Consider the following 71864-nt stretch of genomic DNA (forward strand, 5'->3'; position numbering starts at 1 on the left):
AGTGGTATTATATTCTTGACGTAAGAACTAAATAGTGCTAATAGGAAGCAATTAGAGTACCCTTCAAATATTTGAAATTAAAGAAAAAATCAGCATGGTGAAACAAAAGCCAATATAAAGGTCAGGAGATATATTCAAGAAAGCAGAAAATGGATGTACATGAAAGGCTAAGAGGGAAGAATAGGGTCAATTTAGGAACCTTCAACATCTTAATGACAGAAGTTCTAGAAAGGGAGAGAACATCTAGAGAACACTTAAGGGAGAATTATGTAACACTTCTCCCTGACAAAAGAACATGAGTCCAAATTGAAAGAATCGACAAGTCCCCAGCACAAAACACAAAAATAATTAAAATTTCATAACAAATCAGGAGGTGAAATGACAAACTATATTTCTTAATAAATTACTTGGAAATACATCTGATAAAAGATTTGTGTCTAAAATATTCAAAGAACATTTAAATCCAACAGTAAGGAGATAAATAACCTAGTTAAAAAGTGAGCAAAAGAGCTAACTCCTTTTACTAAAGTTATAGAGCCAATAATCCTGTGAAAAGTCCAAAATCAAGTGTCGTTAAGTGACTACAAACTAGAGCAACAACCTCTTATTAACCTTTTTTTAAAATTTCCACTTATGGGAATTGAACTCAGGGCCTCATGCTTGCTAGGCAAGCACTCTACCATGCAGTAATGTTATGAAACCCTGGTCACACCAAAGGAGGTCACCCACAGGAGTGGTAAGGAAACTAAGAACTAATTGAAACTACCATAAGTAAGATAGAATGAAGAAACTTAGAAGAGATAAAACTTTTGGGATTATAATACATATATACATGGAAATATCACAAAGAAACTTGTGTAGCTACCTTTATCTCAAGCAAAAATGTCATATTTATCTTTTTATCTCTTTTCTTCTACAAAGTTGGAAAACAGGAAGGTGGAAAAAGTCCTGCCCAGATGGGAGTGCTGACACCCAGTTGGAAGAGGTGGTTATGGGGAAAGGGCTAGGACAGGTAGGATGATGCTAAAATGTGTACACGTGTAAGTAAATGCAGAAAATACACTTGTTGAAACTACTCCAGGAATTGGGAGATGGGGGATAAAGGAGAATGGTAGAGGGGGTGAATTCATGTATGAAGCTATCTGATACATTGAAGAACCTGTGTAAATGCCACAATGCACCTCCATGCAGCACAATAATAGTAATAATAATAATAATAATAATAATAACCTGTCAAACTCTTTACTTCTTTTAGAATGGCTAAAATCCAAAATACTGACCAAATATTGCCAAGGATGAGGAGTGATGGGAATTTTTTTTCACTCATGGCTTGTGAGAATGAAAAAATAGTACAGTGAAGTTGGAAGACTATTTTGCAGTGTCTTATGAAACAAAATAAGGTTTAGTTTTGTGATCCAGCAATCACAGCTCTCGGCATTTTCTCAGAGTTTTAATGTATGTCCTCATTAAGATATGCACACAGATGTTTAAAGAAACTTTATTTATGATTACAAAAGCTAGAAGAAACCAACATGAATGGTAAAGAAACTGAAGAAGATACACTGATTTTAAAAAAAAGAGCTGTTACGCTGTGAAAAGACATGGTGAACAACTTTAGTTGCTTATTGCTAGGCAAAAAAAAAAAGGCAGCTGCAAAGGCTACGTAGTCTATAATTCCAACTAAATAATTTTTGGAAAAGATAAAACTACAGATATTGTCAGTAAATGTTAGAAAACGGGAAAGAAAGATGAATAAGTATGTCACTGGGGATGTTTAGGAGGGTGACCCTATTCTGTATGCGATTATGGTGGTGGCTATGGGATATTATACATTCATCAAATACATGGAAATGTAAACAAAAGGACTGAATGAAGCCTAATGTAATCTGGATGTCTGTATTTTGTGAAGAAAAACATTCTATTTAGGCACATATGCTTTCAATTTTACTGTAAATTGGGGACAAATAGTACATTTTAAGAACTAATCAAAAGTGAAAACAGAGGTTGCATCTAAAGGATCAGAAAGTCAATGGCACTGGTAACTTTAAAGCAATACAGGGAGCTAACAGAAAATATGGTAACATAAAATACACTGTCATTCACTCTTTTGACAGAAAAAGTGTTCTTTACACCCAACAACTGCTGGGCATCACACTCTTCTACAATCCCCTTACTCTTCAACGTGCAACTCTTACTGCTATCCCAGGAAAATTCAGGATATTTCAAAAATGCACAAAAAACCAAATGCACAGCTTCTATAAAAAATAGAAAGGAGAATAGAAGTGTTTCTGCTGATAAATGCTCTGTCTTTCCACCTGAATATACACATATTCAAACACACAAAGTCATACACAATAACACCCAAACTGTTGGATTAACAATTCAGGAAAAGATTGCCTCTATGCTTTTATTTCATGTGAAATCAGTTAATGTCACTCCATACACTGTGTTGGAAAGTCTTCAAAATTGTCTTTCAGAAAAAATAGAAAGGAATGAAAAGCAGAGCAAAACTGAATTAAATGAAATCAAAATTGTAATTTATTATATACCACAGTAAAGTAAAATAAAAATTTAACTTTCATATTGAAAGTACTTAGGACAAGACAATCCAGAGAATTATAATGCAGCTAAAGAAAGAACAGCAGAACTAAGAAAATAAAATAAAAATAAAAATAAAATACTCCGTTGCCATTCTTCAGACTAGAATAAAATTTGTGGATGGAGTCAGCTACAGAGTTAATAGGAGACTATAATCCTTCCAAGGACAGAGTATAGTTATAAAGTTTTTTTTAAATCAGTTCTTATCTTTGGGTAGCTATTGCTTTCTTCCTTAAGGAGTAATTTCTTCTGCATAATCACAACTGTGAGAAACTTTGTGGTTTAAATTATATGAGGAGGAATGAAGAAACATCCCACATTTCATGGATGATGTATATCACTTTGGCAGAGAGAATCAGCCTCAGTTTATAACATAGTTGCAGAACCTGAAGGAGATGCTCAAATACATTTCATACTGCACTTTGCAGTTTGGACCTGATATTTATCCTTTAAGACTTTGCTTTGAGCCTTTCAAAGTGTGGGTGTAAAAAAGTTGAATGCATAGAGGCAGATAGTGGAGCCATGGATAGATTAGGTGGAAGGGAAATGAAAAGCTGTTGGTCAAAAAATGCAAAATTTCAGGTGTGTGGGATTAATAAATCTAGAGATCTAGCATACAGCATGAGGACTATAGTTAATAATATTGTATTATATTCTGGAAATTTACTAAGAGAGTCAATTTTAGGGGCTCTTACTTGAATAAAAGTAAATATATCAAAACATCATATTGCATTATGTATATATATATGTACACATATATACATATATACATATATATATATACATATATATATATTCCTTCCCCAGAGTCCTATGATAGTCAATAGTTTCTTTAACTGAGGTTGGCCTTCAACTGAGGTTGGCCTTCAGGTTCTTCTGGTGTGCTGTCTGCCCCACTGAAATGAGTAAATGAGCCTGATTTTGTCAGACTGAAGTTTATTCCTCATGGTTTCTATGCATCTTTGTATGTAAAATCAAGTTATGTTTTCTTCAGTCTGTAAATTTTATGTGTTTATGTCTACAAAATATTCCCTTTATGTATATGTACACACTACTCTAAATTTGAAAAATTATTAACCAAATACATTTTGTGTATTCCATTACTTTCTTCATATCTTTAATTGTAGTCCTTGTTCTCACCTATTATTCTGATGACCCATGCTATCTTGCTATTAAAAATTCATCTACCTGAAATTTCACTACATCTTTTTCTCCTAATCATTATTCCTCCGTCAAATCAGAGTGTTCATGAACAGACAAATAGTGAACAAATTAAGATATGTTTTCCCTACTTACTGATAGGCTAGTGTTATAAAAAAGAAAATAGCGTTTATTGAACTCGGAAATGTCCAAGATTGATGTGAAATTTTAAGATACTAACAAAACGTTTAACATTTCACCATTAGTATATCATACTTAGATAGCATTTTAATCTGTCTTTGAGCATAAAGCAAAGTGAAATGATTCATCCATACCCCCTTTGTCACATTGATTTTTAATGAAATACAACAATAATTATGGGATATACTTTTAGTGTATTTTAAGAGGAAGGATGGGAATGAAGAGAGGCTTTGCTCTGGTTGCTGGAAACTCAGAGAAAAATATCACACATGTTATCTGAGTATTTTTTTAAGAAAAATCTTAGCAACCAAACATGAATTTTAAAAATTAGCATTTTGTATAATTGCACATTTTCTAAAATAATTGACTAATATTTTCTTACAAAATATAATTCAAAAAAATTTTGGCATTTCAAAGTATTCCTAAGAAATGGTTAAGAGAACAGGTATTACACCAAATCTCAAATAGAGTTCCTGGTTTACAGCTTTGAAAAAGCAAACAGCTTCTACTTAAAACTAACCAATGATGAAATACTGTTCAAAAACATAACTTTTGGTCTCAAAATCTTTAATATTGGTTAAAACAGTCTGTTACTGATGTAAGGCATTTTATCCAATGTGTAAAAAAAAGTGCAGCTGTCTGCTTTTACTTGAAATACATAAAACCAACACTACTATTTACCCTCACCACCCCCCTCCCTATCAGGCACCCACTTTTCGCCTTAAGTCATTTCATGGCCGCATCAGTACTACCTCTCCTCATTCACTCCTACCTCTCAAAATTGAGAAGATAAATAGCAATGTATTTGTGTCTGGAGATGTAATAGGATTGCACCATTCTTTCTGTGTACTTTGAATTGTTGACATGGAAAGAAATTCTTTAATTAATTAAACAGATCATTTATTTGTTCATTTGAGAGCTTTTGCTTATTCCTGCAGCATAATTGTACATGGTACCCACACATGCTTTGCTTTGTGCAATATTCCATGATGACCTTTCTAATGATCCCTTCTGTACACCATTGGGGTCAGAAGTGCTCCAGCGACATTTTTTCTCCCTTTCTACAAGGAAGCATAAAGCAGATATGTCTCACAGCTGGATAAGCATAAGTGAGGTCAGGCCCTGTTGGTCATGGCATGGCTAAAGAGATAAGAACCTCATGTAAGGCATATCCAAAGAACTGGGTGCTCAGAGATTCTGAATATGCTGATATCAAGGGAGCTATTCACCACAAAATCCAATAGTCTTAAAAATCCCAGTGTAAGTGACTGTTTATGACTATTCATCTCATAAATAATCTTTTAAATTAGCTATCTATTCTTTATTTTATTTATTATTTATTTTATAAAATGTACATAAATAATGTCCTCATCACAACTGAAATATCAAAATATTTATCCATACCTTGGAAATATGATAAAAGTATTTGTTCAGCTGTGACTATCTGTGTTTTGGGATGTTTTCCTCAAGGTTTAGATGACTTAATTGAGCTATAATATGAACTATCTTTTGCACGGGAATTTATCTATTTTAGTCCTTTTCCCTTACTTAAGAAAATATAAGAAAAAATAAACCAACCATAAAAAATTGGTAAATACTGAATGAAAGATGAAAACCAAGCAGATGAGGGGAAAGGAAAAAAATAATTGTGAATTTATGGAGTGCACTATGATATTTTCAAATGTGTATACATTGTAGCTAGATTAAATTAAACTGATTAACAAATTCATTGCCTCACTGTCTTATCATTTTTGATGAGATGTTAAAAGTCTATTCAAATTTGAAAATTACAATAAATTAATATTGGCTTTGGTCACCATTCAGTGTTGAGTGCAATAGATGACTGAAATTTATTCCTCTGTTCTAACAGTAACTTTATACCTGTTATCATCTTCTCTCCCTTATCCTTCCCCTCCACACTGCCCCCACTCCCAGCTTCTGATAACCACCTTTCTACTACATGTTTCTAAGAGATCATCTTTTAAAAAAAATCTATATACTGAAGTAAGCAGTTCGATTTCTAGGGATAACTACTTTATATGTTAAACACAATTAAAAATGTTCCCTGGAAATTCCAGAATAGTCTAAGACAACATAGCTCAGTGCTCTTATTTAAAAAAAATGTCCTTGTAAGGACTTCATAAGAAACTGAGTTGAAGGCTGGTAAAGTGGCCCAAGTAGTAGACCACCTACCTAGCAAGTATGAGGCCCTGAGTTCAAACCCTAGTATTGCAAAAATGAACAACAACAACAACAAAAACCAAGTCAGACTATCCAGGGTGCTAGATTCCAGGTTCAATTTTTCTGTAATGTATTTCTGTGACATCATTAAAATACCTGCAATCATCATACCCATCCTTTCTCTCGTTTTTCTGGTTCTCACATTAGTTAATAAAAATAGTTTTACCAGCAATAAAAATGTTATGCTATATTAAATCAGCAAAGTAATAAGCAAAAGGCCCATTAAACTTACAGATATTATGGAATTTACAATAGAATTAAAATTCACTTAGGGATATTCACATTGTTATGATGATCTTCAGATGCCTAATAGAAATATTACTAATAATAAAAATTTGAATTTATATATTGACATGAATTTCCAGTTCTAATCTCTGTTTCAAAATGAGGGTAGGGGAGTTAAAAGAATTGCTCAATTTATCTGCTTCATTCCTGGTAGAAGAAAGCACTACTTTGCTAAAAATGGAGTCTAGGACCAGATGACTGATTACTACCTAATAAATTTACCTTGAGAGCAGTGAAGATAAGGATATAGCAAAGCCCAATAGGGAGGGATGACTACAAAATCTACAGAATCAGCTGTGCCCAAATCCCCAAGGACATTAGAGATAAGAAAATGGTCTCCAGGATATTCTAGATGACATGACTTGCCTGATAGTATTCCCGCTGCCACAGAGATTGGGTTCTTGACTAAAATGCATTGTTCAGAGAGTAATCCTGGACTTGACCCTAGCATAAAGAGTAAGCTTTCTGAGAGACAAACATCAATCCACCTGGTCAAACTCTAGCCTAAACCAAATTAGGAAGATCTAGAGATATAAACATATTATGTCAGGAATGAAAAGTTATCATAGCAGTTCACCAAGACATTATTGCCAGGATGCATTGTTACTGGGAAGAAGAGATGGTGAAGTAACAAATTAAGCAGGCCTTAATTGCTTTCTTTACACAGCCCTTATCCATTCTGGTAGATAAAGTGATGGAGGCCTGGTTTGCTATAGTTTTTGACTCTGAGTTCTTGATTTGTGTGAGAATAGAACAACTTTTATGTTAATCATATTTCAGTATTTTTTGGCTATTGTTATATTGTGAAATTTTAATTTCTTAGATTTCTAGACTTTTACATTTCTAGAATACTTCACATGTTAAAGGATTAGTACATCAGCAACAAGAGGCAGATGTTTTTGGAAATCAGTGTCCCTGACTCCAAGGCCTTAACCAGGTATGTCTCTCAGACTAGAAATGGTAACTATTTGGAATGACCCATTGTTCTAGAATGGAACAAAATGCCCTGAAGGCCACTGGTTCCAAAGCATTAAATATGTTTATTTACTCCTTTATATTCATATTACTGGATTTTCTGTTTGATTTTGATGTTTTTGAAAGCACTGAGAATTGAGTTGGAGCCTTGAGCTTGCTAGGTAAGTGCTCAACTACTCAAGCACCACTCACAGTCCTTTTTTGACCACAGTTTGTTTCTCACATAGGGTCTTGCACTAACTGCCACAGCTGGCCTCACACTGTGATCCTCTTGCCTCAGTCTCTTGAGTAACTGGAATTATGGGCTGATTTTGATTTTTTAAGAACACACTGTGATCATGAAGCTATATTCAAGCTTTATGGTAATGGTGAGCATGAAGAAATTTTACATTTGTCATTTCGAAGTTCACAGTGGCTACAAATAGAGAAAAACATATTTAATTTTTATTATTAATATAATTAAGATCTTCAATATTAAGGACTACCCTTAATTAGAAACTTGCATGAATTGTCACCTTTCTGATGACTTTATGGTAATTACTCATTATAAGACATTTTCAATTTTATTAGCTCTTAATTTACTGTTGAGATATTTGAAATATAAAAAGATTAAGTATGTTGTTCCCAAAACAGGGTTATTAAATTATGGACATGAGAGTAGAGCCCACTCTGTCTTCTCTCAGAAACCACTGTCCCACGTGTCAAAGAACAAGTAGGGAAATAAAAAGAAGTGTTTACAAGTTGTAATTCAAGCAAATGGTTGTGATTTGAAATTTGAAGTGGAGTAGGATCAAGACATGCACAGGTCCAGTGTACCTAAGAGAAAGAATTAATGTAGAAGCTTGGGAAATAAAATGAAGAAGGGGTTCTTTTCATCAGCAAGAACTAAAATACTCTTGCCTCAGTCTCCCAGTTGCTGGAATTATAGTCAGGTGCCATCACAGCTGACATAATTAATTAATTTTTACAGACATATTACAGTCTTAAAGCAACTACTCAGATAGGAAATGCAAGGTTATACATCTCTTAGAAGATCTCACATATCTATTGTCATGTCCTATTAGTGCTTCGTGTTTCTTAGGGATAAGCTTCCTTATATTGCATGGGAGTAGGATGCCTCTGGGATATGAGCCTGTGGATCTTAAAAGTCCTACTCAGATATAAAGAGTTCTCAGTGTCTACTATGTACAATGGCCTGAGAAAGAAAAGAGCCTTTTTCTTCAGGCAGTGGTGAAAACATCAAACAGTACACATTATCAGCATACCCTGCCAGTAGAAACAGAGTTAAGATGAAAACACCTCACACAGAAGGAAGCACCTGGTTTTGTGCAGGTATTTAAGTACATCTAAAAGTAATCAATCTGAATGATATATTTAGAGAAATAGACATGTACTGGAAAGTTGTAAAAACCCTTCTAATTTCATATATGGCAAAAATATCACTCAGAGAAAGATTCACTACTGTGAACTTTTCCTTACATGTAAGGAAGCTTCTCCTTCTGCCAACAACACTTAGTGGAATATTATATTGTGGTCTACAGTATACAGCCAACTAACACGGGAGGAAAGTAAGCACAAAGTGCCCTGGGTGATCACTATGCTTCTCACTGCAAATTTATTTTCACAAAAATTGTTGGAGGTGGACCACAGCACTAACTATCCTTGAGTCTAGGTCTTAGTTGGAGCCCCATATATCCCCTGAAGTGCCAGTATCCCCTCTATATGAAATACTCATGAGAATTGCTATGCTTTGGAGAAAGAAGTGTCATTCATTAGTGTCTGCATCTGGCACAATTTTAAAAAATCATTTCCCACGACATTCGTATACCACACCAGACACCCTCTAGGATGTTCACACATCCTCAGAGGAAAAAATAAAGCAAGTGAAATAGTGATGAGCTTCAGCTAATTCTTTATTAAGCAGAATATATACCCTGGAGGATGGGCATTGTTTCCCAATGTCCAGAAGATAGGCTCTAGGAAATAGAGTCTTCCAGTGGTCACCAGGAACCAGGCCAAGTTCTCAGTGGTATTTGTGGGCCAGAGCGTTAGCTACTCCAGCCACCACTTTCTGAAAGGCAGCCTGTGTTTCTATAGTGAAATCCTTGCCAAAGTGGCGGGACAGCACAATCACTATCTCATTGCCCAGGAGCTGTGGGGAAGAGGTAGACAGACATATACATATGGTCAACAAGATGATTAAGCTTTGCTGTTGAGAAATCGCACCAATACCCATTATTATCTGGCCACATTCAGGCCCAAATTGATCCCCAGGCTATTCTTACCAAATCTGAAAGAAAACATCTATACACAATTATATATACATATTTGTATCTATATTCATAATATGCAGGTTTACTAATTAATTGATTGATCAATTTAATGATAAGCTTTCTCTTAGCACCACCAATATGACTTTCTGGCATTTCTGTTCACATATTTATTTTCCTTTCCATATTTATTCACTTACTCCTGACCTCATTAGATTCCAAGTATTCTTCATTTTGAGAATAATTTACAGTCACTATATTATCTCAAGTGAAAAATTAGCAGGTAGAGGTGTTACGCAAAATTTGGGTAGGGTATCAGAGAAAGGTAGTTGGGATGAGAGGACGGAGAGAGAAAGAAAGCCAAAGGGGGGGAAGAGACAGTGGGAGAGGGACAGACAGTGAGAGAGAGAGAGAGAGAGAGAGAGAGAGAGAGAGAGAGAGAGAGTCAGAGAGAAAGAAGGAGAGAGGAAGAGAGAGTGTGAGATTGAGATAAAGAGAGAGAGAGAGGAAGACAGAGGGGCAAATGTTAGGATATTAAATAATGAAATTCATTAAAAAGCAGGGCTGGGGGAAGCAAACAGGAAAGAATACTGAAAGAAATTGGCAAATATTTGAAAAGCATCAAATGATGAAATAGAGGAAAGTATGATGAATATGGAAGAAGGTTAAAAAGATGAGCAAGAAAATGAAAATAAAAAGTGAAGCATCTCACTTTGAAGTTCTCAGGATCCACGTGCAGCTTGTCACAGTGCAGCTCACTCAGACTGCTAAAAGTGCCCTTGAGGTTGTCCAGGTGTTTCAGGCCTTCACTAAAAGAATTCAGCACCTTCTTGCCATGGGCTTTCACCTTAGGGTTGTGTAATATAGCATCAGCCGAGGACAGATCTCCAAAGGATCCAAAATACCTCTGGGTCCATGGGTAGACAATCAGCAGCCTGAGGAGTTAAAAACAGGCCAGGGCAATAGGGAAAGTCAGTGTGTGTCAGAATCCAGGAGACTTTTCTGTCTCCACAAGTCCAGCTTCCCTTTGCCTCCTTCAGTTTTCTTATAACCAGATTCCTACCTTGCCAGGGCCTCACCACCGATTTCTTCAATGTTCACCTTGTCCCACACACCCTGGATTTTCCCCGCTTCAGCAGAACTCAGATGCACCATGGTGTTGGTTTTTGTGGATCTGACTTGTCAGAAGCAAGCATGAGCAGCAGTTGGCCCTGCTCTGTCTTTTATGCCCAGTCTTGGCTCCCTCCTTCCCTGGTTCTGTAAGAAGATTGGTCAAGTCCAGGGTGTGGCTATGCAGAGTGAGCCCTGAGTGATGACAGCCATACCTGTTCTTGGCAGTTCTGGCATTGGCTTAGGAGTTTAACTTTAGACTTTCAGCCTTCCCTTTATGTATCTCCTGGTCCTAATCCTGGAGTACAAATTTCCCCTTAAAAACATACTTGGCAACATTTTTAATGCAATTTTTGGAATTAATAGACCTTGTAGGTCTATTAAAGATCACTTCCCCAGTTTTATTATTATACAAATGAGGAATTGAGGCCCAAAAAGTGGAAGGGATTTAGCCATTTTGGTTCAGCTGAAGAGAGTATGGATGCATCTCCCTGTATTCCTAGAATATGCAAAATAAACCTTAGAACAGAGCGGATGAAGCTGCTATCTTGATTCTAAATATAAGTTCCTTTTTTGCGTGGATTAAACTTTCTGGTAAGAAAATAAATATCATTTATTCATTGCTGTTGTTTTTTTTGTGTGTGCATGAGTGTGTGTGTGTGTGTGTGTGTGTGTGTGTGTGTGTTGTGTTCTTTGATTATGCAATTTGGCCAACTAACCAAATAAGTGATGTTTATACAAATGAATAAATCTGAATCATGCATGCCCTGTGTAGTAGCAGCTTGATTAGGAATGAGGATCCAGAGAAGAAAAGAAAACTCAGAATTTGATAAAAATGAAAAATAGTATAAGCAGTTTAGAGCCCATTTAGTGCGATTTAGAGTTTGGGGTAACATTACAGGAAGCATCAGTTTTGAATGAAAGACAAAATATTGATACCTAACAACTTCACTTTGTAGTGATGTGGGGAGTACAGGAGGAATAGAGAGCTCCTCTGCGATTTACAAAGGTGGCAGGAAAGTGGAATGGCAACCTGTCACAGGATTTTCCCTCCTAGGTCACAGAGCATACTATGCTTTACAATTATTTCCTTCATTCAACTTCTTTGCCCTCGTCCTATTTGCTCTATATATTTTGACTTGTCTCCTTTATTTTAATATACTTTCAACCTGAATAGCTTTTACCATATTCTTTCTCATTTCTTTTCCAGCCAATGTACTAAATTGTTAATTTTTCAGGTTAGGGAAAAAAACCCTAAGGTGTAGTTTTGTTCCTTGTTGTTAAAAGCTGTAACAAGAAGAATAAAACATCAAGAATTTTGAGCAGTAACTAGGATCTCGGCATTCCCCATGGGCCCTGGTAGTCATTCTCTTACTTTCTATCATCTCTACATACTCAAACTTGATCCTGTCTTAAATTCCCATTTCTTATTGAGTGATAAAAGGGGCATATTTCTTTACATGGCATGTTTTTCCTACATTAAAGTCTCCTGATCAGGTGCCCCAATGTCTAGAAACATCCATTTCATCCTTTGTCATCACTACCAATGAACATTCAACAGACATATTAGCCTTTAAGCATTAACAGTCTGAAACTCTAATTATAACAATATCTTTATATACACCAGAAAAAAAGTGCATTCGATATTGATAGCTGCTCCAAGGAAACTGACAAATTTTCTACCTGTGCTCCCTTCTCCAAAGGAGTTTTTCTTCCATTGCTAGATAAAAAGATTCCACACCCTTTTTACCTATCCCAACCAATAGCAGGAACTTGTGAACAAAAATTCCTCAGATTATTCCTGGTCATGTGCAAGTACTGGGTTCTTCTACAGTTCTCTTGAGCTCAGGAAGGAATTCTATGCTCAGATATGATTACATCTGAAAGCATTATAGAACTTTTATATTCATTCTTCCATAAAAGGGTGAAGTAAAATAGAACCATTTGTTTATCCTTAGGAAAAAGTTCACGTGTTGACTTCTGGAAAAAGATGTCTTTCAAATATTTGATAAGTTAAAAATGCAAGTTTTATTGGATCTTTAGATTTTAGGGCTCATCTTATTAAAGTTAAATCTGTATTGCCCTTATCATGGTTTAACATGCAGACTGTTTTCAAGACCGTTGTTCACACCCTTGAGTCAGGCATGTGAATGTGAAAGAAGCCACTCAGAGGATGGCTGGTATATCCTTTGCAGTGTATGCACATATGAATAATAAATAAATAAATAAATAAAGTAAAAATAAATTTAAAAAAATGAAAATATCCACAGATCTTGCCAAAGACTAATATATAATGTTGACATTTTTCTTTAAAAAGGCAAATTATAAAAATTACAACTTTGCAATTTTGGTTAGTACCTTTTTAAACATTTCTCCCATGTTTCCCTGTGCTCAGAAATGGCTCTCCAAAGTCCTGCTTTGTTTTCTTCCTCCATAATCACTTGACAACTGATTTCTACTGGCTACTGCTGCAAAACCATCATTCTGGCTCAGCGCAAGGACTGCTGCTCCACAGCTTCTGCTAACTATAACTGAAGGGAGCACCAAAGGGCTTTGCCTTCCAGTACCCTGTAGGAACAAGGTTATTATAGGGCTATCAAAAGGTCAGGCATACAAGGCAAAATAAATTGTAAAGCAGGATAAATATAACAACTGTGATTATCTGTGGATTTTCTTCCATGTTTATAACTCTAAGCTGACTTCATCTTATAAAGGGTCCCACAGAATATCTACTCCACTTCTATTCCAGCCTCACTGACCACTAAATATACATGCACTACAAAAGAAAGACAGAAATATGTTTCCTTTATTCCCACTGTTAACTTGCCCATTGCTAATTACACAATGGACCCGGATTCAGTATCATGAAAAGGATTGGCACTAACTTTCTTCAAGAGAACCATGACACTTATTCCATAAGGATGGGATGTTGTCATTTGTTTCAAAAGTGACACTGACCTAGGATATACTTTTGTACATGATCTGGTATTCAATCCTGAATTCTGCAAGTAAGACATTTAAATATTTTGGTCTGCTCTTTCTGAGTGAACACAGATGCACTAGAGGCTATGGTCTTTTCTCCCACATTCACATCTCTCAGTTACTTTATCTGAGGAACTGCTCAGAATAAGTAATATAAAATAGTTCCAAATGGAACAGAACTTTTAAAAATAAGCCACAGACACACAGTTTAATTCATTAAAAAATTGCATTCCTCACTAGAAAGCAATAAAGTCAATAAAACACCACCTTGCTAAAGTATATATCCAATTATTATGGAGTAATTGATTTCCCAGTCTATGAATTGCACAACAGTATTTCCTCCACCAGAGGAATTTAGCCTTTGTACACCTCATGAAGTAGGTCACGTTGTTGATCCGTAGAGGTAGGAAGGCTGTCTGCCTTAAGGATGAGTTGAAGGCTCTGTGCTTAGAGGCAGAATCCTGGCTTCAGTCTAGGTACCCATAACAGACAGAAGGATTTAATTCCAAAATCATCAGGGAACATATGAGGCTAAAGAGATGGATAATCTAGTTAAATATTATGCCAAATTCCCTTGACTCTGTGATTTTTATTAAATCTGCTTTTGAACTCAAGACCATGATAACACTTAATTCTCTCTTTTTCTCTCCCTCTCTCTTCTCTTACACACACACACACACACACACACACACATGTACAGACACACACAAAACATGTATTTATTCAAACACCTTGAGCATAACCCTTAAAAAATTCATAGAGAATATGACTATTTGGAAATTAAGAAATAAAACTAGTTTGATACCTCAAGAGACTAATTATGCTACTACACTTTTACACTTTTATTTTAACTAGTAATGGCAATAGAATAAATCTCTCCATCCATTTACCACTAATCTTCAATACGAATACCCCAAAGTCTGAAATATAGAAATTGTTTATGAAAGACATGATTCTCACACAGGGGTTAGTTTCTCAAGTTCTTCAATGTGAGAAATTTTAGGCCCCACTGTTAGCGTTGATTCACTGTTTTCTTCCAGAGGTTGTTGTAAATTTGGATATAAAGAAAGCTTTTTGGGTTTTTCTTTTTGAGAAGGGAGTCAGTCTATTTCTCATTCAAGACTTGACACCCTCAATCTCTCTTAATCTCTCAAATCTTCTCCAAAACTATTCTTCATCCAATTATTGATTCCTATTAGTGCTTCGTGTTTCTTAGGGATAAGCTTCCTTATATTGCATGGGAGTAGGATGCCTCTGGGATATGAGCCTGTGGATCTTAAAAGTCCTACTCAGATATAAAGAGTTCTCAGTGTCTACTATGTACAATGGCCTGAGAAAGAAAAGAGCCTTTTTCTTCAGGCAGTGGTGAAAACATCAAACAGTACACATTATCAGCATACCCTGCCAGTAGAAACAGAGTTAAGATGAAAACACCTCACACAGAAGGAAGCACCTGGTTTTGTGCAGGTATTTAAGTACATCTAAAAGTAATCAATCTGAATGATATATTTAGAGAAATAGACATGTACTGGAAAGTTGTAAAAACCCTTCTAATTTCATATATGGCAAAAATATCACTCAGAGAAAGATTCACTACTGTGAACTTTTCCTTACATGTAAGGAAGCTTCTCCTTCTGCCAACAACACTTAGTGGAATATTATATTGTGGTCTACAGTATACAGCCAACTAACACGGGAGGAAAGTAAGCACAAAGTGCCCTGGGTGATCACTATGCTTCTCACTGCAAATTTATTTTCACAAAAATTGTTGGAGGTGGACCACAGCACTAACTATCCTTGAGTCTAGGTCTTAGTTGGAGCCCCATATATCCCCTGAAGTGCCAGTATCCCCTCTATATGAAATACTCATGAGAATTGCTATGCTTTGGAGAAAGAAGTGTCATTCATTAGTGTCTGCATCTGGCACAATTTTAAAAAATCATTTCCCACGACATTCGTATACCACACCAGACACCCTCTAGGATGTTCACACATCCTCAGAGGAAAAAATAAAGCAAGTGAAATAGTGATGAGCTTCAGCTAATTCTTTATTAAGCAGAATATATACCCTGGAGGATGGGCATTGTTTCCCAATGTCCAGAAGATAGGCTCTAGGAAATAGAGTCTTCCAGTGGTCACCAGGAACCAGGCCAAGTTCTCAGTGGTATTTGTGGGCCAGAGCGTTAGCTACTCCAGCCACCACTTTCTGAAAGGCAGCCTGTGTTTCTATAGTGAAATCCTTGCCAAAGTGGCGGGACAGCACAATCACTATCTCATTGCCCAGGAGCTGTGGGGAAGAGGTAGACAGACATATACATATGGTCAACAAGATGATTAAGCTTTGCTGTTGAGAAATCGCACCAATACCCATTATTATCTGGCCACATTCAGGCCCAAATTGATCCCCAGGCTATTCTTACCAAATCTGAAAGAAAACATCTATACACAATTATATATACATATTTGTATCTATATTCATAATATGCAGGTTTACTAATTAATTGATTGATCAATTTAATGATAAGCTTTCTCTTAGCACCACCAATATGACTTTCTGGCATTTCTGTTCACATATTTATTTTCCTTTCCATATTTATTCACTTACTCCTGACCTCATTAGATTCCAAGTATTCTTCATTTTGAGAATAATTTACAGTCACTATATTATCTCAAGTGAAAAATTAGCAGGTAGAGGTGTTACGCAAAATTTGGGTAGGGTATCAGAGAAAGGTAGTTGGGATGAGAGGACGGAGAGAGAAAGAAAGCCAAAGGGGGGGAAGAGACAGTGGGAGAGGGACAGACAGTGAGAGAGAGAGAGAGAGAGAGAGTCAGAGAGAAAGAAGGAGACAGGAAGAGAGAGTGTGAGATTGAGACAAAGAGAGAGAGAGAGGAAGACAGAGGGGCAAATGTTAGGATATTAAATAATGAAATTCATTAAAAAGCAGGGCTGGGGGAAGCAAACAGGAAAGAATACTGAAAGAAATTGGCAAATATTTGAAAAGCATCAAATGATGAAATAGAGGAAAGTATGATGAATATGGAAGAAGGTTAAAAAGATGAGCAAGAAAATGAAAATAAAAAGTGAAGCATCTCACTTTGAAGTTCTCAGGATCCACGTGCAGCTTGTCACAGTGCAGCTCACTCAGACTGCTAAAAGTGCCCTTGAGGTTGTCCAGGTGTTTCAGGCCTTCACTAAAAGAATTCAGCACCTTCTTGCCATGGGCTTTCACCTTAGGGTTGTGTAATATAGCATCAGCCGAGGACAGATCTCCAAAGGATCCAAAATACCTCTGGGTCCATGGGTAGACAATCAGCAGCCTGAGGAGTTAAAAACAGGCCAGGGCAATAGGGAAAGTCAGTGTGTGTCAGAATCCAGGAGACTTTTCTGTCTCCACAAGTCCAGCTTCCCTTTGCCTCCTTCAGTTTTCTTATAACCAGATTCCTACCTTGCCAGGGCCTCACCACCGATTTCTTCAATGTTCACCTTGTCCCACACACCCTGGATTTTCCCCGCTTCAGCAGAACTCAGATGCACCATGGTGTTGGTTTTTGTGGATCTGACTTGTCAGAAGCAAGCATGAGCAGCAGTTGGCCCTGCTCTGTCTTTTATGCCCAGTCTTGGCTCCCTCCTTCCCTGGTTCTGTAAGAAGATTGGTCAAGTCCAGGGTGTGGCTATGCAGAGTGAGCCCTGAGTGATGACAGCCATACCTGTTCTTGGCAGTTCTGGCATTGGCTTAGGAGTTTAACTTTAGACTTTCAGCCTTCCCTTTATGTATCTCCTGGTCCTAATCCTGGAGTACAAATTTCCCCTTAAAAACATACTTGGCAACATTTTTAATGCAATTTTTGGAATTAATAGACCTTGTAGGTCTATTAAAGATCACTTCCCCAGTTTTATTATTATACAAATGAGGAATTGAGGCCCAAAAAGTGGAAGGGATTTAGCCATTTTGGTTCAGCTGAAGAGAGTATGGATGCATCTCCCTGTATTCCTAGAATATGCAAAATAAACCTTAGAACAGAGCGGATGAAGCTGCTATCTTGATTCTAAATATAAGTTCCTTTTTTGCGTGGATTAAACTTTCTGGTAAGAAAATAAATATCATTTATTCATTGCTGTTGTTTTTTTTGTGTGTGCATGAGTGTGTGTGTGTGTGTGTGTGTGTGTGTGTGTGTGTGTGTGTGTTGTGTTCTTTGATTATGCAATTTGGCCAACTAACCAAATAAGTGATGTTTATACAAATGAATAAATCTGAATCATGCATGCCCTGTGTAGTAGCAGCTTGATTAGGAATGAGGATCCAGAGAAGAAAAGAAAACTCAGAATTTGATAAAAATGAAAAATAGTATAAGCAGTTTAGAGCCCATTTAGTGCGATTTAGAGTTTGGGGTAACATTACAGGAAGCATCAGTTTTGAATGAAAGACAAAATATTGATACCTAACAACTTCACTTTGTAGTGATGTGGGGAGTACAGGAGGAATAGAGAGCTCCTCTGCGATTTACAAAGGTGGCAGGAAAGTGGAATGGCAACCTGTCACAGGATTTTCCCTCCTAGGTCACAGAGCATACTATGCTTTACAATTATTTCCTTCATTCAACTTCTTTGCCCTCGTCCTATTTGCTCTATATATTTTGACTTGTCTCCTTTATTTTAATATACTTTCAACCTGAATAGCTTTTACCATATTCTTTCTCATTTCTTTTCCAGCCAATGTACTAAATTGTTAATTTTTCAGGTTAGGGAAAAAAACCCTAAGGTGTAGTTTTGTTCCTTGTTGTTAAAAGCTGTAACAAGAAGAATAAAACATCAAGAATTTTGAGCAGTAACTAGGATCTCGGCATTCCCCATGGGCCCTGGTAGTCATTCTCTTACTTTCTATCATCTCTACATACTCAAACTTGATCCTGTCTTAAATTCCCATTTCTTATTGAGTGATAAAAGGGGCATATTTCTTTACATGGCATGTTTTTCCTACATTAAAGTCTCCTGATCAGGTGCCCCAATGTCTAGAAACATCCATTTCATCCTTTGTCATCACTACCAATGAACATTCAACAGACATATTAGCCTTTAAGCATTAACAGTCTGAAACTCTAATTATAACAATATCTTTATATACACCAGAAAAAAAGTGCATTCGATATTGATAGCTGCTCCAAGGAAACTGACAAATTTTCTACCTGTGCTCCCTTCTCCAAAGGAGTTTTTCTTCCATTGCTAGATAAAAAGATTCCACACCCTTTTTACCTATCCCAACCAATAGCAGGAACTTGTGAACAAAAATTCCTCAGATTATTCCTGGTCATGTGCAAGTACTGGGTTCTTCTACAGTTCTCTTGAGCTCAGGAAGGAATTCTATGCTCAGATATGATTACATCTGAAAGCATTATAGAACTTTTATATTCATTCTTCCATAAAAGGGTGAAGTAAAATAGAACCATTTGTTTATCCTTAGGAAAAAGTTCACGTGTTGACTTCTGGAAAAAGATGTCTTTCAAATATTTGATAAGTTAAAAATGCAAGTTTTATTGGATCTTTAGATTTTAGGGCTCATCTTATTAAAGTTAAATCTGTATTGCCCTTATCATGGTTTAACATGCAGACTGTTTTCAAGACCGTTGTTCACACCCTTGAGTCAGGCATGTGAATGTGAAAGAAGCCACTCAGAGGATGGCTGGTATATCCTTTGCAGTGTATGCACATATGAATAATAAATAAATAAATAAATAAAGTAAAAATAAATTTAAAAAAAATGAAAATATCCACAGATCTTGCCAAAGACTAATATATAATGTTGACATTTTTCTTTAAAAAGGCAAATTATAAAAATTACAACTTTGCAATTTTGGTTAGTACCTTTTTAAACATTTCTCCCATGTTTCCCTGTGCTCAGAAATGGCTCTCCAAAGTCCTGCTTTGTTTTCTTCCTCCATAATCACTTGACAACTGATTTCTACTGGCTACTGCTGCAAAACCATCATTCTGGCTCAGCGCAAGGACTGCTGCTCCACAGCTTCTGCTAACTATAACTGAAGGGAGCACCAAAGGGCTTTGCCTTCCAGTACCCTGTAGGAACAAGGTTATTATAGGGCTATCAAAAGGTCAGGCATACAAGGCAAAATAAATTGTAAAGCAGGATAAATATAACAACTGTGATTATCTGTGGATTTTCTTCCATGTTTATAACTCTAAGCTGACTTCATCTTATAAAGGGTCCCACAGAATATCTACTCCACTTCTATTCCAGCCTCACTGACCACTAAATATACATGCACTACAAAAGAAAGACAGAAATATGTTTCCTTTATTCCCACTGTTAACTTGCCCATTGCTAATTACACAATGGACCCGGATTCAGTATCATGAAAAGGATTGGCACTAACTTTCTTCAAGAGAACCATGACACTTATTCCATAAGGATGGGATGTTGTCATTTGTTTCAAAAGTGACACTGACCTAGGATATACTTTTGTACATGATCTGGTATTCAATCCTGAATTCTGCAAGTAAGACATTTAAATATTTTGGTCTGCTCTTTCTGAGTGAACACAGATGCACTAGAGGCTATGGTCTTTTCTCCCACATTCACATCTCTCAGTTACTTTATCTGAGGAACTGCTCAGAATAAGTAATATAAAATAGTTCCAAATGGAACAGAACTTTAAAAAATAAGCCACAGACACACAGTTTAATTCATTAAAAAATTGCATTCCTCACTAGAAAGCAATAAAGTCAATAAAACACCACCTTGCTAAAGTATATATCCAATTATTATGGAGTAATTGATTTCCCAGTCTATGAATTGCACAACAGTATTTCCTCCACCAGAGGAATTTAGCCTTTGTACACCTCATGAAGTAGGTCACGTTGTTGATCCGTAGAGGTAGGAAGGCTGTCTGCCTTAAGGATGAGTTGAAGGCTCTGTGCTTAGAGGCAGAATCCTGGCTTCAGTCTAGGTACCCATAACAGACAGAAGGATTTAATTCCAAAATCATCAGGGAACATATGAGGCTAAAGAGATGGATAATCTAGTTAAATATTATGCCAAATTCCCTTGACTCTGTGATTTTTATTAAATCTGCTTTTGAACTCAAGACCATGATAACACTTAATTCTCTTTTTCTCTCCCTCTCTCTTCTCTTACACACACACACACACACACACACACACACACATGTACAGACACACACAAAACATGTATTTATTCAAACACCTTGAGCATAACCCTTAAAAAATTCATAGAGAATATGACTATTTGGAAATTAAGAAATAAAACTAGTTTGATACCTCAAGAGACTAATTATGCTACTACACTTTTACACTTTTATTTTAACTAGTAATGGCAATAGAATAAATCTCTCCATCCATTTACCACTAATCTTCAATACGAATACCCCAAAGTCTGAAATATAGAAATTGTTTATGAAAGACATGATTCTCACACAGGGGTTAGTTTCTCAAGTTCTTCAATGTGAGAAATTTTAGGCCCCACTGTTAGCGTTGATTCACTGTTTTCTTCCAGAGGTTGTTGTAAATTTGGATATAAAGAAAGCTTTTTGGGTTTTTCTTTTTGAGAAGGGAGTCAGTCTATTTCTCATTCAAGACTTGACACCCTCAATCTCTCTTAATCTCTCAAATCTTCTCCAAAACTATTCTTCATCCAATTATTGATTCCTATTAGTGCTTCGTGTTTCTTAGGGATAAGCTTCCTTATATTGCATGGGAGTAGGATGCCTCTGGGATATGAGCCTGTGGATCTTAAAAGTCCTACTCAGATATAAAGAGTTCTCAGTGTCTACTATGTACAATGGCCTGAGAAAGAAAAGAGCCTTTTTCTTCAGGCAGTGGTGAAAACATCAAACAGTACACATTATCAGCATACCCTGCCAGTAGAAACAGAGTTAAGATGAAAACACCTCACACAGAAGGAAGCACCTGGTTTTGTGCAGGTATTTAAGTACATCTAAAAGTAATCAATCTGAATGATATATTTAGAGAAATAGACATGTACTGGAAAGTTGTAAAAACCCTTCTAATTTCATATATGGCAAAAATATCACTCAGAGAAAGATTCACTACTGTGAACTTTTCCTTACATGTAAGGAAGCTTCTCCTTCTGCCAACAACACTTAGTGGAATATTATATTGTGGTCTACAGTATACAGCCAACTAACACGGGAGGAAAGTAAGCACAAAGTGCCCTGAGTGATCACTATGCTTCTCACTGCAAATTTATTTTCACAAAAATTGTTGGAGGTGGACCACAGCACTAACTATCCTTGAGTCTAGGTCTTAGTTGGAGCCCCATATATCCCCTGAAGTGCCAGTATCCCCTCTATATGAAATACTCATGAGAATTGCTATGCTTTGGAGAAAGAAGTGTCATTCATTAGTGTCTGCATCTGGCACAATTTTAAAAAATCATTTCCCACGACATTCGTATACCACACCAGACACCCTCTAGGATGTTCACACATCCTCAGAGGAAAAAATAAAGCAAGTGAAATAGTGATGAGCTTCAGCTAATTCTTTATTAAGCAGAATATATACCCTGGAGGATGGGCATTGTTTCCCAATGTCCAGAAGATAGGCTCTAGGAAATAGAGTCTTCCAGTGGTCACCAGGAACCAGGCCAAGTTCTCAGTGGTATTTGTGGGCCAGAGCGTTAGCTACTCCAGCCACCACTTTCTGAAAGGCAGCCTGTGTTTCTATAGTGAAATCCTTGCCAAAGTGGCGGGACAGCACAATCACTATCTCATTGCCCAGGAGCTGTGGGGAAGAGGTAGACAGACATATACATATGGTCAACAAGATGATTAAGCTTTGCTGTTGAGAAATCGCACCAATACCCATTATTATCTGGCCACATTCAGGCCCAAATTGATCCCCAGGCTATTCTTACCAAATCTGAAAGAAAACATCTATACACAATTATATATACATATTTGTATCTATATTCATAATATGCAGGTTTACTAATTAATTGATTGATCAATTTAATGATAAGCTTTCTCTTAGCACCACCAATATGACTTTCTGGCATTTCTGTTCACATATTTATTTTCCTTTCCATATTTATTCACTTACTCCTGACCTCATTAGATTCCAAGTATTCTTCATTTTGAGAATAATTTACAGTCACTATATTATCTCAAGTGAAAAATTAGCAGGTAGAGGTGTTATGCAAAATTTGGGTAGGGTATCAGAGAAAGGTAGTTGGGATGAGAGGACGGAGAGAGAAAGAAAGCCAAAGGGGGGGAAGAGACAGTGGGAGAGGGACAGACAGTGAGAGAGAGAGAGAGAGAGAGTCAGAGAGAAAGAAGGAGACAGGAAGAGAGAGTGTGAGATTGAGACAAAGAGAGAGAGAGAGGAAGACAGAGGGGCAAATGTTAGGATATTAAATAATGAAATTCATTAAAAAGCAGGGCTGGGGGAAGCAAACAGGAAAGAATACTGAAAGAAATTGGCAAATATTTGAAAAGCATCAAATGATGAAATAGAGGAAAGTATGATGAATATGGAAGAAGGTTAAAAAGATGAGCAAGAAAATGAAAATAAAAAGTGAAGCATCTCACTTTGAAGTTCTCAGGATCCACGTGCAGCTTGTCACAGTGCAGCTCACTCAGACTGCTAAAAGTGCCCTTGAGGTTGTCCAGGTGTTTCAGGCCTTCACTAAAAGAATTCAGCACCTTCTTGCCATGGGCTTTCACCTTAGGGTTGTGTAATATAGCATCAGCCGAGGACAGATCTCCAAAGGATCCAAAATACCTCTGGGTCCATGGGTAGACAATCAGCAGCCTGAGGAGTTAAAAACAGGCCAGGGCAATAGGGAAAGTCAGTGTGTGTCAGAATCCAGGAGACTTTTCTGTCTCCACAAGTCCAGCTTCCCTTTGCCTCCTTCAGTTTTCTTATAACCAGATTCCTACCTTGCCAGGGCCTCACCACCGATTTCTTCAATGTTCACCTTGTCCCACACACCCTGGATTTTCCCCGCTTCAGCAGAACTCAGATGCACCATGGTGTTGGTTTTTGTGGATCTGACTTGTCAGAAGCAAGCATGAGCAGCAGTTGGCCCTGCTCTGTCTTTTATGCCCAGTCTTGGCTCCCTCCTTCCCTGGTTCTGTAAGAAGATTGGTCAAGTCCAGGGTGTGGCTATGCAGAGTGAGCCCTGAGTGATGACAGCCATACCTGTTCTTGGCAGTTCTGGCATTGGCTTAGGAGTTTAACTTTAGACTTTCAGCCTTCCCTTTATGTATCTCCTGGTCCTAATCCTGGAGTACAAATTTCCCCTTAAAAACATACTTGGCAACATTTTTAATGCAATTTTTGGAATTAATAGACCTTGTAGGTCTATTAAAGATCACTTCCCCAGTTTTATTATTATACAAATGAGGAATTGAGGCCCAAAAAGTGGAAGGGATTTAGCCATTTTGGTTCAGCTGAAGAGAGTATGGATGCATCTCCCTGTGTTCCTAGAATATGCAAAATAAACCTTAGAACAGAGCGGATGAAGCTGCTATCTTGATTCTAAATATAAGTTCCTTTTTTGCGTGGATTAAACTTTCTGGTAAGAAAATAAATATCATTTATTCATTGCTGTTGGTGTTGTTTTATATGAGTATGTGTTTGTGTGTGTGTGTTTGTGTGTTTTCTTTCATTTTGTAATTTGGCCAACAACCAAATAAATGATGCTTAGAAGATAGAATAAATCTGAATCATGCATGCCCTGTGCAGTAGCAGCTTGATTAGGAATGAGGATCCAGAGATAGAAAAAAACCTCAGAATTTGATAAAAATGAAAAATAGTATAAGTAGTTTAGAGCCATTTAGAGCAATATGAATAGTTCAAAATGGAGCAGAACTCTTAAAAAACAATTCACAGACACACAAACTAGGTAGGGAATTAGATAGTTTAATTCATTAAAAAATTGCATTCTTCATAAGAAAGCAATAAAGTCAATAAAACACAACCTTGTTAAAGTATATATGCAATTATTACAGAGTAATTGATATACCAGTATATGAATTCCACAACAGTATTTCCTCCACTAGAGGAAATTATCCTTTGTATATCTCATGATGTGGGCCATGTTATTGATGCATAGAGAACTGGAAAAATGTCTTACTCTAGGCTAAGTTGAATGTTATGTGCTTAGAGGCAAAATCTTGGCTTCAGTCTAGGTACCCATAACAGACATTAAGGTTCTAATTCCAAAATCATCAGGGAACATATGTGGCTCAAGAGATGGATAATGTAGGAAAATATGCCAAATTACCTTGATTCTAATATTTTTATTTAAATATGCTTTTGGATCAATACCATGATGATATTTCTCTCTTCTCTCTCTCTCACACACACACATACACATTAAACATAATCTATAAAACAACATCATAGAGAAAAATGTTGGTTAAATTATGTAATAAAAATAAGATCATACCTCAAGTGAGTAATTCTGCTACTAAGCTTTTTACAGTTTTGCTTTAACAAGTAATGGCAATATAACAAACTTATAAGTCTTTATCTCCATCTGTTTACCCCTCATCTTCAGTATGAATACCACAATGTCTTAAGTCCAGAAATTGTTTTGATAGACATGATTCCTATCCAGGAGATAGTTTTTAAAATTCTTCAATGTGAGAATTTGTAGTTCCACTTCTGACCTTGATTCCTTGTTTACTTCAGAATGCTGTTAAAAGCAGAAGATAAAGAAAGGTGTTTGGGGAAGGAATTCAGTTAATTTCTTGTTCAAGACTATGAAGCCCTCAATCTCTCTTAACCTCTTTCATATCCTCTCCAAATCTATTCTTCTCCTATTTCCTTATTCTTATGAGTGCTTCACATTGCTTAAGAATAAGCTTCATTGTATTGCCCTGGAGTAGGCTTCTTCTGGGATATGAGTCTAAAAATCCTACTCAGACATAAAGAGTTCTCCGTGTCTACTGTGTTCAATGGCGTGAGAGGGAAAAGAGTCTTTTCTTCAAGCAATGGTGAAAAGAGAAAACAGTATACATTATCAGCATACCCTGGCAGTTCAGACAGAGTTATGATGAAAGCACTTCATATAGAAGGAGGCACCTGATTTTCTTCAGGTATTCAAGTAAGTCTAAAAACAATCAATATGAATATTTCATTTAGAGATATGAACACAAGCTAGAAGTTTCTAAAAACCATTCTAATTTCCTATATGGCAAAAATATTACTCAAAGAAATATTTTTGCTACTGTGGTCAGAAAACAAATGTCTTCCCCAGTGTGCTTTAGTTTCTTGCATGCTTTCTTATATATCACTGCATTTACACCAAAGGAGTGACACAGGGTAGTCTTATTATTCAGATTGTCCTCTGCCCCAAAAGTTCTAAGACAAGGAATACTACTCATTAATTCACTGACTTATTTCATCGAATAAATCTTCACTTACCATCTATGTAAGAATTTAGTGCAAGGCACAGTAAACATGCAAAATAGAACTGAATAGGCAGAAATGTCAATAAAGCATGGTGTATCTCTGTGTGTGTGTGTGTGAATTAGAAATGTCAAAATTTGGTACATTGAGAGTGTGTGGAAGCATTTCCTTAGGTAAAATTGTAAAGTTCACTGACACTAGGATCAAAAGAATTCACAAGTGATATGTGAACACTGAACTGTGCCTGAAAGTAATTTGGGGAGTGGGGAACATAAGCAGAAACTTTTGGAGTTGTTTTGAGACCAGTAAGACAGGGAAGATTTTCCTTACATTGACAACACTTAATAGGATATGGTATTGTGGTGTATAGTATATAGCCAAGGGACATGGGAGCAAAGGAAGCATAACAGTGCTTTGGGTTATCACTATGTTTATTATTGAGACTATTTCACAGTAATTATTGGATGTGGACTAACATCCAATACAGTACTAACTATCCTTGAGTCTATGTCTTGGTTGAAGGTCCCCATATATCCCCTGACATGTCACTTTCCTGTCTATATGAAACACTTATGAGAATTGCTATGCTTTGGAGAAAGAAATGTCATCCATTAGCATCTGTATATGACACACTTGTTTTTAAAAATCATTTCCCATGACCTTTGTGTAACACACCTGAGTCTCTCTAGGACTTTCCCACATCCCCAAGTAAAAGTAAAATAAGCGAAATAGTGATGAAGTTGAGTTAATTCTTTATTAAGCAGAAGCTATACCATTGAGGACAACCAGTTTCCCAATGTCCAGAAGATAGGCTCTAGGAAATAGAGTCTTCCAGTGGTCACCAGGAACCAGGCCAAGTTCTCAGTGGTATTTGTGGGCCAGAGCGTTAGCTACTCCAGCCACCACTTTCTGAAAGGCAGCCTGTGCTTCTGGAGTGAAATCCTTGCCAAAGGGGTGAGACAGCACAATCACTATCTCATTGCCCAGGAGCTGTGGGGAAGAGGTACACAGACATATACATATGGTCAACAAGATAATTAAGTTTTGCTTTTGAGAAATTGCACCAATACCCATTATTATCTGGCCACATCCTAGCTCAAGTCGTTCCCCAAGAAATTCTTACCAAAATATGAAAGAACATTTGTATGCAATTATATGTACATATTTGTATCTATATATAATATGCATATGTTTACTAATTAATTGATTGATTAGTGTGATGATAGGCTGTCTCTTAGCACCACTAAAGAGCCGTCACCTTAGGGCTGTTCATGGTAGCATCAGCAGAGGACAAGTCCTAAAAGGAGTACCTTTGAGTTCATGGGTAGACAACCAGAAGCCTGAGGAGTTAAGAAACAGCCCAGGGTACAGGAAAATCCAGAGGGTCTGAATCTAGGAGACTTGTCTGTCTCCACAAGTTCAGCTTCCTTTTGCCTCCTTTAGCTGCCCTATAACCAGACTGCCCAGGGCCTCAGCACCAACTACATCCATGTTCACCTTGCCCCACAGTTTTATTTTTGTTTTGTTTTGGTGGTACTGAGATTTGAACTCAGGGCCTCGTGCTTGCTAGGCAGGTGCTCTACCACTTGAGCCACGCCCCAGCCCTTGCCCCACAGTTTTATGAGAATCTCCTTGTCATGAGGATTAAAATTCACCATGTTGTTTGTTTTTGTGAATATGACTGTGTTCGAAGTAAGCATAAGCACTAGCTGGCTCTGTTATATCTTTTTATCCAGCCCTGGCTCTATTACTCCCTGCCCCTGTTAGAAGATTGGCCTGAAATATGTCAGAATAAAGAATATACCCACATTCTCCAGTGCTCTTCAACTGGACCCAAGACTGACTAATTTAGATCTTGTGTGTTTTGACTCAGAAATCTTGTTCTTCCTCTGCTTTTCTCCCAACATCATCCCAAGAGCAATTGTTACATGATAAAAGGGTGGAGAGGAAGTATGAATGATTTTTAAGTTATTTTTCTTTAACTTGCAAACCAAAAAAATCTTGAAAAATTAAAGGAGGTAGATGCCCTGATTTAATTTTTATTTTTTAAAGTATGTTCTCATTTATGTTCGTAAGTGGATTTTAGAAATAGAATAAACACAGACAAAAATGCTGGAATGCTATTGCAGTAGGAAAGGAAATAACAATGTCATCTCTGTTACAAAGCTTGGGTCATGATCGTGGTGTTAGTCAATGGAAAGTGGAATACAATTAAAGTATCAAGTTTGCAAGAGTAATATGAGAATAAGATCAGGAGTTGATTCTTGGACATATTGTATTTGATGCACTCTTGAACAATCCAAAAGGAAATATTTAAGTATATAAATTTGGAGCTTAGAGAGAATGTAGCTAGGTCAAGAATACAGAATGGAACAAAACATAGAGAAACAGATCAGAGTGAATTGCATAAATTGTTACCACCCCCTGTTCAAAAAAGACAGAAGTATACTTTACCAATACCTCCTCAAAATCTTGCAACATATTTATGCAGTAGGAGTCATATTTAATGAACAAGGAAATTATTTCTGAAAAAAATGTTAAGTAAACTTTTTTAAAGTCACCATCCTCTATCTGTTAATTTCAAAAACTTAGCATTTCACTTCAATTATCTTCTAGCTCATGGTTTTGTGCAGTGGAAAGACATGGTCACATTTTTATTATATACCAAATATATTTAAAGCATTGTTTAATAAGATGAAGTCTTAAAGTGGGAAGTATAATTTCTGCTCTTGTCCTACAAACATTGACTTGGAGCTTGCCAATAGGAGTGGTGACAAAAACATAGGGAAAGAATTGAGCAGAACAGGATTATCCATTATAGTAAAGAAATAGGAACTACCAGGAAGGCTTTGAAGTTTCTCATTTTGGTGTTAGGGCAAGTGGTAACCCAGTAGCTAAAGTAGGAAATCTTAAATCCTTTGTTTTCAGAAAATAGTTACAGTAGAAAAGAGGAAAAAGCCATCAGTGCATTGGTCACTTTCATATGTGGATTTGGCACAAATCAAAGCTGTAGATCTGACTTGAGAATTATGATTATACAAATCATACTTAAGCATTTAGGTATACTTGAGGTACCTAAGAAGAAGTGTAATAAATACAAAGTAAAATGGATCAAGGGGACAATTTTGCTAAACATTGACATTTAATGTGAAATCAAAAGAAAATGTGAAGCAAAATAAGGTTCAAAGAATGTCCAATGTCTTAGAAGTCAGTACTGATTTTAAATTTGGTAAGGATGGAATTCAAATTGCTCTTGGACTCTGGATTGATTTTTATTTCTTTAATGTAGCCCAGGCTAGCCTTAAACTCCAAGTTCTCTTGCTCTCTGCCTCCAGAGTGCTGGAATTACCGGCATGTGTCACTATGCTGCGCTCTAAGCTTCTAAGGGTCTAGATTTTGACAATGAAAAACATTATCACATTTTGTCCTATAAATTTTTGCAACTGAATAATAACTAAACAAAAATGGGAAAAAATGGAAAGGAGTTGGTGAAATAAGGGAGATGTACAGAAGGAAGGTGGGTTACATGGTATTGAGAGAAGTAATAAGGAATTCAGGTTCATACAAACTTAGATTTAAATCCTTCTATCAGATTTACCATATGGCTATCATGAACAAATTACTTAACTGCTTGAACTTTCATAAGCACAAAGTAAGCTTAATAATTAATCTCAGTTAAATTATACTTGCTATATATCTGCATGAATTATATACACTGATCCTACCTTATTGACTTGCAAAAGGACAATTGAACATCATTTATAACATTCAAATATTGAACATTGAAATAGTATATTCATATGCATGCCCCAAGGCATAGGAGGCACATCATAAGTACCAATAACCGGCATTATATTTTAGTTCTGTTTCTTACATGTCAGTGCTCTCCAGGATTCTAATTTTAGTCCACTTCTCTTAGAGTTGCATTTTCCTATCCTATCGAGGCATTAATCACTCCAATTGTCATCCACATTAGAATTATTCGTTTATTATACACATCTTAGTTTTTTGATGTCTGTCAGCTACCATTCTGCTCTTTGCTTAATTCTCACCATTGCCCTCATTTTCTCTGTATTTGAGGAATTGACATCCCCAGATTCCCTCACTCTTTTTGGTGCTGTGAATATTCTATAATGGTAAACACTCACAAAAGAAGGGCATATACTAAGTTCTATCAGACTTCTTCTCTTCATGTCTGGCCTGGGTCTTCTGTAACCAAAGTCTCTTCCATGATTGCTATCATGAAGCCCCCATTAGACAGTTCCAGCTGTCTCCAGGGAGTCCCCCATTTTCAGTGACCTTTAATTCCGTAAGGTAGTATAAACATGTTCTCCCTCTCTCTTTCTAGGTCTAGAGGTAAAAGGAGTTCCTTGATGTTGCTAACCTCTGGATTGCCACACTCTCTCCTATTTGATCTCTTAGGTCTTCCAACATTCATTTAACTAGTTGTATTTAAAGTGCCTGTTGAAATAACACATTAATTTGTGGTTTTCTGTTGGAAACTTACTGATACAGATATTAAACTGATATCTAATGCTATGTCTTACTATTACATGAATTACTAATGTGAAAATATGCTGATACATGATATGGTATACATTTAATATTCCTGTTTACTAATAAAAGTACAGGATAGAAGATTGAGGAAAAGAATCAGCAATTGAATAGAGACAGAAAAGGCCACATGACTTAAAAATCCTAAGATATGACATTCCACTGATAGAAATAAATTTCCCCAATATTAGCGCCCAGCCAAACTTCTTTAGAAGTAATGTAAGAGTCATATTTAAAAAAAGGTCTGATTTTCAACATAATTGACCCATTCATCCATTTTCAAATACATACTGATTACAAATTGTACCAGGTACTGTTTTCTGCTTCTAGAAAAAAAGAGTTTATAAGACAAACTATTTGTCATGAAGGACATCATATTAGTGATGGAAATGCACAATGAGCAGGTAAGTTTTATGATAAGAAAGATCTTATTAATGTAGCAGAGTTTGTAGAAAAGGCTTCTAAAGCAGTTGAAATAAAAACAAAATAAATTCTTAGTTGAGATGTTATCTAAATGGAGCATGAGTATACAGTAAAGAGGGGAAAGTAAGGTAAATAAATCACCCAAAGTAAACTAACAACATACACAAAGGTAAAAGGATCATATGCAAAAATCCAAATTCTCCATGTTGATTGGGTAACTTTGTCAGTGCATTTTAAGTGTTTATTTAACATCAGTGTGTGTCCTTGTATGTGCATGTGATGTTTGAGCATGGGGCATACAAAATAGGATAAATATATACATGTATCTGTGCATGTGTATCAGAGAGTTTTTATCCTCCTATAATATTTTGCATGATTATATATACAAAAATTCAAGTTTTATGTCAATTTTGCATATTTGACCATGTACTAAGGTGTGTACTTATGTATATTAGTAAGCATGGATATGGAAATTGCTCATGAGAAATGCAGAACAAATAACACAAGAAATAAAACCCTCTTACACTAATTAGAATACAATGATGTCTAAAAGGGCAGAGAATATGACACTTAGGAGATTTAAAGATGTGGTTTCTTGATCACTGTAATTACTCTGTGATTAAGTATAATTATTCAATTATCTGTTTCCAACATAAACAGAAAGGTAAATAGAATGTAAACAGAAAGGTAAACTGAATAAAAATTTCATTATTAAAAACTCCAGCTTTACATAGAGATTGACAATATCAAACAATTGAAAGTTGGAGGTCTATGTACTACATACATATTAATTATGAGTAGCCACAACTATTACAACCTGCTAGATAATAAGAATTATCTCAAGGGGTAGAACTTTTTACTAGCAGGCACAAGGCCCTTAGTTCAATCTCCAGATTATAAAACGTCACTATAATTTTTCAACAGTCCTAATTGATTTATTTTATAAGAGTAGCAGTGATTTTGTGCATAGATAACACTTGTTTATTTTCCTTAGTGGGTTATGAGTGACAACTCAAAATTATGCTAAAAAAATTGCAGTTGCTATTAGATTATAGCAACTGCCACACAAAAGATGGAATGAAGTTAGCTCTTTTGGGTGGACACGTATGAGAAATACTTAGAGAAAGAGGTTAAGGGTTAATAAAATGGAAGAAGACAAAAGAAGAATATGTCTTCTAAAACCTATTTCTTTGATCAGTTTGAGGATGCAGGGTACTTCCAAAGGGCTATGGGTACAAGAATTTGAAGCAAGTGCTACAACAGGTCTGTGCTCAAGGGCAGTTCCAAACGAAGCGTTTTCTAGACATTTTCTCTTCTGTCAATAGATTCTCTTCTTTTCATTCACTGGACATGGAAATTAGCTATGGAATGTGAATCAGAATTAGAAAGGTTAAAGATTATAACTCTGTTGAGCATTGAATCAGATGTTACAAAGAATCATTTTTCTGTTAAGCTAGGGTACATATGGAAGAAGTCATAGCTGCTCTTAGTCACCAATTTTCTAACAGTTTAGATGGGGGCCATGCTTTCATAGCTTTTTTAATGGGCTTTTAGTTTTGGCAGTATTGGGGTTTGAACTCAGGGCCTTGTGAGCTATTCTACTGCTTGAGTCACACCTCCAGCCCTTTATAGCACATTTAAATGAAAAAAAAAAAAGAGAGATCCAAATTTATCATGACTGTTACTTCATTGCTTTTGAGTCATATCAATAATATATTCACTATGAGAGCAAAATGTGTTTAATCTTATTATATAGGCAAACATCTGTGACCAATATCTTCTACCCATTAATGTGAGAAAATACTCACACTGGGTGTTAGAGAAGATGAATTAATATGTTCAATGAGATTGTAAAATGAGATTCAGTGGGAATGAGGTGACTTGTGTCTCATCTACACTGGATACATTCCTTTGGCTGGGTTTAATCCCTCCTCATATCTAATCTGGCAGAGGTGGTCTTTACTAACTTACAGTATTCTACACAGTACCGTTGCTGTGGCCTGAGGTACTTTGGTCTCATACATTTCAAACAAGGGCAAACATCCAGTGGCAGGCAGAGGATTTTATTTTTACTTTTTTTTCTGGATTTATATTGTCCTCATATTTAGACCTCGAGGAAGCTTATTTCTTTGTTTCTGAATGATATTAATGTTTATAAAAAACCACAGGTAAGTAAATATCCTGTGTGTGTATTTGCAGGCATACCCTAACACACAAAGATTTAAACCCAATATGTTAGATCTGAGTTTCTGATATTAGAAAAGAAATTATTTCTGACTACTTAATATAGTAAGAGACTTTATCTATGCATATTTGAAAAGACTTAGCATAAAATATAAATAATAATTGTTAAGGTGCTAGAATATGCTTTGTCAGGACATAACAGAGTACCTGTGGGCTCTCAGTCTTAAGAGGGGTTGATACAGATACATGAAAAAGGAGTCTGACTTCAATACAGAGGTACAAAGAAAAGCCTTTGAGTCAAATCCAGAAGGATTAATTTTAAAAGCAAAGGTCCATGAAATAGAAAGAAGAGGTAACTTTCACCACAGCAAAGTATCTCATTTATACTCATTAGTGGATACTAATGCTCAGCTTCCACATGGTGTATAACACAGTTCTCCCTCCTGACTCAGGGACATTTAAACTATATGTTAGGGGATGGACTCTACTGACATTGGAACCTTCCTCACAGCAATATTAGGTCATCATTTTAATGGTCTACTTTCCCAATCATTCCTTATATATTTTTAAAAGCAAACCCTTATTGAACCTAATCACACAATACATTTTTTAAACACTGGGAAATTTTAGTGAATGAAATGGAAGCTTTTGGGGCCTCAGGATGGTCATATCTAATAGAGGATACCAACACAAATGAATAAACAAATGAATGCATACAATGTTGACATTATATGCCAAGAAGAAAATGCACACAATGATATGGTAGCAGGTGACTACAGAAAAGTAATATGGGGTAGATGTGGTAAGAAAAGTTTCATTTGAACATTTGAAGGTACTTAATGAGAATGTAGAACCAGTCATAGTAATAGGGAGAAACAAATTCCTAGCTAGAAGAAAGAAGATCAAATGCTAAACTGGAATAATGAAAAAGAGCACATAATTAATTTAATTATAGATGAAGACATTATAAGACCAGAGAAAAATATATTAAGGGATAATGAGGGGAATAAAACTTGTAGAGATGGGGTCAGGCATTTTATTTGGGTATTGTAGATGAAAGTTGGGAGAGCATTTAAGTCCATGATGTAGAAACCAATGAAGATTAATATACCTAACTCCAGCATGATCTCTAATCTATTTACCATCTACAGCCAGGCTAATTTTCCTAAACTCCCTGTCCATCATTTTGTACTCTTGTCTATAAATACAGGTTAACTTTCAGTCATACATGAATCTATCTTCACAACTGATCTATACACATCCGTCTCACTTTCTTTGGATCACACACAATGCTGATCTGTTGCTTAGACATGGCATACTGTTGCTGGCTTATTATCATCTTCTAGTTGGTTTCCCCTCATAAATATTTCAACCTCTTCCAGAAGCTCCTAATAAAGTCTCTTCCTTGACATGTTGCAGTTAATCTTCACCCTGGTAAATTATCTCTCCTGAAGATATGAGGCCAACTTAACCTTCCTAAGGCACATTTCAACAACTGAAGTTCATCAGCAAAGCAAGGGCTAGTTCTCTGGAGTTGACTTGAGAGAGCTATCTCTTTTTCTAGGGGCCAAATACCTTCTAGCCTTAGAAAGTCCATGAAAAGTCAGGTGCTTTTGAAAATTGTCTTGCACTAAATAGAATGGAATTGCAACCCCTGCATCAACCATAATCTCCTAAGGTCTGGAATAACTTATTTACACTGATCTTCCCCTACCAATGTTATTCACCTTCCAACCATCCTTGAATCTGCTTCTGAGGGTCCTTGACTCTTTTCCTTCCCAAGAGAACTCTTCTGCAACTTGTGTTTTTCCTTGAATAATCCCAATAATCTTGCCTTGTTCTTTCATTTTCTCATCAAAATTCACATCTCATGCAAAAATAAATTGGGAACAGCCCCCCTTACACATACATACACCTATACACATGCGCACACAGACATACCCCTTAACATAAAATCTTTGGGCATATGTACCTGAAATTACATGGCAAAAAGAAGAACCAAAGACCATATAATTACTTAGCAGAGTACTCTTTTATTATTTGCCTTATTATTTGAAGAATGTAGACTCTCCTCGGAAGTTCTGCACTGTGGAAAGGGGGCTCAGTGATACTTGTGGACCAGAGCACTGGCCACTCCAGCCACCATCTTCTGCCAGGCAGCCTGCACCTGGGGTGTGAATTCCTTGCCAAAATGTTTCGCCAGGACAATCACTAGTGTATTTCCCAGGAGCTGTGAAGTAGAAGGAGACAATAGTTATAAACACATAGAGAGCAGATATATTTAGACTGGTGTCTAGTTATCTGAATACCCACCTCTTACTCAGAGCCAAGCCTATGTCAACTTCCCTCAAAGCCCAGAGTTTTACTGATTAATAAACATGGGTAGTTTATTCCAACTGCAAGATTTAAGTCATGATTTCAATCTTTAAATTTAAACTTTAGTGTCTTTGTTATCATCAGCAGCCCCACATTTCATGTACCGCCTGTCTCCTGAAATTACAGGATATAAGTTTGGAATTAGAAACACTTTGAACTGGTGTCCAGCCAACATAGGAACAGAGTCAACAGCATATGTTGGCCACCTAGGTTTCTTCCTTTTATTGAGTCAATATGTGCCTGCCTTTCCATGGTCATGCTTTTTTGCCTCTAGCAGGGCAGAAAAAAAAGAATGGTATTCTTTCTGTAAAACCTTTTCTTATTGAAAAGCATTTCTTCTGCAAGACGTTAATTAACAAAAATCATATTCCTCATATGTACACAAATTTCCAAAAAAAAACAGGGTACAGACAAGTCCCTCCAGATTTGTAGGGGCATCTCTTATACCAAAGTACATTACCACTTGGTATCAACTCAGTCCTCTGGAGTTGCTGTACTCCCAAACTCAATACTTTCAAATATCTCACACCCTGCAAGTGACCTCAGTTATTCTCCGATCAGTGCTTAGTTACCTAAGTTGCCCCAATGCTAAAAGTAAGAGGGTTTGATCATCAATTGGACTCACCCTGAAGTTTTCAGGATCCACATGCAGCCTGTCACAATGCAACTCACTCAACTGGGAAAAGGTGCCCTTCAGGTCATCCATGTTCTTTATGGCTTCTTCCAAAGAAGTCAGCACCTTCTTGCCATGAGTCTTGACTTTGGGGTTGCCCATGATGGCAGAGGGAGAGGACAGGTTTCCAAATTTGTCAAAGAACCTCTGGGTCCATGGGTAAACAATGAGGAGCCTATGTGATGGAATATTAGTAGTTAGAAAGCCAGAATGTGATGCTAGTCACAAGAACAGGCTTAAGCGATCTTCTGTGTTGCCTAGATTTTCCTCTAGAATTCTACATGCTGAGAAGAAGGACCTTACAAGGCCTCTCACCTTAAGGTGGAAAATGGCGAAACAGCCAACAGACACATCAGACTTTCCTACATATAGTTCAGGAAATAAATGTTACAAAACAAGCACATTTTTGTGAATAAAGACTGGTTTTCTAAATTTTCTGGGTTTCTTTCACTGCATCTCTCTTTTCCATAGGCATGTGCTCTTAGAACTAAAAGGGCTAAGAACTGTAGGCCCAGATGGTGGACTATAAACTTTAGCAGTGTTTGACACATAAGGCAAAAAAAAAAAAAGAACAGGCTTAAGTTTCTGCCAGGCACAGTTTTCTCCCTTTGCTCCCTAATCCCCAGAGCCTACCTTCCCAGGGTTTCTGCTCCGGCCTCTTCCACATTTACATCTTTCCATATGCTTGTAATAGCAGCCTTATCCTCAGCTGTGAACTGAACCATGGTTTCCGGTCTAGGAGCTTGTTGATTATCTCAGATGTTTCAAGAGGAAAGTATGTGCAGATGCTAGAATTCATGTCCTTTTATTCTTCATCCTGGACCCTCTGGCCCTTTGCCTTGCCTGATAATCTGAGACTATTGGTCAAGGCAAGCTGGTCAAGCCAAGGGTGGGGTCTGGATAGAGAAGGGTTTCCACAGACATTTGCATTAAGATAGTGTCAGGGAGGCCCCCTCAAGGAGACCCTGCTGCTGAAGTTTTTTTTTTATAGCCCTTCCCCTCCTTCAAGTCCATTCTATATTTTTCTTTCATTCGATCTTCCCTTCAGCTAATTTTCTTCTCCTCCCACTAGAGTCTACTTGAAGATTTCTCATCTAGCATTTTCTACATTTTTACTCTAACCTCACAGGTGCCTATAGATTAAAATTAAATCATAGGGAAGTATTTGAACATTTCAAGGATTATAAGAGTCTTTTGTAGGTATGGATTCAGCATCTCTATCTTTGAATACATTCTCTATAGGTTTAGGCCATGGTCTTCCTATCTCACAACAGTATGGTAAAATCTAAAACATCAGGTTTAGTATGTGAACACATTAGTGTTATCTGATATAATGTAGGTCTGAACCCTTATCTCATTGTACCTGCTTGAAATAGAGCACATCTACTTTGAGAAAAAGTATTTTCCTCCATGTCAATATACTCACATAGCCACCAGAGAATGTGTATTCCCATTGAAAAAATGTGTTTTGGTTGGTGATCCAGAGTTTTAGTCTAGTCTTCTCTGCTCAGTGAAGACAGGTAGAAGTTTCCTTGGTAGGTGCTGTGAACTTGAATGATTCTTCATTCAAATAACTTTAGCCAGTATTATTCCAAGACATAATATCAGGAAGCACCTTCTTTGCTTTCTCTTGTGTGTTTGTCAAATAATTTTAAAGAGGAAGTTGTTTATATTGATTAATAATCCACACACACTACCACAGCAGGGACAAAACTGCATGTTAGACCCTTCATCTCGAGTTCAGTTCTGCTTTCATATATCAACATGGCAGGAAGAAGTCACTTTGCTAGATTGTGATGCCTAAAGTTTTCGTTATTTGGCTGCATTATTTTTCTTTATGGCCAGAAGTAATGATTGTATAAAAAGGCACATGAAGGTAACTATGCCTTTGATTAAAGGAAAGATTTATTTTCAAGTCAGTTTATCGCTAACATCTCATGCTGATTGAAGTTAATAATATAGATGAATTCCTTTCAATCATTATGATATCATACAAAGCTTACATCTTTTCATAAATGTGGAAATGCTAAAAGTCCAAGAAGATGATATTTGTTAAGATATAAATAGTAGTTATTCACTTTATTCTTAATAGTTTAGGACAGAGATTTTTGTTGGTATACTGATATAGAGAATAGAACCTGAGAAGAATCCAGGTTAGATTCTCTTCAAGGTAGGTCTGTGAGATGGATGCACTGTACATAGAACTTTTTCCATATCTAAGAATCCTATTGGGTTCAGTTTGTAGGGGCTGGCCTTGTAAGCTAACTCCTATATGGTGTTAAAGCCTCTGAAGACTTTAACCAGTGAGTCTTAATTGCCCCTTCCCAGACTGAGAATGTTTATGATCGTGTATGTCTGTAAACAACTTTACTTTTCCAGAATCCTAAACAGTGATCCAAAAGTCATCTGTACTCACTGCTTCCTTCTTATGCCATTGAGACAATATCTTTCCATGTTTTTTAATTTCCCCATTGCTGTTTTCCCTCCCATGCCATTGCTTCTGGTGTTGCCTGACTCTTCCCCTCTAATGCTCTTTCCTTACAACAGCAATCCCATGTGTTTTCAAGCATTCATTCAGCAATTTGTTGAGTAGATGTGTCATAACTGTAAGTCTTGAGGGTTTAGAATAATTGAGTTATAAAATATTTTTCTGAAGGCTTATAATTTAGGAGATAGAAGATGCAGAAAAATGGATAAATAAACCAATCAGCCAAATAATTTCAGATTTTTTTAACTAAGAAGAAAATTAATTTCTGAACTTGGAAAGGGTTTGGCATTACTATATCAGGAAAAAAAATCTCTTTAAGGAGGAAGTATGTTAGGATAGGTAAGGCACCTAAAAAACTAGCTAGCATTTGTTGCCCTTAACGCAGAGAAATTAAAGCAGATACCATAAAAGCAACTGAGGCCAATAGGAAAAGGGGACCAGGAACTAGAGAAAAGGTTAGATCAAAAAGAATTAACCTAGAAGGTAACACCCATGTACAGGAAATCAATGTGAGTCAATGCCCTGTATAGCTATCCTTATCTCAATCAGCAAAAACCTTTGTTCCTTCCTATTATAGCTTATACCCTCTCTACAACAAAATTAGAAATAAGGGCAAAATATTTTCTGCTGGGTATTGAGGGGGTGGGGGGGAGAGGGAGGGGGCGGAGTGGGTGGTAAGGGAGGGGGTGGGGGCAGGGGGAAGAAATGACCCAAGCCTTGTATGCACATATGAATAATAAAAGAAAAATAAATAAATAAATAAATAAATCAGGAAAAAAAAGGAGGAAGTATGTTAGCTGGGGCCAGAATAATAAGTAACCTGCTATGGTAAGATATTGCAGAAAAAGTTTAGAAGTTGGAATAACAAATTCAAAGCTCTGAAGCAGAAGAAAACAGGCACCTGTGATTTACTAGAGAAGTAAATAATGGACTAGTGAGATTCATATGAAAATGGAAAAATAAAGAATGATAAGAGATATTGCAGAGGAAGTACAGTTCTCATTACGTAAAACTTGTCTTCAGTGGTAGAAAGTGAGAAGTCATAAAATTTTATTTTAGCAATGACAATTGCCAAACAGTCTGTAGTTGTAGCTAGATTGGTATTTCAATAATATCCTGTTTATCACAACACTTTTTTATTCAGGTAGCTTATATAGACTGTCAACAATAACTAGTTCTTCTTTATCTATTAAAATTTTTGAGTCATCCAGACTTGTATGTGTGTGTGTGTGTGTGTGTGTACTGAATTTGCTTTTAAAGATATTATCTTAGAGTAGTGATATCTAGATCTAAATGTTATCCTAAAGCGTAGAGAGTGTTTCCTCTCTCCATGTCTCCATCATCACCATCCTCAACCCCTGCCATCCAAAGTCAGATACTAATTTGAGGCAAGAATAAGAAATAGAAGCCGGGTTAGTAGTTTAGGCCTATAATCCCAGCCTTAGGGAGGTTATGGCAAAAGGAACATGAGTTCAAAGCAAGCTTGTAAGTATAGTAAGATCCTGTATAAAAAAAAGAGAAAATAGCTAAAAATACATATTTTTCCATTCATTGACAGACTATGAAAAAATTTAGAGCCATGAATAACACCTGTTTATTCTGCTGAGGGGCATATTGAAAGGCTATAGTCTCTAAAAGAGCAGTGATTTTGATAGCTTGAAACCATAATAATCATAGATTTCTCATCCTTGTTGTGGAAACAAAAAGACAAATTAAAATGTCAAAGTACAAATTCTGATCAATGTATGAAGACAATTAAATGACCAGAGAGTTGTATTTGCCAAGATACAGTGCATTAACTTGTAAAGTTTAACATTCTCAAGACTTACTATGAAAGTTTGACTCAGGGCTTGAAGCTTACAACTCCCTGAGCAACCTAGCACTCCCTCAAGAGTGCCTCAGTGAAAACCATGCCTGTGTGAGGGTCCGCAGGTCAGCATATGGGCTCACCTTATTATACTTACTCTGGCTGGGTGCTTTCAGTCATCTACCATTCCTTCTTTTTTTTTTTCTCATTCACTCTAATAAGCAAAATAATATGACTTCCTGATTCTGCCTTTGCTCATCTTTCACTTTTTGCAGACTTCACTACTTCTCTTGGGCTTAAATGATTATGTCTATTCATTGAATTATCATCTATGGCCAATTTCTGCAAATCTGAATCCATTTTGCCTGCATAAGGAAATTACTTTTCCTAATAATCTTATTTCTTGAGTCACTCATTCCAAAAATATTTATTGTCAACCATTTCCAGTAGTAGAGTAATAACATATTTTTATACTCAATAAGGCATTATCTGTCTTTGCTAGTACTATAAGTATACTCTCCCTCTACTTTCAGAGAAACCTTTTCATACAAGCCACCAAGACCATAGCTCTTTCATTTCAGACTATGAGTCATTTTAGTATTCATGAAGTCTTCTCTTATGTGAAGTCTTCATCATTCCCCACCTGCAAAATCCTTACTTATATCCTAACTTTAACTTTATTTTGGTGCATGTTATAGTCTGACAAAAATTGATATACAATGCTGCATGTCTTACCCTTGGTTCCACATTGAATCAGTGAGATTCTTTGTTGATTCAGTGGGCTATCATTGATTCATGGGACTATTTTCTAGAAAGCTCCAAGATATCATTCAACTCATCTCCTTATCATAAAGTCAATCTTACAAGATATATGAAGAGCTAGTGAACTTGTTGCTTCAGTATGTACATCCAAGTAAATTAACATAGTATCCTAGCCTAGACCTTGGAACCCTACAAAGCTTTCATTTTTTTGTTTTTAAATGAAATTTGGCATATACCACAGTTCTGTTTTTTCAAGTACCACTTATCACCTCCTTCTTACCCTCTGCAGTAAGTTTTTGACACAATGCTGCACAAGTTCCTGCCCATTTAACTAACACTTTCTCCTTCTCCATAAAAGCATCCCATTTTGTCATCCTCTGTGGGCCACAAGAACCCTCCCACAGCATCCTCTTGTCTCTGATGAATCCTTCTTTGAGAAAATCTCTTTTCTTTTCTTTTGTCTCTCTCCACCCCTACACCCATGAACCCTTTTCCCATTAACACAAATGATGGAAAAGACAAAATATCTAATTTTGATAACTGAAGAGAATGAACTTTATTAAACAGAAGCTGAGCTCTCAAATTCGAGTCCAGCTCCCATGTAAAGGAGGAAGGGTTGAGGGATACATGGGAGCCTGGTGAACTGGAAAGAAGGCTCAGTGGTACTTGTGGGCCAGGGCAGTGGCAACACCAGACACCAGCTTCTGCCAGGCAGCCTGAACATCAGGGGTAAATTCCTTGCCAAAGTGAGTAGCCAGAACAATCACCAGCACATTACCCAGGAGCTGTTAAAAGAAATACAAAATGACGCATAGACATGTTAAGTAGAGGTTTCCAATGAAAAATTGCAAGAAAAAAATGGCTTTGTATCTATACTTCCTGACAATGCCAGCCTTAAACTATATATTTAATCATCTCAGATAAGCAAAGGTTGAACTTCATTTTTAGGAGCTTCTCTCATTCAACATTTTGCCTGTATATGGCCTCACCTACTCTCATTTCACAATTTTATTTGCTTGGCTTCTTCCCTTTCTCATTCACCAATTGTTAAATTTCTCTAAACATAAGATTGCAATGCTACAAGGATTCTCTTGGTGGGAGTTAGTCTCCAATCAATGGAGGAACACATCTCCACTTCTCACAATACTGATTGAGAATTGAATACATTTTAGAGTTTGTCATATTTTATTTGAAAAACTCTACTTTAAATTTTCCCCAAATATTTTTCCAAACTTCAACCATTAGGACCCATACAAAATAAACTATTTTTATTTCCTTGAGGCTAGTCATGGTCTACCTAAAGCAAATTCCACTTTTATGTACAAATCTGCTATTCTCTAACATTATTATCTAGAAATAAAAACATCCAAAATTCTTTTGTGGCAAAATTTTCTGAATATTTATAACAGAATTCCAACTTCTAATAGCCCTTTGTTATTATTATCTCTGAATCAAGTTGGTCCTGGATATACTGGAGGCCTGTCTTTTTAATGCTAAGTTGGACCGATGATTTCTGAGATCTGTATTGACATTTCCAGTCATAGTCTAAGCTTTCATTATTGTCCCCAAGTGAAAATCAAAAAGAGAAGAAAAATCACATGAACTTCTCTTGAACTCACCTTGAAGTTCTCAGGATCCACATGCAGCTTGTCACAGTGCAGCTCACTCAGCTTAGCAAAGGCTCCCTTGAGGTTGTCCATGTTCTTAATGGCTTCTCCAAAAGAAGTCAGCACCTTCTTGCCATGGGCCTTGACCTTTGGGTTGCCCATGATGGCAGAGGCAGAGGACATGTTGCCAAAGCTGTCAAAGAACCTCTGGGTCCAAGGGTAAACAACAAGGAGCCTATGAGATGGATAGCAACAAACAGAAAATCAGAGACACTCAAAAGTCTTGAGGATATTTACAGCCAATTTGCAGGGGTCATATTCACCTTTCTCTCCAGTGCATTAAGAAACAATGCTTACCTTCCCAAGGCTTCACCTCCAGCCTCATCCACATTCACTTTGCCCCACAGTCCATTGACAAGAGCCTTTTCCTCAGAAGTAAAATGCACCATGATGTCAGGTCTAGGAGCTTGCTGGTGATCACGATCACGGGAATGTCAAAAGCAGGTATGTATTACTGCTAGAAGTCGTGGCCTTTTTATTCTTCACTGCTGAGGTCCTGATCCCTTGTTCTCCGTGGCACTTCAAAGTCATTGGTCAAGCTGAACAGTGTCCCTCGTGGGTGGAGTCAGGTCAAGGGAGGGTCAGCTGTGTAGAATGTACACTGAGCTTAAGATAATGTATGCTGGATCCTGAGACATCATTACTGTTTTCAATTGTTCACTTCTTCCTAACAACACAATTATTCACTTATTCCCCTGACTTTGTACTCTCTTCTCTTCCAAGATAATGTCCATCTCTTTCATCCCCCTTTTCCAAGAAAAACTGGTAAGCAGGAACTAAGCCCAAGATAGAAAAAAAAGTACTACTTCAAAAAGACTTAACATTTGAGTGAAAGATGGTGTGGTTATAAGTACAAGGTCAAGAAAAAAAGAGCTCAAATAACTGAGACATAATTTCATCCAGTTCTCATTCTCTTGAGAAGTAGCTTGTAATTAAACCTTCTGGATCTTAGTTTTCCCAGGGAGACAAAATAATGTATAGTTACTTCTAGAATCTGAACACAGTAGCAAGAGAACCACAATGGGACTAAATCCTCAACTCTCAAGTACATTACTTTGGGATGATTTCCAAGAGAGAACAGAACAAGATCACATCTGTGCTTCCAAAAAATTCTTTCTTTTTCTTTTCTCTGTGACCACAGGGAAACTTGTCTCATTTGGGGGTATTTCCTTGGGCTCTCTTCTTCCTAGATGTCCTTATCTATGCTTCTAATCAATGAGATAGCAGAACTTGTGATCAAACAAGAGAACAGGCATTGATGTGTTAATCATGCTTAGAGTCAGGTATAGTTAGTGTTTGTCTTTGTCATCAGTACCAGAAGTTTAAATTTCTCTATTTTCTTTCTTTGATAGCCCTTTGGGGATCAAATGTTTGCTGCTTACATGTTGGAGCCAAAAGTGGAAGCCTACATTTTATGTCTTCAATTCTGTCCATATACATGATGGATATTCTCTGTTTAATTTTACTTAATCTATACCTAGTAATATTGTCATTATTCACTTTTTTAAATGAAGGTATAAGGTCACTGAAATTATACAACTCTCAAGATGATAAAATTAATGAGTGGGGACACAGGTTTGCACAAACTCCAGTTTTACTATTTCCAGAAAAGCTTCCTTGTATTATATTAATCTAGTGTCCTTGGCTCAGTTTGTGTTTCAGGTGCATTCTCCATCTTTTCCTATTTTTACCACTTCTATTGCTCTATTGGAAGTTTCTTTTATGATAGCTCACTTTTTAAATTCTGGTACCCTAGGTGCACAAGGCCATTTTATATGAGCAGCATGGCTTCTGTCTCTCAAGTTTCCTTATTCCAAGTTATAGAGATATTCTTTATAACACAGCACTGGCATTTATCATCATTTCTTATGCATATGACATAAATACTTCTAGCAGTGAGAATATTCCCCTGGTCTTTCCCCTGTGATTTTAAAAGTCTTTATCTGATTTAATGACTTTTCCCAAATTGGCATTATTCCAAGCCACTGAAACTCTACCCCAACTTTCTTTAAGCTTTTAAACAAGAGTATCTTTCTAGGCATATATACTAATGCTCAATGTAGATGGAACCAGGAAACCCTATCCTTATTTTTTAAATCATGGACTACTTTGAGAAACTATGATCTAATACATAATGTGCTTTAAATGTATAAAATGATGTAAATAAGTTTTCCAAGGAAGTCAAATATATTGAAATGTAGTTATCAAATATCATAACATCAGATTTTGGTGTATTATTGTAAGCACTTCTTTATAAATGCATTAGATCTCATAGTGGTTCCACAACTGCCATAATACCCAAGTATCGGCACAAATTAATGTTAAAGAAATCTGACATAACTACAGCATAAAATGAAAATATCTGTGATTTCTATCTATAATAAGGTAAGGCTGCTATTATGCTATTTTGTTGCTATATTCAGAATAGAAGAAAATGCTAAACTTCAGTTAAAGGTTAGTAAACATAAAGAAGGAAACTTTCCCCAAAGGAACTTCACCAACAAATACAGTTTTCTGCCCTGGCTTAGAATACACAGCCTAGGAAGAGAGAGAAAAGAAGAGAAGCATCTGGCTACTCTGGGAAGAAGAGCAGCTCTTGTGTGAAGAGTCAATGAAGATAAAGCTCTTGGTTTCAAAGGTAATTTTTTTTACAGAGCCACCTTGTGAAGGCAATAACTCTCCTGAGCACTTGGGCATTGGGGATCAGAGTCTGCCAAAGCCCATGGAATAAGGACCAGATTTCTCAAGTCTAAGAATTTAGGAAAGAGACTTCCCCCTGAAACAAATGACGTTGGTGCATCCCATCTTCTTCCCAGTTCAGTGTGAACACCAGTTTTCTCTTAGATTAACAGTATAACTTGTTCCTCCTTCTTCTCTGTGAAACTCAAACCCAACAGCAGGGCCCATATCTCTTCCACTCCTCATGGTCTATGGAACCAAACATGGTTTCCATCTAGAGACCTGGCCATCCCATGCTCTCCTGTTGTTAAAAGCTGTTGGTGAAGGTACTGTGCTGAAAGCAACAAGTTTGTGGCTTAGTTCAAGAATGACGAATTCTGAGTCTGAAGTCAGACCAAAGTTAGCTTCTTGACTCAAGCTAACTGCCTCAATTGCCCCTGTTTAAACATTGTATTTTTTTTCTCCTGTAAACCGTGAGTAAATGATTTGTGCTTCCCTTTTCTGGAAGAAAAGCTCAAAGTCAATAAATGTAAGTGACATAGCTACCTAAAATAGATCAGAAAGATTAAATACCAAGGGAAATGAATTCATAAGAACATTCACTTAAGGCCTATGTATCTAAAATTAAATCAGATCAAAGCTTATCTGTCTTAAAAAAATTTAAATAAAAAAACTTTTAAAAAGAGAGTCCCAAATTAAATAAAGATTAAATACTGTATCTAAGGATTTCATGAAATATTTGAACTTTTCTAAGTTCTGTATTAGATTTTAAAGAAATGAAAGATGTTTTTTCCAATATTTTCTTAAATCTTTTTGTCTAATTTATGATGTAAATTGGTGTTTGGGAGGGGAGCCCCACTGTGTAACACAAGCTGACCTCAAACTCTTAATCCTCCTGCTTCACACTTCTGAGTTCTCAGATTACAGACAGGTGGCACCATGCCTGGCAACATATATCTAATCTAAGGAGTCAAGTATGGTATTGTCTTTAAGTGCTATTATTATGACAAATTATTTAAACTACATTGTTAGTAAGTGAAGTAGTTCCTTCATTGAGTATTTTTCAGAGTGCTGGCTGAGAACAATATTGCTTTAATAGTTTTTATCATAACTGATATATTTTATTTTTTATTTTAAAATTAAAAAAATTATGGAAAAAGATATAAACCACTGAGGAGGCAAAAACTACTTTAAATGATTTTTATACGGCTTCATTCTTTTTGTTAGCATATATTAACTCTGCAAAGTAAGGTGTTTCATTATGACATTTCCATATATGAATGTAAAGTACAGCAATCATAGTCATCCCCTCTGTGACCCTGTCTTATCCCTGCTCTCCTTTCCACCTCTTCCCCTTCTTTATCTCTAATGGTCCTCTTTAACCTTCATGTCCTTGTTTCCTACTTAGATTCCAAATATGAAAGAAAACACATTACACTCATCTTTGTGATAGCTGCCTGTTCTAACCTTATGATTTTCAATTCCATCTTAATTCCAATCTCATTCTTCTTCATGGTTGAATAAATCTCCATTGTACATATATACCACATTTTCTTTATTCATTTATCCATTGACGAGCACCTAGGCTGATTTCATAACTTGGCCATTGTGAATGGTGCAGGGAAAAATGTGTGTACATATCTCTATTGTATGCTGAATTTTATTCTTTTGGGCATATGATCAGAAGTAGTATAATTGAATGGTATGAAAGTTCTATTTCTAGTTTTTTAAGGACTTTCCATATTGATATCCATAGTGACTGAACTAGTTTACATTCCCACCAAGTGTAGGAATGTTCCTTTTACCCATGATTCCTCACCAACATTTATTACTTTTTGAACTTTTTTTTTCTTAATGATAGCCGTTATATGCTGAGCCCACATGTATCTACTACTAGAAAAGTGAAAAGACTATGATTGGATGATTTTTGAATTCCTCAAAAATATTTCTTACCTAGGCATCTATTTGCAGTATTTGGGGTACTCTGTATTGAAGCATAGCACAGCATAGCATATTTCCTGAATTATAAATATGTATCTCTGGGAAAAGACAAAATTGAGGTTTGGACAAGTAAGTAAGGCTTAAATGGAAGAAGCAATGGTAATTCTTAGATTTTGTCCATTACCAAATCATCTGCCAGTAGAAATTATGAAAAATCAAAACCTTTTATTTTGTGTTACAAAGGATGGGAATTATTGATGATACTTTCTCCCCAAAACTCATAGCCCAAAAGAACTAAAATCAAATCACCTCAACCTACAGTTTATTGAGTCTGAGGTATTTGTGAAAGGACCAATGTGCTGGTCAAGCTCTTCTCTGTGCCCAAGCCTCACTCAGGTCCCCATGTCACCAGTCTCTTATTGCTCCTATTTTCTTCCTTTGCTTTCTCCTCCTCTTCCTCCTTTTTACTGTTTTTCTCCTTCTCCTCCTTATACTTCTTTTTGTCTTGGTTCATTTATCTTTGTGGAGAGAGGGACTTAGAAGTTTATTTTATTTAGTTTTGCTTTTAATAAACAGAACCAGGCAGTTTAGGTGTTTTTCTTGTTCTGGAGATTTGGACTGGTGATAGCTGGGTGGGGTCAAAGACTGTGAGCATGGATAAGGGTTCAGGTCTACATAGATTTGTGGCTAGAAGGAGGCCTATCTAAATAGTAAAAGCCAGATGTTCCTGGTACTGCTTTTTATGTTCCCATTCTGGTTCCCTCACTAGTAGATAAAAGGAAGGGGTATGGGTTAATGTTTGAGGATCTGCCATGGTTAATTGCTCAGAAATGCCTGATAAATATGTTTTTGTTATATATATGTGTGTACATGTGGTTAAAAATATGCAAGTATTAACAAAATGTGAAGGACATAGTGAGCAAATAACCTACAAGGTCAAGAAAGCTAAGAAAACAAATTACATTCTCCAAATTCACATGTTAAAAAAAATAAGAATGGCCAAAAGAGAAGCTCAAATGTGAAGGAGATAGAATGTCTTCTGGAGCAGAAACTCTTAACCTTAATCTTTGTGGAATGTTCTGGTGCATAAAGAAAAGTATTAATAATTAGAGTTGGTCAACCAGGAAAGCATAGAAAAGAGAAGATGCTCTGGTAACTTATACTATAGAGCTGTTTTAAACTTCACATATTACTGATGTCTAGACTAAAGGTTTCATTCCCCTGAAGGTGAATGAATGAGTCACCTCTAACCCAGAAAGCTAACTTTAGTAGCATAATTACATCAAGCTACCTACCTTGGCATAGTTTATTTTCTCTACTTTTCCTTGATCAAGAAATGAGAAGAATCCACTTCTCACATAGGTCTGAGTATTACTATTATAAATACTAATATAAATAAATAAATACCTTAATTAACCTGTTATGTTTTTAGTTTTGTCCAGAATAAGCTTTTCAAAGCAAAGCTCAGCCTTCAAAACAAAATTTCCAGATCCTGGAGCACAATAACTCAACCAAGTACTGTATGCTTAGGCCTAACTAGCTGTAGGTGACTTTGCCACATCTTTCATCTCTCCACTGATTTCTCTGTATGTCTGTGGGAGTGGATGTAAATATATAGGCCTTTTTATTTATACTTGTGTAGGTTATCAGTTATTCATTCATTCATTCAATACTATAAAAGTACCAAGCACTCAATACAAAAATAGAATACAGAAACAAAGTCCTTGACTTTATGGAATTGACAGTGGGAAAAGTCAGGCAGTCAGCAAACAGGCAAGTCAAATTCATGGCATCACAATGATGTTAAGTACTGTGGAAAAAAATGAAAACAAATGAGCTTGCATGTGATTAAAACAAAGATCGGAAAGTACAGCTATTTTAGATAGTGTGGCAGAATTCCTCACTAAAAGGTAACATTTAAGAGGATGATAATGGATAATGAAGAACCTATTCATATGACAGCTTGAATAAATAAATTCTCAAGCCATAGGAAATAAAAATATTAATATCCTAAAGTTGGAGGATGCTTACAATTTTCAGAGAATGCCAAAAATGCAAGGTAGTAGTATATTAAGTGAGGGTGAGAATAGAAAAAGATGTGATCATGGAAATCCTGAACTATGAAATGTGGGACACAAATAATATGTATACAATTGCAATAAAAAGCTTATACATGATCACACATAAATACACATATGTACATTTACATTCATATGTGCATGTATGTGTGTATATGTATAGATTCATGATAAACACAATATAAGCATCAATAATTGCTATTGCTGGAAAAAATTATAAAAATTTGTCTCTATTGTCAGTGATGTGGAAAACCTGTCAGAAGGCTTTGCATCTGGAGGTAATCATATCCACATTTATTGTGACACTATTAACAACAGCCAAGTTATAAAATTAGCCTAGGTAAATAATATATAAATATTATTTATTTTATATTATTATATAAATAATACATAATTATATATAATATTTTATATATATATATATATATATATATATATATATATAAAACTCAACAGTAAGAACAACAAAATCATGCTATTTGCAGAAAATGGATGGACTCGGAGGAATTGGAGATCATCACTATAAGTGAATTAAGCCAGATTCAGAAAGAGAAAAAAACACATATGAAAGTAGAAAAGTGACTATTACGGAAGAGGAAGGGGATCAAGGAGTGGAGAGGGAAGAGTAGGAGAGGGTAATGGGAGGTATGATCAGAGTGTGCTACATGTCTATATGAAAATATCACAATGAAATAATGATTGTTTTGTGCAATTGATATGCACTAATAATAAAAAGAGCTAACCAAATATGATTAATATGTTTAAAAAATTGTTTTGGCTGCTATGTTGGGAAGAAACTAAACAGACAGTTACAGGAAAAGAGCAATTAGTTATAAGTCGCTTCGGCTATCATTTGGCTGAAGATGCCAGTGGCTTACCTTTAAGTATTAGCAATGGAGGTGAGTGCAAAGTGTCAGCCTCTGTGTATGTTTTTTAAGATAGGGCTAACAGGATTTCCTTACAGGTTAGACATGGTACTATGGGATGTGTGCACTAATGCTCACTTTAGTGCATGCTAATTCTATCAGTGTGAGGATTTTGAAGCTGAACAAGCAAAATCTTTATGTTCAGTTTCATCAATGCCTTTATATATCAAAATAACTACCTCAGGACTGGTATTGAGTGGGAAAGGGTGGTTAGATAGAAAAATCAGAAAAGATCTTTGGAATTTGTCTACACACTAGACCTGTAGTTAAAACAATATCAATCAATGTCTATCTTGTATTCAGTGGCTTAGAAGGCATGGTACTCTAACTGGAAGAAATTCACATTTTTTTTTTGAGGAGAGAAAATGTGGAATAAATCAAAGAATCATCAGATAGAGAAAACTTCTCTGCAGTGGAGGACTTTGGTGTTGAGGCTGAGTCCTTTGCATTCGGGAGAAAGTGCTACATTTCCCACCTTCTTCCTTTAAATATCCAATTACACTCTAATGTATCATCTGTTTCCCTAGGGGTGTTTCTATGTCCCTTGTAAGTTGCTCCTCTGTATAAAGAGTGATGTAAGTCAATTCAACAAGCATTTACAATGAATACTTGCTATACTCTACCCAATATGCTTATAACTGTTAGAGAAACAGAAAAGGTACAACATTTCCTTCAGAACCATACAGATAATGTCCAGACTCAATACAAAATAAAAGTACAGATCCCATTGTCAAAAAGCACTAAAAATATCACATGAGCAAAAAATATGTTAAACTAGTCTTGAGGCCATCAATCAATACCTGCTACTTGTGCTATGAAAGAATTCCTGGTTCTTTTTAATCACAATGTTCAAATTTGGTCTGATACAAAGTCTGTACTTCTCCCTACCCAAAAAAATATGCTATTCTAACCCAGAATTTTTTTTCTCTGTCACTCATTTTTTTGCATTAACTTGTCATTTAAATAGCTCTGTATTACAACCTGCTTTAGAGTTGTAACTCATTTATTGCACTCTGAATTTTATTGATTTGATATTTTTCAAGTATATTTACTTTCCTACTATCTGCATTTCTGTTAAACATGTGTCATACAACCTGCCTCTATTACTGTCATAGATATATACTTGAACCAAGAAAGAAGTTTTAACTCAGAATCACTAAATCTTTTCTCTGTGCTCTCTCAGAGCCACATAGACAGAAAATAAGTCATTCATGTACCAATATGGAAACCATGGTGAATATGATCAGGTCCTGCAGTAATTTGTAAGCATTCAAAAACATCACAGTTCCTGACCTTAAGAAGTTCAATGTATTAAGAAATTCATAACATTCACTTGAGAATTACTTATCAGTCTACTTCTTTTTTTATATTTTCCCTATTATATAAAACCTCAAGTCATCTCAAAATTCTGAAATATCTTTTTGCAACAATTAACTCCTATACAGGCCAACTTCAAAGTCACTCTTCTAGAGCACTTCTCTCATCCTTTAACCTCTGAACTTTTTTCTTAATCCAGTAATTGTCTATGCCTGTCATAGGTTTTCAGCCTTATAGTCCTTTATAACTACCCAAACACATGAAGCCTTCCTTCAGAATTGTTTCTTTCTTAGAAGGTTTTGAGTTGTCTCCATCTGCCCAATAAAAGTGGCATCCTAAGGATGCCTTGACCGAGGATTCTGCATTAGCACCCCCAGTCAGATATGTCTGCATATGCCCTCGAAGAACATAGGACCTTTCTCCCAGCTATCTCCCAGGGCTTCCGAAAACAGTGAACAATATTTTCCTTTCTCTCATTTTTATGCCTTGATGTTCTGTACTCTTATGTCAGGCCATGTCTCCAGGTCTCTGTACAAAGCAGGCATTCAGTTTGTTGTATCACAGAATGGTGAGAGCAGAGAAAGTACTTTTTTCATCTAACCTTGCCACATCTTTATGTAAAAGAGAAACCCAAGGAAGTTCCATGGATTACAGGTAGATCAGAACATGTCAACGAACCCACTAAGGTAGATCCTAGGCTTCACATTACTCTGGTATCATGTGATAAATTAGTACATATCTATGAACTAAAATATATATGTGTGTGTGTGTGTGTGTGTGTGTGTGTGTGTGTGTGTGTGTGTGTAGTGACAAAATACAACTTTGCTGCTGCTTCTAGGTATTAGAGGAACTATGAAAGATTGATATTTGATTCACAATGATGGAACGTGCTATGGCATTTAATAAAGACCACCAAACATGTTTTTTAATCAGGAAATAATACATTCTAGGATATGTCACATTCTGTTTCAGGGGACCCTTTCTCTTCCTGATGTTGGTTGATGGAAGATTTTAGTCAGGCATTCAACTTCTCCTTTTCTTGCCATATGTGCTATAAGCTTCCTGCTGGGGACATAGATAGCAGTCATCACTCAAGGCTGAAAATATCTGTTCACACACCCTAAGAATCAGCATGACTCAGCATGATTCAGCATTTTGTGCAAGATCAGTGCTGACCAAGAGGCCAAACAGACCTAGACTTGGGGTCAGGGAACTGACTCAGACTCGGCCCAGCCCAAATTGCCCATGCTTGAACTATGGAAAGGTAGAAATGGGGCCCTAGACAAAAAAAGAATATGGACTAAAGGAACCTGGAGTTTATGTAATTAAAGACAAGGAAATCAGAGGTGCTAGGTTGATACAAAGTGTAACAGTCATTGAGTAAATGTTTTTGGAGTACTTGATGTTTGTTAGCCATTAATTTCAATACTTGAGGCATAAACAAGAATAAAGCATACATCTTGTCCACTTAGAGTCCTAGTCAACAATAGAGGTTAATCACATTAAAATATTTCCAAACTTTATATGCACATATACATTTATATAGATAGGTAGATAGACATATATATATATACCTTTGCATATGAAAGATATATCTATACAGCATGGGGGAAAACTAATATTTCTCTTGGTGCAGACTAGTTTTTAGACAGTGAGAAGCACACCAAAGATTTAATAAAATTAAGAAAACATGAGCTGGACCTTCAGAGATGAAAATGAATTTTCTTTATGGAGCATACCTGTTCTCCATCTCTCTACAGGACAAGATTAACCAAACTGGCTATAACACACTGAGGCAGGAACTCCACTGGCGCAGGAAAAGAAAAGGCATCTCCATCACTCAACACAAACTCTCCATTTCTCTTTTACATCAGAACATTCATAAGCCTACTAGAGTTGGGCTGATCACATAACAGAATAGGGTATAATGAATAGTTTGCAAAGATTTTCTCCCATTCTGTATGAAAATAAGTATGTAAAGAAACATTCAATAACCTTAGCCATAAATGGAATGCAAACCAAAATAACACTAAGATCCCTCTTACCCAGTCAGGATTAACTATTATTAAGAAAATGAGAAGCAAATTCTGGTGAGGGTGCTGTTTGTGGGAATGTGAATAAGTTTAACCACTTTAGTGTGGAGGTTCCTTAAAAAACTGAAAACAGAACTACCACATGACACAGCTATACAACCTGAGTGGAATATAAGTCAATGTACATTAGAGATACCTGCATACCCATATGTATTACAGCACTTACAGAACAGCAAAGATCTGGAATAAGCCTGAGTGCTTAACAACTGATGAATGGATTTTAAAAATATGGTGTATATACCCAATGGAAAATCATTCACCATAATGGAGAATGAAAATTATGTCATTTTTAAGAAAATGGATGGAACTAGAAATTATCATATTGAGTGAAACAAGCCAAACTCAAGAGACAAATATCACATGTTCTCTCATATATGGAAACTAGACCTAAATAATACTGCTACAATGACTACTACTAGTAGTAATACTATCACCAATAATAATAATAATAATAATAATAATAATGTGACATGAATGTAAGAGAGAGATTTCTGAAGGGAATAAGAGGGATAGAGGAGGGGAAAAAGGAAAGGCAATGGTGGTAAATATGATTAAAATACCTTATATGTATATGTGAAAATAGCATAATGAAACCCACTAAAAACTAAAATAAAAGAGGGGATGAGGGGATAAGAAAGAGTGATAGAGGGGGTGAGTATGATCAAGGTATATTATATGCATGTAAAAAGTATCACAGTGAAATCCCTTGTACAATTATAATATTCTAATAATTTTGTGAAAGAGAAGAATAGGGTGCCAGGTAAGGTCTTCAATGAGCAGCAGCCCATTCTTGATGAAATAAAGCAATCAAAAATTTAGCTAAATATTACCATGAGAATTGAAAGGGATACAGTTATCCCAGAAATATCACCTACTTCACCTATGAGACCTCAGGCAAGTTGCTTAGCTTCTGCTTGCTCTGAACTATATAATGATAACATGGTTTAAATCATAAAATTATGAGGACCAAATTTGTTGCATGCAGACCTAGGAACACATTAGATGCTAAGTGCTATCTATCTATCTATCTATCTATCTATCTATCTATCTATCTATCTATATGTCTCTTTCATCTATCTGTCTCTGTCATCTATCTGTCTATGTATCTATCTGTCTGTCATCTATCTATCACTATTAAGGTAATCCCTTTCTTTAAGGATGATTGGAGATGTGGTTATTTTGAGATATTTCTTGACTATAAAAGTTAGCAATCAATTCAGTTTGTTTTTAAACATTATTTACATCTCCAAAAATAATTTCATGAATGACATTTGACAATAGACTAGTTGCAATTTCTGGTCTATACTCACTCCTGATCTTCCCACTCGCCCATGTCTTTTACTCTCAGTCTCTGTCAAAGTTGTCTTCTCCTTTGTCTGCTTCTTATCAGTGTTTCTTAAGGCAATCAAAAACCCTTAAGCTTTGGCTTAAAAAATTGTTAGAGTTTTTGAGAGACTGTAACTGAGATCTTTAGCATGACACAGGTGATTTAGGGAGTTCTACAAGTTTGGTACTGAGTCCTTCCATTCTGCTTGCAGACGCGAAAGACAACATGAAGTCCCAAATAATCTTGGATTAGTTAGCATATGGATCAAGGGCTAGCACTGGGAAAATCTATAAGATCCTGCAAAAGGATTTGCAGGTAATTTCCAGTGTTCCTTCTCATTTTTAGTATTCTTACTACAATACTGTGCTTAGATTGGTTTAAGGTCCCCAGGGCTTGACACAGGGTAGAATGCAATGCAGACACAAAGTAGAAAGATATAGATATACTTTGAGTTCCATGAGATTTGCAGTTACTGCAGAGTGAGCAGACAGCCAGTGGTTAGGCCAGAGGGATAAGTGAAGAATGTAATAACAAGCACACTCTCTTCCTTAAACAAGTATACAGTACAGCTTGACCAAGATCTCAAGGGGCAATTTGGGCAATCTGAGCCTATTGTTTCCCTAAGAATGTACCTATATGTTATCATCTGGAAATTTCTCTAATCCAAGATAAAGTCTCTTTTTTTTTTCCTAAACCTATTTTCAAATATTTCTTTAATTCTTTCTCTCTGAATCTTTCCTAGATCAAGGAATTATGACCTACAATTGTGGCTTGAACTCTGAACTTCCAATCTCCAATGGGTAAAAAGTAAGAAGTGGGGAGCAGGGGACAGGAGTCCCTGTTTCTACTTTCTTAAGTCCACAGTATATATTTCTGTTGGCATTTCATTGTGGAAAAAGCAGTTTTCTGCAGGAGCAGAACTGGGCCTAGATCCTAGTGTCACTACTTGGGAGCTCTGTAAGTTTTGATGGCTTACTTCTCTTTTTGACTTTCAATTTCCCACACTTAAAGTGAAGCAGTGTAATGTAGGCAACATGAGAGTCCTATCCACGTGAGTTCTAATCACAGATTAGCTACTTATGAGCTATGTGTCTTCACAAAATCTTCATGTATTATTTGTATGAGTGTCCTTCATCATGAAGAAGTTAATTCATTTCTGAGTATTGCTATGAACAAAAAATAAGTTACTTCATAAAATGGACTTAAATTGGATTCTAGCATCTCTCAGGTATTGCTATGAACAAAAAATAAGTTACTTTATAAAATGGACTTAAATTGGATTCTAGCATCTCTCAGGTAATCAGGAAGTGCTATTTATATTAGCATTAATGACAATTTGTTCAATAATACATACTTCACAGAACTACAATATAAACGAGATTATTTAAATATCAAATAAAACCACTTGACATATGGAAAGATTTCAGTTAAGGTTAATCCCTTTCACTTTCCAGTAGTCCAAATCCACTGTTTCTTCCTGTGGCAGTCATATGGTTTTTGATCTATTGTAATTCTGTGTCCTTCTCAATTCTTGCTCTGGTTCCTAAACACATTTCATTCTTCAGAATGTTAGGTTATGGTCCTAGTAAAGTGAAGTGTTCTTAGACTGCAAAGTTGCTGTCAGCGACCTTCATCTTGTCCTATGGCTTTAGGCTATCACCTGATTAGATGGTTCTAATAGGGTAGGATGGGGCTCCTGCTGCACAACATCCCAGGCTAGTGTTAATTTGAACTTCACACTTTAAGGGTGTCACTGTAACTCTTAGAGTGGTTGGTGCTATTTTCTAAACTTGCCTGCTACTTTGAGACTGCTGGGCTCTGTCCTGAATTGCTAGTCTACTATTCCAGAGAATGTGTATTTTCTTTGATCCTTATACCAACTCCCTTAGGTATATGCAATATATACCCTTATTTTATAAATTATGAGCTTAAATTCATAGGAACCAAGGCATTTCTTTTACCTAGCTGAGAGAATGGAGAGTCCCATGTGGAAGTAGAACATAAAATGCTGGTATGCTGTGCTTCTCCACCCTTTCTCAAGATTGCTCTAGTACTCAGTCTATCATCCTAAGAGCCATGGTCTCCGCCCAGAGCTGAAAACCTGACCTGACCACCTATCTGAGCCAGCAGACCTGTTGCCCTTCTAGCTTTGATAACTAGCAGTTAACCTTGTCCCTGCCCTCTCTGTGACTTCTGATAAACACATGTTGCATACCAAGGTGTACTTAGGGAGGACTCAGGTTTGCTGAGTTAACCTTCCCTGAAGTTCAGGCCTTTAGAGAATCCTGCTTCCAAAATTATAGTCATAAATCTTGCCATTGCTTCCTCCTTTATCTGCAGTCTGATTCCTCTGCTTCTCCATCCCCAGCCTCAGCCTCAACTGCCCCCTTCCCATTCATTGAATCCTCATCAATACAGCAAAGGTCTCTTGAGCAATAACTTGAATTTGACCTGGGCCTGGCACTACCTCTGACATTTTAAGCTTCAGCAAATGACTTGACTCTTCTGAGCTTAATCTTGTTATGCAAAATTAGGCATAGTAATGGTATCTGTTTATAGGTTTAGTATGAAGATGAAAGACAGTAGCTTAATTGATTAGACTCTAGAATACAAAAATCCCAATAAAAGGCAGTCAATATTATCATTTATTAATTTTCTCTCTTCTTCCCAAATCTTTCTCATCCTCCATGTTTTTCACAATCATTCTCTCTTACCTACATGATTCTTTCTTCTTATAGTGATTCTAGATATTAAGGGGAAGCCATTAACAAATGAGGTCGTTCTTGAAATAGGCATATGAACAACATGGATCATGTCAACAAAGTTCAAGAAGAGAAAGGAGGATCAAGGTCAAAGGCAAGAGCTAAAGAGGGAACAGTGGGGACCTGAACCCAGGGAAGCTAAAAGTAGGAATCTTGAGACTAGTTTCTGGATGCTCCAACTAAGAATGGACTAGACTGTGGAGAAATAATTTCAGAATGGATGTAGGGGGATTCCAATAGGACAGACTGAAAATCTGGGGCAAGAAGGAAATGTTTTATAAGAAGGAAACATGTTCAGTGTAAACTCAGAGTCTCTTCCCTTTTTATGCATGCATGACATTTGGAGCTTTTGAGTTTAGGTCAGTCTTCAAAAAGCCCTAAATGCTATTTGCTAAAGCCCTGACCAGGGAGAAAGCATAGTGGTTCCACTTCATTTGGAATTCTATCTTGTCCTGCTTCTCCATTTGCCTCAACATATTCACTTAATAATCTGACTCATCCCCTTAAGAAGTGTGGAAAGAGCCTTCTCCCATGCCTAGGCCCACATTCCTCACTGTGTATGTAATGGGGCAGAGGATGCAATGTAATGGCATAAGACTTCTCCAGCTATGAGAATGTGAGAAATCATCAAGATGAGCCTTCTCCCTAGGTAAGAATACCCTTTGGTGATTCATATGACTGTGAATGAAAACCTTTTATTATGAGGAGGAGCTTAGGGATTTTCTGCTCAGCCCCTGTTTTGACAATTTTTTAATCCTGGATCATATAGTATAACTCAATTCCCTGTTCTGGAAAATAACCTTATATTGGAGCATTATTCATATATTTGTTAAACACAAAACGATGCTGGAGACATAACAATAAACCAGAAACCCATAGTCTGAATTCACAAAGCCAACTATTTAACAAAATATAATGATCATAACTATCACACCTTCTTCACTTAACACAGTCTTTGCTGATCTCATGTATGTTTTACTCAGGTCGGTAAAACAAACTATAATCTCAGAGTCAGGTACAGCAGAGCACAGAAAAATTTTACACCAAGTCTGGACAGTGTAATGCAGAAGGTAGAAAATGCTCCGTGAAAAACATGTCTTGAAGACAGAGACAAGTTTAAATTTAAAATCCCAGTTTCCTGCTTAGAAAGTGCCATGAAGTGGATGTCAATAAATGTTTACTGAAAAACGAAGGAAGAGATACTTAGGGTCAAATTCGAACTTTACCATTTGCTAGTGTAAGTTTCCGGGTGTATAAGTACATAGATATACTAGTGAAAATTAAAATAGTGTTCTTAACTTTTACAAAATGTGATACTAATAGTATGTACTTCAAATAATTCAAAAATATTTTAAAAAGACAATACAAAGCACTTATTGTGTCTGACACATAGTATGGCTTCAATAAATCCTAATTTTATCACTATTATTAAAATAAAACTGGCATAAAGTACAGAATAAAATAGTTTTTGGCTGTGATTAGAATTCTTACAGTTAAGCACAATAATAACAGCAAACATTTCTAGAGTATTTGGTACATATAAAGGCAATGCTTTAAACTTTTTTGCATAATTAACTCAGTCAATGTGCATAACATCCTGTAAGCATATTAAAAACCCATTTTACAGATGAGTCACAGAGCTAGTAAGAGATGCTGAGTTGCTGGCCACTCATTCAGTCTGGCTCAGAGTCTGTAATCTTCTTCACTGTTTTATACTGCCTAAGATTTCTGGAAGCAAAGACTTTGAATCCCTCAAATGAGTTGCTGTAGATGGTTATATGAGAAGGATGTCCACATTCTTTCCTTGATGTGTCAAGAATAGAATGGAGAGGTGCATCCTCTTATTTCTATCAGTGAGATAACACCCACTCATCTGATGTCCCATGGACCTGGTTAAAGGAGAGAATTTCATTTGGATGAGAAAGCATCTTGACAGTTAAGAAGTCTCGGGTTCAATGACCTCACTCACAACTGAGGATTTATAAATTTAATTCATAGAACTTCTCTGATAAAAGAAGGACCATTGTGAATAATTTACTCTCCCCTATGATTTACAGAGGAGGAAACTGAAGTTCTTAGAAGGACAGGGGTTTTCTTAGTATGACTGAGCTCATCATGGAAATCCCTGGTCTAGTACTCAATGCTCCTGACTTGCTGCATTGTGCACTGAAATGGAGCCTCTGTTTCTAATTGCACTCATTATCAGAGCAGGAACAGATAGAATTGAAAATATTCAAGGTAGTTTCCATGAAACAGCCAAGGCTGGGAAGCTCCTGTTTATTTCTTTAAAAATAAATATACATTTATTTGTTTAAAAATAAACATACATTTATTTCTTTAAAAATAAACATACATTTTAAATATATAAATGAGCAAACCCTGATTAAAGACTGGGAGGGAAAGGCCCTTGAGCCTGCCCCTCCTGGTTTCTGGTCCCATAGATAGTACTATCAGAGCCTAGACAGTATCCCTTCCCATTGCTGTGTCTTGGAAGGAGTCAGCCTAGCATGGGGACAGGTCAAGCCATCTCATTTTAAACTGTCCACTATGTGGGAGAAAAGGCAACAAGCTCATAGTTTATAAATTCGGAACATGGCTATTCCTTCCTCAAATAACACTTGATGGTCTACATCCACCCTGAATCCCCACTTGTGTAAAAATGATGGCAAGGTCATTTTACTGAATGTCATTCTATCCTAACTCTCCTTTTTCCCAAACACCAGTCATGGATAAAACCCATCCTCTAAGATACATATGCTTGTTTTCATGTAACAGTCAAGGAATTTTTTAGAAATTTCCTCTTTTAAACTTGTCCTGTTCTTTCTGCTGAAATGGCTCAGCAAGAAAAGTACATTTTTTTCATAAACTGACAATAGATTTAATTTCAAAACAGCTTTGTGTGTTTATGTAAATTTACAAAAAGCTTAATTGTTACTGCTCTTTGAAAATTACATTATGGTGCATAAAAGTGAAAGCTTTTAAAAATCAAGAAAATAAAAGCTATCATCTTTGAATTCAATAATAAAAATATTATAAAATGAATTTAATAGTTGTGAACACTTATATCTATAATATATATAAAAACTATTTTCCCAGTTATATATTCACTATACAATATATGCATTGAAATATATATATATATATATGAATAAAGTAGCTACTCCTCTGGGTGACAGAGGGTACAAAATCAAGGAAATAGATTGCAGATTTTAATGACTAATTCCTGGCACTACCTGAGGGAGATGAGAGAGTAAACAGCACATTGTTAATGGACCAAACTGGCAAATGCAGTAAGGGTGTGATGGAGATCATAATTCAATTTTTTATAACCAAAAAAAGCAGAGACATTCTATGTATTTGTCCAGTAACAGACGCTTGGGTCTTTCCAGCTGTAGGGACAGGGAAGAGACTACCAAGTCAGAGGCCTGTAAATGTTGATTAGCTGTCCCCACGTGGAAGTCCTGCAAAGAACTAGTGGCCTCAAAGTGCTCTGCCTAGAGATAAACTTTCTTACAGAAAAGTGCCAGGCAATTCCTGCCCTTATTCCCTGAAACTTACCTTAAGGGATAGAAAAGACTTGGGAAATTTTGGTCTGTGCCTGTGAGGGCTGACACACTTCTCTCCTTTGTTGATCGAGTTCAACTCACGGATCTACTTCCTAGGTCTGTTGCCTTAGAAGATTGAAAAACTGTGACCTTAGATGCAAGGAAAAAAGGAGACATTGATGATTACTCAATCAACACATATTCCTTAAAACTTTTAATCAAGGTATCTATGAAGCATGAGTTATAGGTCAGAAATTATTTTTAAATCATTGACTGTTTTCCACATCAAAATCTAACCTGGAGACTGATTAATTAAATGAAGATGAGGTGTTCTGGATCAACAACAAGAATATTTGAAGTATGATCAGGAGATGTCTATGAAGTCAAGTGTTTACCTTACCTACCAACTTATCTATCTTTTATCTATCCATTCATTCATAAACATGATCAGAAAGCTGACAGTGTAGTATAGTATGTGTGTTCAGGACTGTGTGTGCATGTGTGTTGGGAGGAAGATAGGGTTTTTTGAAGGCAGAACTGAATAGGAAGCATAACTCTGCTTCTTTCCCCCCCCCACACACACATACCATGACTCTTTGCTAGCCTACAAGTCTCTTTCAACAGCTCATAATTGAATGTGAGACTCTTTAGGGGAATAATATGCTCTTGTCTCTGTGTTTCAACATCTCCCATAAAAGCAAGAAAATAATAATTCTAAAATTAGTAGAATAGTGACATGTTTAGGAGAATGATATATTAATCTACAATAAATATAGATTATATATATTAGTCATTTGATCAAATATGTGGCATTGGGCATTTTAAATTTAGGAGTCTGCAAGTCTCCAGTATAAAACTGGAATAATAGTATGTGCCTTCTAATATTGAAGTTTGAATCTAATGACATAATGTACCAATGTATTTATCATAGTGGTTACCATAAAGTAGGAAGCTTCAAAATGCTATCTCTTAGTATTATTAAGAACTTCCCACTGTGTGTCAGTTTCTGATGTGTTTGGCATGCATAATCTTACTTAATACACTATGCATTAGGTGTTTTTCTCCCTCTTCCAAATGAGAAAAGTATAATTTAGAGTTTATAAAGAAAATAAATGGAAAAATAAGTTTATTTATATTTTTATAAAATATTCTAAGAATATAGGTACACATGAGCTAAAACTCAAAAAGTCCCATGAAATTTTGTATTCCAAACCTTGAGGAAACCAACCTTAGCTATGTGGCATTAATCCTTTGAGGGTAAATCTTTAAGAGATGAGAAGGCCAGAGGAAACTGTCTGAGAGAAAGAGATAGGATGAAAAAGAAAATGAAGGAGGTTTGGGAAAGAAGATTTAATTACTAGTTCATCTATCTCTTGAAAAAAACTTTCCATTATATTAAATTGAATGTAATGCTTTCTTTTCTGTATTCCTAGAATTAAGAGAGACTGACTGATATATGAAATCGTTTTGAAAGTCTGTGACATTTTGACAATCCAAGGTGATATTTTATATCCTTTGGTTTACTATTAGAAATGGGGGAAACATTTAGACATTTTCTCAAGAGACATTATGGTAAAAAGGGAAGTTGGAAGGAGTACCAAGGTGTCCTGTTCCTCTGAGTTTGGAGCAATCACTTCAATCAAGGGGGACTATTTGAGAGTGACCAGTGGGAGGGTAATGGGGTGGATTTGACCAAAGTACATTATGTGCATATATGACAATGTCAGAATGAAACCCATTTATATGTAAAAAGAAAAAGGGAGAAGAGAGATAAAAAAGAATAACAATGAAGATGAATATGATAAAAGTACATTATATGCGCATATGGAAACACCACAATGAAACTTCTCACAAATTCTCGTGCAATTAAACAAATTCTAATAAGAAAAATAAAGCATTACAAAAAGATCCTTTCAGCACTGTCTTTATTTGAGGCTTCATCCACCTTAGTCCATTAGCTCCATATGTATCTCCTTCCCTCTAGTGGTCATAACAAAAGCTTCAGGCTACTTCTCTACAAAGTTTGCCAGATATATGTCAGTGAACAAAACTTACTAGTAAAAGTGAAAGTAATATTTTGAGTGTAGTCATTTACTTTTGGTTATTGTGATTCCAATTGAAATTCTTATCCTTCACTGGTGGTCACTCTGTCTATACTCAGAGCACAGGCACTACATCAGAGAAGAAGGCAGCCAGGTGCTTACTGGCCTCTACTGAAACTGCTAAAGCAGTGTGTACCAGAAAATTTACACATTTTCCACAAAGAATATGGTGGAAATATTATATACTCATGTAAGTAAATAGGAAAATCATTGCATAGAACATAATTATTTACAGTGTATACATATTTTAATGAACAACATTACTATAAATCCAGAGTCATTATTAAGCTAGATATAATCTCAGATTATGTTGGCCATGTCTGGATGAAGGCAAGAAGAATGATTGAGAGGAAGGATAGTAGAAGAAACATAGGTAGGACATAGCAACAAATGATTGTCATACCAATAGTATAGATGACTCTTTTTTTCACCTTTTTAAAATTATTGTTGTACTGGGGGTACACTGTGACATTTACAAAAGTTCTTACAGTGTATCACAGTTGAATTCACCACCTCCATCATTGTCCCTGTAGAAGACTCTTACTAAAGGTGTCCACGTGGTAGTTTAAGGACTTGGCCATCAGAGTAGAGGATTCCGCACAGGAATCTCAGGAGAAAGGGTAATTTAACTTAAACTTAAAAGCTGAACTCTGAGGCATTGAACTACAAGATTTCCATAACTATGGGAAGGGCAGTGAAAGTGGAATCCAAGTCCACTTGAGCCAACACGGAGAGGAACAGAGACTTGATGAGGGACGGTTCTGTTCTGATATTTTGCAGGATTATGGTGTTGAAAATGGTGTTGAGGAAATAAAACGAATACAAAGTCTGGAAGTGTGGCCTTACAGCTACAGATGTCTGTGAGGAGGGTATAAAAGGTTCTCCATGTCAGTTATAATTGTCATGACTGGCAAAGGCACTGCAGAAGCCAACACCTCTGGTCTTAAATCCATTCTAAAATCTAGGACATGGTTAAAATGTTGCATGTATAAGAATGTAATAATGGGTTTAAGAAATGTTCAATGATTCTTTGCAATCATGAATGATGATCATTCTAGGAGATGCTGGGGAAATGGGCAAATTTGGGGGGTGGGAGTGGGTATGAGAACATCTGTGCTATTTTGCAAAATTAGGGATTGGTAGTAGTCATTTTATTTCAGACCATAAGGTGAGAGGTTGAAACGGCAATATAACAGAAAACAAGTGATGTAGTGTATTGGTGTGGAAGTAAAATAAGACACTGATAATTATAAATATGACTTGCTTTATTAACTCAGGCATTTTTTTTTCCTGCAATTTTGGTTTGGGTTCATGTCATAGTCATGAGTCAATAGGTTTTCTTGGGTGTTTTCCTACAAGCAATGACCATGGAATTTAGACTTTCCAGCATTTGATTTCACCATCTCAGAATCCTATATTTATGCCTCATGGAGAGATAGAAGGAGCAGGATAAGAAAGCACCCTGTCTTGATCAGGAACACATATTATCCCTACAATCCTTTAGTCAGACTCAAGCACATGGACAACTTAATCACAAGAGCTTCTGAAAATCATAGAGGAGTACACAGATTTTAGGTACTGGCATCATCCCTGCTATCCCAGTCATAGTGATTATCAAGATCTGACACCTTAGCCGAGCACTAGAGATTTGCATCTATAATTCTAACTACTCAAAGGCAGAGATCCGGAGGATTGTGGTTTGAGGTCAGCCCAGGAAAATAGTTCACAAAACCCTATCTTGAAAAAACCCAACACAAAAAAAGGACTGGCAGAGTGACTCAAGTGGTACAGCACCTGCCTAGCAAGTATGAGGTCCTGAGTTCAAACTCCAGTACTACCAAAATGAAAACAAAAGATCCCACACCCAACACTTTCAAGAATATCAGGAAAACATTTATTGTCGAGTCAAAGGTATCATGAGTCAGATCTTTATTATGCATAAGCAGTATAAATAACACGGACATTGATGAAAGAGCACCACATTCCACCACACTTGAGGAGTCTAGACGCCCTCACTCCAAAGTACATCTTATTTCAGAACAAATAACTTAGGCTTTGAAAAATGTCTTTGGATATTATTATTGTATAATGATTATGTAATGAGTATATATTCTGGATTGACTTCTCCGCAGTGCTATTTCCTAGACACTTGATCTTCAGACACTACTTTATGGCTCAGTGTCTCAGTTTCCTAATCTGTAAGGGATGCTAAAATAGTACTTGACTCACAGAACTACTGTGAATATTAAATGAGTTAAAATATTAATAGTTCCTTGTGCATAGTATGGTATCAGCCATAATAATAATATTATATTTTTATTCCTAGCACTCTTGTCATATTACCTTCTTAAATTAAAATGTTTAATTTTTCTAACACATAATTGTACATATTTATGGGGTACAATTTAACACATTGTATACATGTGTTAAAATATATATTGTACATGACAACACCAGTGTGACTGGTATATCTTTTACCTTAGACATTATCATTTCCTTGTATAAGGAACATTTGATGCTGGACTGGAGGCTTACACCTCTGATCCTAGCTACTTATGAAGATGAGAACAGGAGAACCATGGCTTGAGGCCAGCCTGGGCAAATAGTTTGCGAGACCCCTCTCAACTAATATCTGGGCAAAGTGATGTGTGCCTATCATCCCAACATACAACAGTTCATGATTCCAGATCATCCCATGCGAAAAAGCAGTTTGTGAGACCCCATCTCAACAGAAAAAAGTTGTATGTGGTGGTATGCATCTTTCATCACAGCTAAAGCACGAAGTTTAAAATAGGTTAATGGTCCAGGCTGGCCTGGAGAAAAAGCAACACCCCGCCTCCAAAATAACCAGAGCAAAAAGGGTAGGAGGTGGCTCAAGTATAAAGTGCCTGCCTAGCAAGTTTGAAGCCCGGAGTTCAAACCCCCAAACCACCAAAAAACCAAACAAAACTTTTAAATCCTCTCTTCTACTTATTTTGAAATATAAAATAATTGTGTTTTAAAACATTAGAAGATATTCCTCCTACACAACCTCACACCTGTACTTGTTATCATTTTCTTTCTAATTCTACATTCCCTCATTAACACCCTCTGATTACCACTATGTTATGTTCTACTTCTATGAAATCAAGCTTTTTATCATTTACATATAAAGAAGAATATGTGGCATTTCTTTTTCCATGTCTGACTCATTTCACTTAACATAGGTTTCCAGTTTCATCCATGTTGACAATAATTACAAAATTTCATTTGTTTTTATTTGAAGTACTGGGGGTTGAACCCAGTGTCTTGCACATGGTAAGCAAATTTTGTACCCCTTGAGCTATGCTTCCATACCTTTTTTTGTCTTTGTATTTGGTTTTTGAGACAGTCTCTTGCTAACTTTTCCTGGGCTGGTCTTGAACTCAAGATCCTTCTGTCTCTGCCTCCTGAAAACCTGGGATTAAAAGTGTACACACCTACCAAACTTTCATTATTTTGTGGTTGAATAAAATTTCTGTATCTATTCATCCATCCATGAACACCTGTCTTGATTCTATATTTTGTTATCAATAGTAACACTATTATTATTACTGTTTTTAAATTATCCTAATGTGTCTGTTGAGGATATGTGAATTTGGAGCAAGGATACAAATATAATATATGAGTAGAGTTGGGAATAAAAGATTAAGATAATGTTGTCAAGGATTAAACATGAATCTTTGAAAAGAGGGAAGTTTAATTCTTTCTGGAAATCATCATGGCAAAAGCAACATATTTTCAAGAGAAGATCTTTGTTCTCTGTCTGTGCAGGGCTAAGTAGAGCTCTGAAACAAGGCTAAGCGAGATTATGGAAACAGTGTGCCCATGGAGAGACATGCTGCTCTGTTGGTTCACTCCGAGGTAGGTGAAGATACACCGCTCTTCCTCCCAATGTACTAAAACAGTAGTTAATCTAAAAGTGTTTCGAAGGCCAGATCTTCGTGGATCAACATTCTATGGAAGAGTGAATACTGCCAACTTTTTTCCCATTTCAGTTAGAATCTTAATAGCCACTTGGGAATGATATGTTGAGTAATCCAGCCATTTTAATGTAAGGCCATCCAAAAGGTAGAGTGCCACTTACAATGTGACAGATGGACTGCGTAGTTTCACTTTTTATCTGATCACTACAGAAACGAAAGAAACTTGAACTACTTTCTACAGACAAATCTGCTTAAGTTTCACTTTGTGCAATTTTGAATAAAATACTTAACTTACCTCAGTAATCATCAGAAGTATCAGTCTCTTAGTTATAATGAAAAGATACTTAAAGCACTTTGTGACAATCGGTTAGATAAAAGTGTAAAGTTCTCAGTGCAATGACGAGGAAGAATAAAGACCTGAGTACATAATGTATTTCAATCTCTTATCATTGTAACCTGAATTCTGGGAGGATTCAGGATATATACTTCAAACTGCCTTTAAAAAATGCCTGCATATCCTTCCTGCAATTACAGAGTTGGATGTTAATCTTAAGTGCCATACCCATACTTATCCTTAGTCATTTTATGAGTTTTGCTTCCTGTTTCCCATGTGTCTACAATATTTTGGGTCAGATGTTTGGAAATGATAACATCTGACACAGATGCTGAGAGGCTGTGATGTACTATCAGAGGAGTCAAGGCCAATGATGCAGCAGAGGAATTAGTCAGAAGGCAGATAAAGGGGATGGTTTAGGAGGGTGTGTTATGAGGGAATATTCATGGGCTAGAGAAGAAAAAGAAAGGAGAATGAAAAGTATAATATAGATGTGCCAAGTTGTGAGTGATTTCTGTAGACTGCAAGAGCAAGAAACTCAAAAGGATAGAATGATTTCATGTTTAAAATTTGCATGCGAAACAGTTCTAGCTGAGAGAAATGTCTAGGAATGGCCACAGGAAAAGGAGGTCAAAATGGAATAGAAGTGGAGGCTCACACTAAACTATTGGAAACAATTTGGCAATTACAAGGAAACAGTTATATCCATGTAATACAGCATCCGTATAAGGAGCACTACTGAATTAAAGAGGAATGAACTATTTATAAATACAACAAATCAGAGAAAGCTAATGGAGAAACAAAATTACTGCCCTATATAACTCACAGTGTGAGAAACAATAAAATGTTCTGACCCCCAGAGGAGAGCATGGTCATGATGTTATTTTCAGGTCAGTTCTGAATCAAGAGCTTGGCCAATCGAGTGGTTGAGGTCAGACTGAGGATAGGACTAAGAGACTTGTCTGGAGGTTGCACCTGTTTGGAAGGACCAGGTTTTTGTTTCAACTGTGTAATAAATGCTCTTTGATGTGAATGAATCTGTGAGTGAATGTTGATTTATTAACTGAAATTGTTTTTCAAAGTAAAAAATTACAAAAACAATACATACTTCAAGAGTTTTATTTAATGTGGTATTTATATACAATGGAATTTTATTGAGGCATAAAGAAGAATGAAATTTTGTTATTTGCAGGTAAATGGATGGAACTGGAGAACATCATCTTAAATGAAGTTATCCAGGTTTGGAAGGCCTTTTAAAAGCAGAATGATTTCGCTCATATGTGGAATTTAGAACTAATACAAATACAGCAATATTATAAAAAAAAAAAAAAAACCTGGTCATATTAAGGGGAGATCACGTACAAGAGGAGGAGGGTAAAAGAAGAAAGTTAAAAAGGTGAATGCGGTTGATGTACTCTCTGTACAAGAATGAATATAGAATTTTAAAACCAATTGAATCCACCACAAGAAAGGGACTAAGGTAGAAAGAAGAAAAATAAAGTTGATGAACCAATTTGAGCTGTTACACATATAAACATGAAAGTGCCACAAGGAAACTCCCTGTGTAGCTACCTTAAGTAAAAATGTCATCTTTTTCTTTTACAAAATCAGAGAATAGGAGAGCCTGAGGGGTTGGTACCAGTGGGAAGGGGTAGGAAAGCGGGAAAAGATGTATGAGGGTGAATTTGATACCTCATCCAGCACAACAATAAAGAAAAAATACTTCTACACATGTATGTAAATGGAAAAATGATACCTGTTGAAACTATTCCAGGAATAGGGAGAGGGAGATAAAGGAAAATGGTGGAGAGAGTAAATTCAAGTATGATATATATGACATATTGTATAAGAACTTTTGAAAATACTATACTCCCGCCAGGAACAATAATAAATAAAATAAAATAAAATTTCAGGAAGATTTAAAATATAAAAAAGTTTTATTTAAGTCCACAACTATACATGTATTAATGATAAATAATTCTCAATGTTCATCCTGGTATTTTTATTGATTTTAACAATTGATACAGGCTGATTAAAGGTCAATGGGCTGTAAAATCATGTATGGATTCTCTTTCTACCACATGAAGAAATGTGTGCTCTGGCCAGGTCCTTCACTTCTTACATGTGTTTAGATCCTGCTGTTTCTCAGAATTCTGCAATATCCCTGAACTTTATTGTGCAACACATTGCCTCAGACATTTATTTTTCACAGACATTTATTGCTGTTGACTATCTTCTTACAACAATCATGGAAATAACTTCAAAGTTCCCTTTTGTCTTTCTTTTTTTGGTGGAACTGAGGTTTGAACTCAGGATTCAGGGCTTCATATTTGAAAAGCAGGCATTCTACCACTTCACCCATCTTCCAGTCATCTAAGTTCCTTTCTTATGAACACTTTACCTTTGCTACTTTTGCAAAAACTCTTTTTTTTTAAATTTCATTATTGATATGTGCATACAAGGCTTGGGTCATTTCTCCCCCCTGCCCCCACCCACTCCCTTACCACCCACTCCACCCCCTCCCTCCTTCCCACCCCCTCAACACCTAGCAGAAACTATTTTGCCCTTATTTCTAATTTTGTTGTAGAGAGAGTATAAGCAATAATAGGAAGGAACAAGGGTTTTTGCTGGTTGAGATAAGGATAGCTATACAGGGCATTGACTCACATTGATTTCCTGTGCGTGGGTGTTACCTTCTAGGTTAATTCTTTTTGATCTAACCTTTTCTCTAGTTCCTGGTCCCTTTTTCCTATTGGCCTCAGTTGCTTTTAAGGTATCTGCTTTAGTTTCTCTGCATTAAGGGCAACAAATGCTAGCTAGTTTTTTAGGTGTCTTACCTATCCTCATACCTGCCTTGTGTGCTCTCGCTTTTATCATGTGCTCAAAGTCCAATCCCCTTGTTGTGTTTGCCCTTGATCTAATGTCCACATATGAGGGAGAACACATGATTTTTGGTCTTTTGGGCCAGGCTAACCTCACTCAGAATGATGTTCTCCAATTCCATCCATTTACCAGCGAATGATAACATTTCGTTCTTCTTCGTGGCTGCATAAAATTCCATTGTGTATAGATACCACATTTTCTTAATCCATTCATCAGTGGTGGGGCATCTTGGCTGTTTCCATAACTTGGCTGTTGTGAATAGTGCCGCAATAAACCTGGGTGTGCAGGTGCCTCTGGAGTAACCTGTGTCACAGTGTTTTGGGTATATCCCCGAGAGTGGTATTGCTGGATCATATGGTAGATCAATGTCTAGCTTTTTAAGTAGCCTCCAAATTTTTTTCCAGAGTGGTTGTACTAGTTTACATTCCCACCAACAGTGTAAGAGGGTTCCTTTTTCCCTGCATCCTCGCCAACACCTGTTGTTGGTGGTGTTGCTGATCATGGCTATTCTAACAGGGGTGAGGTGGAATCTTAGTGTGGTTTTAATTTGCATTTCCTTTATTTGCAAAAACTCTTAACTGAAAATTGTGATGCCACTAAACTTTTTTTTATTATTCTTACTTAAAAGAGGAACGCAGATTCCCTATTACGGTTTATATTTTAGAATGATGTTCCTATCAGACCAAACAGCAAAAATTATTAGAAACTTATTTGCCTATGTTAAATACATTCTGTATATCAACTTTAGAAAAATAGACAAATAGGTGATACATAGAGAAGCAATGAAA

The 71864-nt window shown here is 36.3% G+C and overlaps 5 protein-coding genes across 5 annotated transcripts; all 5 read right to left on the bottom strand.

Moving 5' to 3' along the window:
- Window positions 1-9335: 9335 nt before the first annotated feature.
- On the bottom strand, window positions 9336-10934 carry LOC109694077 (hemoglobin subunit beta-like). The gene is made up of 3 exons (XM_074084514.1): window positions 10774-10934; window positions 10423-10645; window positions 9336-9592 (listed from the first exon to the last, which is right to left on the bottom strand). Exons 1-3 carry the CDS (start codon window positions 10863-10865, stop codon window positions 9464-9466), a joined length of 444 nt encoding a protein of 147 aa, XP_073940615.1. The 5' UTR covers window positions 10866-10934; the 3' UTR covers window positions 9336-9463.
- Window positions 10935-15832: 4898 nt separating this feature from the next.
- On the bottom strand, window positions 15833-17409 carry LOC109694078 (hemoglobin subunit beta-like). The gene is made up of 3 exons (XM_020175779.2): window positions 17249-17409; window positions 16898-17120; window positions 15833-16089 (listed from the first exon to the last, which is right to left on the bottom strand). Exons 1-3 carry the CDS (start codon window positions 17338-17340, stop codon window positions 15961-15963), a joined length of 444 nt encoding a protein of 147 aa, XP_020031368.1. The 5' UTR covers window positions 17341-17409; the 3' UTR covers window positions 15833-15960.
- A 4909-nt stretch (window positions 17410-22318) lies between these two features.
- LOC109694079 (hemoglobin subunit beta) lies at window positions 22319-23893 on the bottom strand. The gene is made up of 3 exons (XM_020175780.2): window positions 23733-23893; window positions 23382-23604; window positions 22319-22575 (listed from the first exon to the last, which is right to left on the bottom strand). The coding sequence occupies exons 1-3, from the start codon at window positions 23822-23824 to the stop codon at window positions 22447-22449; spliced, it is 444 nt and encodes a 147-aa protein (XP_020031369.1). The 5' UTR covers window positions 23825-23893; the 3' UTR covers window positions 22319-22446.
- An 11580-nt stretch (window positions 23894-35473) lies between these two features.
- Window positions 35474-37146, bottom strand: LOC109694080 (hemoglobin subunit gamma). The gene is made up of 3 exons (XM_020175782.1): window positions 37055-37146; window positions 36374-36596; window positions 35474-35602 (listed from the first exon to the last, which is right to left on the bottom strand). The coding sequence occupies exons 1-3, from the start codon at window positions 37144-37146 to the stop codon at window positions 35474-35476; spliced, it is 444 nt and encodes a 147-aa protein (XP_020031371.1).
- A 4860-nt stretch (window positions 37147-42006) lies between these two features.
- Window positions 42007-43601, bottom strand: Hbe1 (hemoglobin subunit epsilon 1). Its single transcript, XM_020175783.2, has 3 exons — window positions 43443-43601; window positions 43098-43320; window positions 42007-42263 (listed from the first exon to the last, which is right to left on the bottom strand). The coding sequence occupies exons 1-3, from the start codon at window positions 43532-43534 to the stop codon at window positions 42135-42137; spliced, it is 444 nt and encodes a 147-aa protein (XP_020031372.1). The 5' UTR covers window positions 43535-43601; the 3' UTR covers window positions 42007-42134.
- Between the last annotated feature and the right edge of the window lie 28263 nt (window positions 43602-71864).

This window comes from Castor canadensis, chromosome 1 (assembly GCF_047511655.1).
Source record: "Castor canadensis chromosome 1, mCasCan1.hap1v2, whole genome shotgun sequence".
Lineage (NCBI taxonomy): Eukaryota > Metazoa > Chordata > Mammalia > Rodentia > Castoridae > Castor > Castor canadensis.

Bases quoted from the DNA above. Each gene is read 5' to 3' on its own strand.
- LOC109694077 (XM_074084514.1), bottom strand. From the start codon at position 10,865: ATGGTGCATCTGAGTTCTGCTGAAGCGGGGAAAATCCAGGGTGTGTGG. The intron at 10,646-10,773 runs GTAGGAATCTGG...TTAACTCCTCAG, and splicing joins GGTGGTGAGGCCCTGGCAAG to GCTGCTGATTGTCTACCCAT. The intron at 9,593-10,422 runs GTGAGATGCTTC...TCTTCCCCACAG, and splicing joins TGGATCCTGAGAACTTCAAA to CTCCTGGGCAATGAGATAGT.
- LOC109694078 (XM_020175779.2), bottom strand. From the start codon at position 17,340: ATGGTGCATCTGAGTTCTGCTGAAGCGGGGAAAATCCAGGGTGTGTGG. The intron at 17,121-17,248 runs GTAGGAATCTGG...TTAACTCCTCAG, and splicing joins GGTGGTGAGGCCCTGGCAAG to GCTGCTGATTGTCTACCCAT. The intron at 16,090-16,897 runs GTGAGATGCTTC...TCTTCCCCACAG, and splicing joins TGGATCCTGAGAACTTCAAA to CTCCTGGGCAATGAGATAGT.
- LOC109694079 (XM_020175780.2), bottom strand. From the start codon at position 23,824: ATGGTGCATCTGAGTTCTGCTGAAGCGGGGAAAATCCAGGGTGTGTGG. The intron at 23,605-23,732 runs GTAGGAATCTGG...TTAACTCCTCAG, and splicing joins GGTGGTGAGGCCCTGGCAAG to GCTGCTGATTGTCTACCCAT. The intron at 22,576-23,381 runs GTGAGATGCTTC...TCTTCCCCACAG, and splicing joins TGGATCCTGAGAACTTCAAA to CTCCTGGGCAATGAGATAGT.
- LOC109694080 (XM_020175782.1), bottom strand. From the start codon at position 37,146: ATGGTTCAGTTCACAGCTGAGGATAAGGCTGCTATTACAAGCATATGG. The intron at 36,597-37,054 runs GTAGGCTCTGGG...TCCATCACATAG, and splicing joins GGAGCAGAAACCCTGGGAAG to GCTCCTCATTGTTTACCCAT. The intron at 35,603-36,373 runs GTGAGTCCAATT...TCTACTTCACAG, and splicing joins TGGATCCTGAAAACTTCAGG to CTCCTGGGAAATACACTAGT.
- Hbe1 (XM_020175783.2), bottom strand. From the start codon at position 43,534: ATGGTGCATTTTACTTCTGAGGAAAAGGCTCTTGTCAATGGACTGTGG. The intron at 43,321-43,442 runs GTAAGCATTGTT...TCCATCTCATAG, and splicing joins GGAGGTGAAGCCTTGGGAAG to GCTCCTTGTTGTTTACCCTT. The intron at 42,264-43,097 runs GTGAGTTCAAGA...TTCTTTTAACAG, and splicing joins TGGATCCTGAGAACTTCAAG to CTCCTGGGTAATGTGCTGGT.